The 64,950-nt window shown below is 38.9% G+C and overlaps 2 protein-coding genes across 4 annotated transcripts in view; both read left to right on the plus strand.

Moving 5' to 3' along the window:
* The first annotated feature begins 3,369 nt into the window (after positions 1–3,369).
* On the plus strand, positions 3,370–29,387 carry LOC135482324 (sodium/calcium exchanger Calx-like). The gene is made up of 13 exons (XM_064762255.1): positions 3,370–3,462; positions 3,838–3,875; positions 16,796–17,514; positions 17,917–17,928; positions 20,455–20,528; positions 20,944–21,111; positions 23,317–23,516; positions 24,631–24,860; positions 25,365–25,597; positions 26,257–26,362; positions 27,585–27,763; positions 28,117–28,446; positions 29,145–29,387. Exons 1-13 carry the CDS (start codon positions 3,370–3,372, stop codon positions 29,385–29,387), a joined length of 2,625 nt encoding a protein of 874 aa, XP_064618325.1.
* A 19,373-nt stretch (positions 29,388–48,760) lies between these two features.
* LOC135471192 (sodium/calcium exchanger 2-like) overlaps positions 48,761–64,950 on the plus strand; it is a 17,531-nt gene continuing 1,341 nt past the window's right edge. Inside the window, exons 1-11 of one of the 3 annotated variants that reach the window (XM_064750303.1) lie at positions 48,761–49,081; positions 58,622–59,390; positions 59,868–59,956; positions 60,369–60,536; positions 61,042–61,238; positions 61,650–61,879; positions 62,490–62,722; positions 63,055–63,160; positions 63,374–63,552; positions 63,778–64,107; positions 64,629–64,950. The exon at positions 64,629–64,950 is cut by the window's right edge and continues 1,341 nt beyond it. In XM_064750303.1, coding sequence (XP_064606373.1) covers positions 58,697–59,390; positions 59,868–59,956; positions 60,369–60,536; positions 61,042–61,238; positions 61,650–61,879; positions 62,490–62,722; positions 63,055–63,160; positions 63,374–63,552; positions 63,778–64,107; positions 64,629–64,868 — 2,466 coding nt within the window. In that variant the 5' untranslated portion in view covers positions 48,761–49,081; positions 58,622–58,696 and the 3' untranslated portion in view covers positions 64,869–64,950. Of the gene's footprint in view, positions 49,082–55,961; positions 55,979–57,755; positions 57,876–58,621; positions 59,391–59,867; positions 59,957–60,368; positions 60,537–61,041; positions 61,239–61,649; positions 61,880–62,489; positions 62,723–63,054; positions 63,161–63,373; positions 63,553–63,777; positions 64,108–64,628 lie in introns of those variants that run through there. The other 2 variants (XM_064750322.1, XM_064750312.1) reach the window with 2 other exon arrangements.

Here is a 64,950-nt window from a genome sequence, read left to right on the forward strand (position 1 = left end):
GGAGGCGCCGATTACAATAACCAGTACAGCTAGGTATTAGTAGTTGACCAGCCACTGTGGACAGCTTGACATTTACAATTTAAACCTTCAAACGCTCTTCAAAGACCTGAGCAACGCCTTGTGTTACAAAAACGCCATTGGTTAATCAATATAACGTTTTTACGCTTGTTGAAATTATTGAGCACGAAACATGAAAGATTTTTGTGGAGATGAGACAGGAGCTATGTGTAAATGAGAAAAGGTGATAAATAGTACAAGCGTGAGTATAACGCCATTCAGTGCGTGATTTATTTTATGACATACCAAACCCGCGAAGGGAGACACTATCTAATTACGTATATGATAGCTCACCAAGAAGCCATCCCTTGAAGTTATAAAGTATTGTTGATCTGACCAAGCCCAAGATTACAGTCGTCAGGGCTTTTTCAGATGAAATCGGAAGATCAAATGATCTGTGCAAAGCGGACAGTACAATAAACCATATCGTAACCAGAAAGTGGAAGATATTGAACTGAAATAGTAACGCCTGAATAAACTGTACATGCCGCTCGTCTATTGTACAGTACTTTTTTGCGGACGCCCATGTTATTGCATATGTGATCCAAAATAGTTGCCTAACATTTCTGAAGGGCCACATGATACAGTAGGCCATTTATTACCGTTAGGGATAAAGAAGTTCGAGCTCGAAAAATCCCCTACTGACGTGGGCAGACGTTGTCCCTGAAAGAGGGGCATAAATCATTGTTACACGCTTCCAATACCTGCAGTGTATTGCTATGTTTTCTGATAAAAAGCCTTGTTTTTATTTCATTTTTACGGGTCGAAATATCTTGAATACAAATGGTGCAAGAGAACGATATCCTTTTATATAACTTGATCACTGACTGCAATCGCGGTTCTGTGTCGCGTATACAAGCTACTAGTAAACTGTGTTGGACTAAGCTTAAAAAGAAAGAAACAGTCGACACATTATTGATCATCAATGCCAGACCACATCACAGTAAAATTGATAGGTTAAAGAATGGCCCTAATTAGTGAACGACACGGGTGTCAGTCCTTTCTTGAGGTTGGACAATGGTGTTGACGAGATCCATCCTTGTTTTTATAGAATCCTTCTCCTCATCGCGATGGGAGATGACTTTGAGAAGACGGCTATAATTATGATCAGCGTGAATATTCTGTTCAGTAGAAATCAAGCGCGACGTCTTCAAGGAAAGACGGCTTCCACTTGAATAGACACAACCACATAGTTTAGATGATTAAAATGATAGATTGGTTAAGTTGTTGATATCCCTATTTTAACCATTTGTGTGAGACAACTCAGATGTGAAGATTTTGCAGGGTCTTCATCACGCGGCCTTAAATTAAAAATAATTCTTAAATCTAATCCTTTTTAGTACCACATGCCTGAATACGACTTTGAACAATGTGTTTGGTAGACATAGTTTTTCAGGAGTGCAGATGCACCTAATAAACAAAATTAAGATAACTCTTTTATAGTACAGACTGCTGTCTCATTAATTCTACACGAAACTGTGTAACTGTTTGAAAATTTTAACGTATGAAGTAGACATAAGAATTATTTTAGCTTCTGTATTTCCAAAATTGTTAAGGCAAAAGAGATGTCCTTAACTGTTTGTACACAGATCAAGTCAACAAAAGAAAAATGATACTAGTCCTCGACTACTGGAATATCAGCGAAACAAATACGACACCATCTGGATTCTCGTGAGGCATTTCTAAATCTACCAACATCGACTGCGAGCACTTCTATTACTACCTAATTTAGTATACTCTTTTCAATATTCGGACAAAGTAGTTAGTAAAATACGTACTTCTGCATCAAGACTGACTTTATATTTACAGTATAGTTAATATACAATCCTACATTCGAAGTACACACAAGTTTTAAAAGCAAAGATTCGTAGAATACTTTAAGATTCACATTGGCTTCCAGATTAGATTTCGTTTATCATTTTTTGGTAACAGTTATTCTCCACGGCACTATATAGTCATGTCAGAACCATGAATTCTTTATTTGACTGAGCTCTATGTTCACTATACTATTAAAAATATAAAATTAAGAAACAGCTACCACGCACCCTTGTTACACCTGATTCGATAACATACAAATGCATATAAGCTCAAAACATGGTGCTACGACCATCACAATATGTATATTTGACTTGTCTCTGCGCAGAATTACCTAACAGTTCTGATGAAGCAGAAAGTTTCTGTTAAAGGTAGGACAGGTGTGTGTTAACAAAGATACTGATAAATAAACCATTCACACAAAACCGGTAGCTTAATGCTATTTATTCAGTGTGGGACCTTTTAGGGTGAATTTCGTTCTCTGCACAAGTCATGTATATGGTCGCAAATTTGCTGATAGAATATATAGATAGAGCGAAGCGAACAAAATACGGGAACCGGAATTATATAATGTAAGTCTGAAATGCAAGTGTTAAATGAGCACTAAGTGTTTAGAAGCAATAAAGATTGCAGTTATGAGTGTTAAGTGAGCGCTTAATATGAAAAGAAATACCGCTGGTTTAGCTTAATTAGTAGAATTATTTGCTTCAGGACATGGGGCATTTGACAGACAAGTGTCACCAAACGATGGTTCCCAAGGAGTCATTTTCGGATTACTGTCGCAAAAATTTGTCAAACTGAAGACGACCAAAGTTGGTAGTGTGGCCAGTTACAAAAAACACATTGACATTCATGCAAGTTAAGCCTAAGGCTGTATATATTCGTTCACTGCGTATGTGATACAGTTTGATACAAAGAATGGTGGACTATTAACTAATCTAGATATGACTACCATCTCAATCATTGACGTTAAGACAGAATTCATTGTTTCCCCCCTGTACCGTCTGTCATTCGTAAGTTTTCGATAAATATTTAAAAGCCGCAATGATCTTGCGTAGTTCTACTTCCCTTTATGTAGATGCTTAAAGGAGGCTGGGGTATGGAATGGCGCTCATTAGGCCGCCTGACTCAGGTACCAGGAATCGATCGTAGACGAAGGCATACCAGTATTGTGGCTCCATTGTTGTAACAGGTTCGCCAATGAACTATAGTGCGCGCAGAGCTCAATCGAGATCTTGGTGATCGGAGTCAAAGTTTACCTGTCTACAAGGAAACCCGACGGATTCAGTCAGGTCGACAGGATAGGCGAGCTTTACTCACTCATATGTGCTGTGGGTTATCTCGCTGTACAAGTCACCGGATATCCCCACCGATAACCACCTGGAAAGCACACGGAGTAGTCCACTTTTCAGACCTTTGGAACAGTTGCCGTTTTAATTCATTGGTGGGGGGATTAATCCATAGAAACAATGCCCTCATCTCGACAGCAAAGGCAAAATGTCATACGAGTTTTGGTCCGTTGCGGTGGAATGGCGTAAGGAACACAGGAAACGTAGCAATACAATTGGAAAGTACAAAGTCTCGGCCTTGGTAATATTTTGGTTGGGAGCAAAGGCCCAGTGGTGACACAAACGTCATTAGTTTGCTTATGACGACCTTGAAAGTGGTGTGAAGCACCCGATCGTAGTGCCTGACCACTCGTTTTGGGCTCACCAATGTTGCGGCTGAGAGGCGGTTTGTTTAACGGTTATAAGAAGTAATTGATGTAATAGTACAGTGTGACTGTGTTGTAACCAAAGGCCCAAACGAGACCCGGATCCTGCTACTCAACCATGCACGAGGCGTTCAGTTCACCAACAGTATTTAGAAGACCAATGTATTAAATACATTTGGATTTGTACAACTGGACAAATAATCATCAAGATAGAAAAGTCAAACATAATTTACACTGTTTTTCATTCTCAGAACGAAATAGCAGATTTTGGCCACATAAACAAGTACAGGTAAGTTATATTTTGTATACAGGATACAGAACGTGTACTATAATATTATAGTGTTATGGTACTTAAACATTTCTTTTTATTGCATTGTGGTACAAATTAGTTCAAATATACTTCTACGTTTTACGAGGTTATGGGTACTTGTTCTCGGTCCTATCAAGCACTAAAACTTGTTGAGCTACCGAGTTTCCATAAAACAGATACGAAGTACCATTAATAATGCTGAAGTCAATCCGGAAAGTAGTATTTGTATATTATCCCTTGATGATTGCACTCATATTTCATGCATTGTGCCTCTTTGTAATAAATAATACAACAGAGAGAATACTGTTTAAAGCCGAATTCCAGCAACGGTATATGAACATACTCTTATCAATGGAAGTTTGTTTGTTTCCTAAAGTTTTAATATCGCCTTCCACACTATTAGGTCACGTCAAGACATGGTATCTGTGTAAAGCATACCGGTCCCATTGCTGACATATGTATACTGTTGCCTCAGGGGAACACCATTCAAAACGGTTTGTTCCCTTATGCTGTGCCCCTATTAAGCTAGGAAAGTATGAAGATTGCGTATTTTAAGGGCTAAGGTATAACCATATTCTGGAATGAACCTCGAGTCTCCTGGTTAAAAGACTTGTGCTATTATACACATATTCCGTAAGTGTATATGCTATTCTGTATATTAAACATTTATGTACAAGTGCTTACAGGGAATCAGCACTGAATAAAGTAAAGAAGGTTTTTTGATTGTGTTAACTGGATAACACCTATGTCCACAATGCGGTGGGCACAATGAACGCTATTGCGGTTCAAGGGGCTTTCGCGTTAATCGTCTGGATTTTGTTTTTCCATCGACCCGTGACCTTTTGCTCTATTTAAGCACAATAAATATTTAACGTGAGAAGGGGAAGTTACTGAGAAAGGCTGGTCATGGCTGACGTTTCGCCTAATGATTCGGAGTTACTGTTGCCATGTGGTAAATTACTACACTCTTCAGACCTGAATGAAGAATGCCAGCGGTGCATATCAGTTAATTTAATTAGCGACAAATATAGCAGACACTTACGGTTTGACCCGTTTTGAATATACAGATGTCTTCAAATTGAGTCGACCGAGTCTTTCGTTGGGTCAGTAAGGTGCTCTGGTAAAGTCTCTTGATATTTTGATTTAAGCATGCTCATGACAATGAAAAAGAATAACAATCCAGATAAAATGAAGTAAGAATAGCTTGTTAATGTTTCAAAACATTTCATATAGAAGGCGTCACAGTTATCCTCCAGTGTAGGAAATATTTCCTTCATCTACTTTATTGTATTATAGGCGTCTAAAATTAAAATATTTTTCTTGGTTGGTATATTTGCCTAAATCTTACATGAGTTTGTATCCGTGAACGACGAGGATAGGCCCCTTTTGTGACAAGACAATCTTACCTGGATAGCAATATGCCTTGTTATATCCTGTGTACTGTGTACGACTTTAATCAAAGCTCAAATTGGTTCTCAATGACTAGTTCTTCAAGAATATTCAATCAAACGCCTTCATTGTCATTTTTTTAAATTATAATTCTTTAATTATAATTCTCTAAAAAGGTCTCTACGACGAAGCGTCCAAAACATTTGGAACTATACTTCATAATAATTATAACTCTGCCTAACATGGGGTTATAGGGTTGGAATGTACATCGTGCTGAATGAAATTGTCACGTTTTATGTAAGAACAACAAGTAAAAGCGCAACTGAGTTACATATTATTAATTAAGACATCTTTTGGTAAACTAGCACGGTACACCATTTAAGACAGTGAATAATTACATGCAACAAGAACATTCCTTGAGTATTTTCGATTCACAGTGAACTGCTGACTACATCTCTTAATCTGTCCTGGTCCTAATTTCGTATATTTTAGTTCTCTGGCGGCTTATATTTTGTATTTTTGTTTTGGAAGTTGGTCTCGTGATCATTGACCTGGTAACCTGGAACCTTCATTATGGTTGACTTAAGGGGTACAAATGTTTGTCACAACGCCTGGATCAGTGCTGATATTCAGGTGGCCAATCTACAAGGAAAAAACATTGAAAATTACCTTCTGACTTGTTCATGAAAAAGTCAGGGATGGCTTCAGTCATGCGATAAACGTCGAGACATCCAACCAATTATTATTTTCCCAAGCGTCCATTAACAAAATATGAAAACGTTTTCCATTGGCAGAATGTCTGCCTAAAGTCACGTATGACTAGTTGACCTGATAAGTTTATACAAAACTTGACTATCAATTAAGTGCGAGACACTAAAGCTCATGGGTCAAAAACTCTCCAGGCGAGCATAACAAATGTGACACAGTAGCTGCTGATATCTTTGAATATTTAGCATGTGCCGCTGGATTCCGTATCTACTCATGCCATGAGAACAAACTATACATGATCATAACATGTGTAATGGTGCATGTTAATGGTGTCATGTTATACCAAGTACACAAGATCAGCTCATATGGGAATATAGGACACCATGGAGGAACACGAAACATCGTGTTAGTAAGCCATGTGTACCATGTGTAAAAACAATACTTGAACCTAACCACAGCATCTCCATGTATTCGCATTTTATTTCGATGAGCCCAGTGCTGGACGAAGTGTACATTTCAGAATTAAGTCCACAAACCGAAATGAAAGTGTTTCCAATCTCAATTTCGCAAATATATAATTACTAGAACTGACATCATAATATAATAAAAGTACCAGTATGCAATTTGAACGACAGTTAATTATTGGGATGTACCAGTCGTAATTAGTCTTCAGTACCAGTAGTGTATGATTTTTACATCATGCGTATTGTGTGACGATTTCAGTCAACGTCACAAGTTATTACTTCAAAACCAAGTGTGTCATGGTTATTCCATCAAAAGCCTGCACTCTAAGTTTCATAAGTTTAGAATGAGCATAATTCTCTTATAACTAGGCCCCTGAAACTGTAGCAATCTGCTGCATGATTGTATCTTACTTCGCTTAACCCGAGGCTAAAGGCTGTATATTGATCGTGTTGAATTAGATCGCCTCGTTGGATTTATGAACAGTTGCAGTCAAAACGCAACTGAGATATATATTTATGTTTGACAACTTACATTCTCACATGGTAGGCCTACGATGTGAATACTGATTTCACCCATTTGCCTAGAACATTCCTTGTGCCTTTCTAACACCACTGAATTCTGTTAAATGTGTTTCTTTACTTGATTCTGTCCTAATTTTGTACCGTATATACTTACTTAACTCTTTGGTGGTTTGTGATAAATGTCGTTTTAGGAATTGGCCACATACGATGGCTGGTATACGATGTCTGTTTCGACGCATAGATTTTATTTTGATTCTTCATATTCGTAATGGCTTCTTCTCCCGTTGTAGGTGAGAAGGTAGTGTATTGTGCTCGGGCAATTCCGGTTGCCTTCCATGAGTTTGTTGGCGCATAAATGAAATAGTTAGTCTCAGCTAATGGATATAAAAAGTAATAACTGATTGATCTTAAGACTGGTGTCACAAAGTTATGCCCTGACTTCCGTGGAAAATGGGGTAGGAGTTAGTTATGTGTGATAAAGTATAGAATCTCCTAAAAATATAGCAGCAAGTAGTAAAAATGGTTTAGCTGTACACGTGCGTAATAACAACTTAGTCTTTCGCCTTACAGCGAGGTAGTGAATCAACACGGGTGAATTCACCTCTGAATGACCGTCCATACTTAATGCTTTGTTTTGCGTTCGGTGGAAGTGGATTTATTGCAACTCCCTAACCGACTGAATAGGGTATAAATCAATAGTCTATACCAAAGGCTGTATCACGATTAGCAATAGTTTAATATTGGCTGCAACCACAGGACCACGTCATTTCTGGGTCGAATTCACGGAAAGCAAGGTTGGTTCACAAGGGTTACGTTACCCGGTGGATGGTTCATTGTGCCTCTAACAGAATGAAGAATACAGGGCTGTTGAAATTTGGATTGGCCGCAAAATCCAGCAATATGTAGACTTCTCTACGGTCAAGATTTTACAATAGCAGCTTTTACCGCCTTATAATGAAGCCATATGCGCCTTAGTTTTTCATCGATTATGTCATAACCGTTTCAATGTCAATCTATCAATTGTTCTCATTTTCCGTTTGCTCTACCATTGGGCGTAGTGTGCACTTCCTGCGTTAAAATCTCAATGGTTTATGATGATCAGTTAACACAGAGTTTGTAACATTCTATCCTGGTTGAACGGAAACTTGGCATATATGTTAGAGACAGTATTTAAATGGGGGTTGGGGTTTATTTTTTTCGTTCTATTGACCACTAATAAATTATTGTCGTTTGCAGATGTCATCGGAACTTGCGCTCTGCATGCATTTTCTTGAAACCTTTCGTTTAGTGTCGGAAACAATTTTTACTTGTGGAGGAAATTTTTTTTATGGCTTAGTGGTCCTACATATCATTGACATAGTCCTAAACAGAGGTAAATGACTAGTACTTTTTATTACGTCTTGTTATATCTGAGCGGAAATTTATTTTGCCCGATCGCTATAAGGTAAGCTGTAGAGAAGTGAGCGTCAATGAACCGAAGATTCATGGTTTGAACAGAAGGCATTTCGAGTTGCTGAATGAAGTAGAGAAAATCATCACATAAATACACAGTAAATTACTGTACTTCATTTTGCCTTGGTCCCATTATTCGGGAATTATGTCGTGAACAACTGCTTCGCAATATACTATGACGGAATTTTTGTGGGTTTCTTTAATTATTTGTTTGATTGGTGTTTTACACAGTACTCAAAAATATTTCATTTTCACTTAGCCAGCATTATGGTGAGGGGAAACCGGGCACAGCCCAGGGGAAACCCACAACCTCTCGCAGGTTGCTGATGGACCTTCCCTCATACTGCCGGAGAGTTTGTGGATTTAAAGGAAAGGTGTGATTTGACAGCTAGGCTTTAGATCAGGATAAGTTAGCAACACGGGATCTGTATAAGAATGTTTCCTTTGGCCTATTCTTATTGGGAGGCCTTCGGCGTTTTTGCCCCTACGTGCGAACATCACGTGTTTTAGCACAACCCTCACTGTTTGTTTGTCAAGTACGGAAACAGGACTGTGTTCTGATCGATTGCGTGTATTTCTATGGTTACTTAGAATGTGTAGCTTCCCTGCACTATCCGATAAAGACTTGGAAAAAACAATTGATTAAAATAATGTACCTTGGTCACGTATTTCTCAAATATGTTATAATATGTCCTTGTATGTGGCTCTGGAAGTCGCTCACGAGCTTAACTTCCTTTAAAAGAACCTCCGTCATCTCAACGCAGGATTCTCGATTATTCCATTTGGTAATACAACAGATAACCTAGCTAATCTCGAACACGTTTTCTCCTAGGATAATAAATGTTGTGGTGACGGTTGGTGGGGTTTGGGTGAGGCAAATAAAATGTAGTGCTGACTTGGAAAACCGATCACACGAAATGACACAAAAATAGTGGACCGCTGAACCTAGGAGCGTAGCAACGCCACGATAGCATGGCAAAATACATTGAAAAAATGGACCAACGCACGTGATGAAATAAACAGTTGCCCAGATTACCTGCAAGCTAACATATCAGCGACAACTGTGATGTCAACCGCTATGTATTTAGTTAGACGATCTAACATTGTTATAATTGGTTTGCATTGAATCCTATGTGTCCATTTTGCAGACCAGTTACCACGTATTAATAATGGGAAATAACAAAGCTAACTTGGATGGCACGGAACCCAAAAATTAAACCTTATCACATTGTGTCCACGCACTGCATGCTGTCAGTGATCAGTAGATATGTATATTTACTGTACTTTTTATGTTCTATACCTTCTGGAGCAATTGTACTCTTGCCCATTGTAAATATCTCGGCCAAAATTTTGCAAGTGTATTGAACTGGATAGAATTTTAGACAGACACCACTACAGGATTCTCATCAACTATTGATATGTACATGTATTGGGACAATTCATGTGTTGATTTTTCCCACTGCCTTTGTTCGTCAAAGCCTTGGTTGCGTTCGAAAGGGCGATTGTGCTATCATACATTCGTCGAGGGCCATTTGTCCTCCGTCAGTGTTACATGAAAGTTCGTACGTCAAACACGTGGGAATCTTTGTAACATACCAAAGGTCGGTGGTTTTCTCCGGGCAACCCAGTTTTTTTCTTCATAAAACTGACCACCATCCAGTATTTTTTTCAGCATCAATCAAATCAAATACATGACACACAATAGTCAAGACGAGATCGTCTAACGTCAAAACACGGTATGAACATTTTAATCTCAAATGCCTGCAGCCGACACATCTACAGCGTATGATCTCAACACTCACCCCGATAATACACCTGATTACATTGCTAGAAATATTCCCTAATCGATATTGCTTGCTGAGATTTAATTTTACACAGTTATTAATAGAAAGAAGACTAGCTATGACAAATGTCAAATGGATTATGCTGCAGAACAAACATATAGTGTATCATTCCCTGATGTATCTTGAACTTGACAACACGGTGTATGGTAAAATAAAGACACAGATCAGTTTGTCCACTGCAACTTATGCTCTCAATCCCAGAGACGGATTAGACCTGCATGACGTTAGCGTTTGTGAACATTTCAATTAATAGGCCTACCTTTAAGTCAATGCTCCCTTAAGTCAATGCACCCTTAAGTCACTGCACGGCCATGGAACTGTTTTACACCAGAAACATGACACGACTGGTGTCACCTTTTGGGTTGTCTGAAGCATGATTAATGTTAAAATCTCGCGTTTTCTATTGTCTGGGTGAGAGGTTTCTTTTTTGATTTTTCGACACTACAAAAAGTTGTTGTGCAAATATTATAAGTGAACTCATTAGGTGTTTGCTGCAGTCGGGCTTACTTAGATACTAACGATTGCTTCAAACATATCGTATTTCTATCAGAAAAAAGCACTTATAAATGACATTAGAACTGCCCGTGGAGAAACACATGCTGGTTTGATTGCCTCCCTATATTATACGTCACACTTCTTTATTTTCCTCGTGATAAGTGACAACTTGTTAGTTAGACCTATTGTCTTGCTAACAGACATACCTGGCATGACATAAATATGACTATGTGCAGAGCAAGTAACAATACTTAAACATTTTTCACATTGCTTTAGGTTTTACTTGCCTGGCTTTCTCAATGAAGAGTTTATGCTTGGTTTACGATGTCTTTTTCTACGCTTGGATTAAATTTCGTTGAAAACAAAGCACTTCCATTTGACTCGATCAAAAATATTGGACGACGAGAACGAAACATAATTGATTTCAATTTGTTGCCTAAAACGTGCCTGTGTCTTTCTGACATAGTTAAATCCATGTTGATATTTACTTTTCGTTTACATCATTCATTTATAGCTTTCCAATTTATCTTTTGGTTTGAATTTATGTTTTAATGACAACTTTATCAATAACATGATGGCACTTCATTTCATGGTGACATGGTCGAATATGATACCCTGACAGTATAATGTCAAGATAGAGGTTATATTATGTTGACTGAATATGGTTTGTTTCCATTACCTCTATTTCTTTCATACGTCATATGCATCATTTTCCAGTGCTATAAAGCAATCCATTGTTTTCAAAATGGGATAATCATTCAGACTTTTGCCTCCCTTCTCCACTACATTTTCTGAGAGGAGTACAGTTTGTACTGAAAGTAGAACAAGCCTGTATGCACACTTCCAAGAATAGTTAGTTTCGACTTCAAACACTGGGTTGAAAATAAAATATGGAACCGTAGATTGTCTTGGGCTGAGCATTTATATTCTCCCAGCTAACACCTCCTGTTGATTTAACCGAGTTCAACATACGCAAGGTATACAAAGCGATGGCCACAGTTGGACTGGTGCACTTTGAGTGGGTTATTATCTAGTCATCGAGGTCATTCAGTTTCCGAGCGTTTGTCATGTCGGTATCGAGTTTACGGATCAATGACATAGCAAATGGTTTTCCTGTAAGAGATAAAATGTTATATGTGGTGAAAGGCTATCCTGCACGCATTTGTTAGATACAAATATTCTCTGACAACAGTTGAGTTATATACGATGACATTTCGATTCGAATCACTGGTTGCGGTTATAGTTCATAATTTGTCTCCTTCCTTATGGTATTATTCTAGATCCTGGATCACCAAATCAAATCTACAATATCTGTTAGCGGAACTCCTCTGACAGCTCTACCAGTACCCATGGGTTTAATCATATTAATCAAAAAGGGGAATTGTAGGTCACTACGTCATTATATTAATTTCCAATCCATCAACTAATCTGCCACCAGTTTTAAAATCCTACAAACTTTCAACGGTATTACACATTTTATATTTTCACCTCTTTCACAACTTAAATGCAAACAGAAATGATTTCTTTAAATTTAATAAAAAATATGAATTCTTAGCGGAAGGGTTGACGATATATGCCCATTGGAAACACAGCGATTGTTTGTTACAACTCCCTCGCTTAAGGTTGAAATACTTCCAGTAGACAGGTGAGCAATGTTTCACAGACTGTAGGTATTTCTTTAAATTCCTTACTTTGTGTTATTTTCCGTTATGTTTCCACGTGATCCCTTAAAGAAGAACTCCAAAGCAAAAATTATCATACAAATTGCTGAAATTGACTACAAAAATGTTTCCTTTGAGGCAATGCCTCTATATGTCAACAGCTCTTGTAAACCAACAGCTGAAGTAAGTTCATGTTTTTCCCTTTTCGCTTCTTCACGTCATCAAGGGTATCATGTGACTTCAGTTTCTTCAGGCTATAGCTCTTTGAGCTCAGAGTATTCCCCGTCCACATATTCGTTCTCAGGAAAAAGTTACACAAAAGTGGGCCACCCTCAAATTCGAATAGCACAGGCAGCATATCCAATGGGCACTGTATTGTTTCTTTCCATACCAATAAATTTCCTCCTATTTTTATGAACTTGTATCAAAAGAACCAAACCAAGAGACTTCTACCGGTGTATAGCTACAGGTTTGTTGGCTTGAATTTGTTATTGCATATTAAATTTGATGACAGGACAGCATTTTTAGCGATTCTAGACCAGTCACGCCTTATAAATTGCATTTAACACCACTGTATATTTTTTTTACATAAATTCTGCTGAAGCTACTGTTTGTAACTTTCTATTGTTCAAGCATAACAGTTAGAATAAAACCCCAACTGAGGTAAATTGACAACAGGACGTATTTACCGGTTACGTCTGACCCTTGGCCAACTATCATACTGTCACTCACAGTGGTCGCTGCTCTAGGTTTGCTCTCTGTGCTGTAGTATTTTATACAGAATGTTTTGCATCTGAAAGTGTGAGGAAAATCTCTCCAAAATGTCCCGCAAAGCAAAGCAAGCCTCGCGAAATCTCAATCTGACCCGCTTATCCCAACGTCCGCTTGAAAGACATATCCCAACGTTTAGACACATACAATTAATGCATTTGGGTTATTCATATTATAAGCTTTTGACGCGTTTATCATTCCCTCACACAAAAGTCTGTATATGGGTTATTCATGACATATGTTACTGACAGGTCCAGCGACAGCACACAAACGATATGGATTTATTTGGTACTCAATTGAGCTTGTTGTTTATCGACATGTGTCAAGGGTGGACAGGAAGACTGGCAATACAGCATGATAAATGGCTCGCCATTCATCAAAATTTCATGCAGTTCTAATATATATCAAAGCCGTGGCTGTTTGTCTTGCATTCGTTCACCACTCGTCAACCCCTTAAGGGACATTCTGTGTTCATTACAAGAAGACATTAGTTTACAAAGATAGGTGTTATAAATATACCGGCCATAAAAGAACTATGAAGCTATATAAGCTTAAAAGTTGCATCAGTTTTCCAGGATTTTTAATTACTCGATGTGAGAAGGTCGTTGCAGAGCTGAGTTTCTGTGTAAACTAATTGCAGCGTTGTTTGAATGAACTAAAAAGGGACATCCGAATTGTGAAAGTTTTTTTTAGATTAGTTTTAATTAGTCCTTTGAAGTTTCCACCTAAGAGAAAAACTTGCCTAGCATGCACAGAGAAAAACTTTTCACCGCGGGGAGAGCTGTCTACCATGGGAAATATTTTTCTACCTCAGGGAAAACCTGTCAACCGTGGAAAACATTTTCATCCTGCAGAAAACCGATTGGAAGCCTTTCTTAGAAGGAGAAAAACTGTCTACCATGGAGAAAATTCGCCTACCATGCATTAAGCCTGTTTACCATGACGAAAGTCTCTTTACCATGGAGAAAACATTTCTACCATGGATAAATCCTGTCTACCACGGAGAACACGTTTCCAATGAAGAACACATGTCAACCATGGAAAAAAAAATATTTCCGCCATGGAGAAATGAAAAAGCCTGTTTACTATGGAGAAAATCTGTCTACCACTGAGAAAACCTTTCCAACCAGAATGTCGTTGTGACAGCCTCCCCACCGAAGATAAAATCTGTCTAGCATAATAATTTGCCTGCCATGAAGAAAACCTGTTTACTATGGAAAAATTTGGGCAAACATTTCACTATCAAAACCTATAGTCCGACATTCGCTTACTACTCGTAAACCATGAAAGGGTTTCCCAAGTCAATAATCGCATGACTCATTTCCAAAACAACCTGAAGCAGCAGTTCCCAAAAGAATATATGTAAGAAATAATTATAAATAAAAGCAAAAATAAAGTTGGTAACAAGGAAGAGTTAAACACGGGGAAAATACCCAACGATTTGATGTAATTATAACTGTGATTCCGCTTGTCCAACTCAGTGCACAGGGAACAAGCTGTTTCGCCGGCTCTTAACAACGAATTGTCATGTTTATTTGCTTTAGAGTAGTGTTTGTCAGCTATATATGAATAAAACATGATTGTGAGTTAATAGTATAGTTTTTACATTTACGACCGGAAAAAATGATAAATACAGGACACTACGGGCATGCGATTATTTTGTTGTCGGTCAGCAACCCAACTAACTTGTCTCAAGTTAGTGTCCAGGTGTCCGAACCAAAAACGGTAAGCTGTAACCGAGAGCCATTATACATTATTTGCGAGTGATTTGAGAGTGAATTTCTGCATAGCTTTTCATTTATTTCATTTATTTATTTGACAGATGTTTCGTACTTAATAATATTTCACATACGACGGGTCGGTGGCCAGTATAATGGTGGGCGGAAACCAAGCTGAATAGTATCTTCAGTTTTATAGTTGTACTACAATTGCGTTATCTTACTTAAAACTAGTGAGAAATACAAAATGTATAGGTAAATGTTCTGTTGCACACTGAACCAGTTTTATTTTTTCTTTACATATTTACATCACTTACACTGTATACGGCTTTAGTCTTTTGATTCGCTTCTTAATGTTTTAATGTTTAAAGGTTAACATTGAGAGCACTCCTCGACTAAGTGAGGAATAACTTGACCACACTTGCATATAGATGACTTGCATTAAGTTTGTCGCTTTGCATTTTGGGTAGCCAGGCCGCCATGTTAGAAGGCAACAATACCTATACATTATATAAGTAACAACACGGGCTCATATCACTCTGTACATGTAGTATCATATTCAAAAGAAAATTCCTGATCAAATACGTCCGATCGGGGACATCGTGAACTACCTTAACACGGCCCTCAAATTTAGTGGCAGTTGCTTATTATTTTGGCAGTGAAAGGTCTTCCATTTGGTGACCTTATATTGCATATCACAATAGCCTTTGAAATACGGACCAAACTCTGATCTTTTTCTATCGGTTTTGTTATAAAATTCACAACACACCAGGTGTTCAGCATGTTCACAGAATTTCAGCAGGTAGTTATGCAACCAACTGTAATAGCCAAATAATGACCTTCAATACCGCTTGCAGAAAATAGTACAGGGAAATATAACGTGTGGGCAAATTCAGCCGTATGCATGGGGTTTATTATTCAGGCGACTATCTCCGAGCCCAGCGGTGTGCCAGATGTAAGAGGACCTGAGCTTACTGCGGGAATTAGGAGCTTTGCAATCGTATTACGTTACCCACTGCACACAAACGCAATAGGGCGGGAGCACAACAAAATTTCATTAGCAGTTTGATTCAGCTGAAGTAGCCGCATTCAGCGGTGTTTAGAAACTGCCGATCGGACTAACAGTGCTTTGATATGTGAAATCAATAAGGCCTTAGTGACTCCATCGATGGGCAGGCTTAAAATGTCATATGAACAACGTCAACGAGAAGAAGCAGCGCAGGGAGGTCGGGTTCCCTTTAGGCGCGTTCAAGGTCTGATAAATCGTCACGCAAATTTTTGCCTAATTATATGCTTTGAGGGTTTATCAATGTACTGATAATAGGCTATGATTTGAAGGTAAACAAACCGAATTTACCTTTGACAATCCTTGGTTGCCCCCTAATGACAAACTAAACAATAACCATTGACAGGTTGATCACAGTTTGGAGAGTATCTAGTTAGTGCAGCCTTTTTCTTTTACTTTCAACATGTCTGTTGAAGAAAATTTGGCCAAGTATATATTGCCTGTATTATACCCAGGACGTCACAACCCAGTCGAGTTTAAAACCTTCTGAGAAGATTATAGTTGGTAAGCAATTGTGTCGGTACAAGCTTTGGGATTTAGCGAGTGAACTCAAATCTGTCTCGGTACACGAAATACAGACTAAGGTTAAACAACCCGTTAATTGCCTTGACCTGCTGCGTTGCGATGGACAGAAGGTATATGTATAGGTGAAGTCAGCAAATGAAAAGGTCGTAGGACATCGTTAAATTGTATAGCTATAAGTCACACAGTCGAACTTGAGTGAATCGTACCTTGGCAATGTGGTTTCTAGTCAATAATTATTTTTTATTTTGGATTTTTTTTTTAACAGATTGATTCCGACGACGCAGCCGAACTTTCCTACAAGTGACGAGGCAACGCTCTGTAAGAATGTCACTGGACCTTAACAATTACTCATGCTCCTCTATCGGACTTTTCCTGCCAGCCATTAACGAATACACATGGAGTACGGGCACAAGAGCCTTTCTTTACCTGGCCGGGATGCTATGGTGCTTTTTGGCAGTTGCCATTATTGCGGACATTTTTATGTGCTCCATTGAAAGAATTACCAGTAAGACTCGCATGGTGAAAATCGCTGACAGTGACGCGAAGGATGGATATCAGGTGTTGGAAGTAAAGGTGTGGAACGATACTGTGGCCAACCTGAGTCTCATGGCGCTAGGCACAAGTGCTCCGGAAATCATGTTGTCCGTTGTGGAAATTATCAAAAACCAATTTACTGCGGGAGAACTCGGCCCGTCCACCATTGTGGGCTCTGCTGCCTTTAATCTGTTGTGCATAACTGCTGTGTGCATTGTCTCCATCGAGAAGGGTGAAATCAGGAAAATTTCGGCCATCAAAGTGTACGGTGTGACAGCCTTCTTCTGCATTTTTGCGTACGTCTGGTTGATCTTAGTACTAATGGTGATGTCTCCTGGGGTAGTAGAATTATGGGAAGCCATCGTAACCTTCCTCTTCTTCCCAGTGCTCATCCTGGTCGCTTATGCCGCTGACAAAGACCCGTGTTGCCGGAAAAATAAAACAACGGTTTCCATGGAAATTGGCTTAGGTAATTATCATTTTAGCTTTTATTCACATATAATGTCCCCTAATGTTTTGAATAGTATGTGTTTCGAACACAGTTCCATCCACCTCCCATGACAACATGGGATGAAAGAAAGTATCAGTCAAGTTTTATATGAAATGTAATCAATCATTAAAGTCTTTCAAATTCCTCAAAACTATAACACAGTTTCAGTTGTGGCAGAATTGAACATCCACATATTCTGGATCCATTGAGCATACATTGCACAACATGTATCTAGTCGGTACAAACTTGGTATTCCAACCTCGTTGGAGGCTTGGCTACTTTCAACACTCACTTGTTTTTACAGCATAGCCATTCACAGGCACGTGTTGTCAATCTCCAACGTCAAATGAATTAATGCTGTTGATTTTCGTTTTTGAACAGGCTCTGAGTTTCGTAAGTTACTTAACCGTGTGGTCATACATTCCGTTTTTTCTTTTAGCTTGCCACTTTTAGCCTAGTATATGTTAGCCATACCGTCTTAATGTGATGGAATGTGCACGCATAAATGAGTTTTATGAGTATGCGTCATACAGTTGTAGTTGTATTTTTTTTCTTAGCTTGTAGACCCCTTACCCTGTGCAGTTGTCTGTCAAATAATTTGTGGTATAAACTAATGCAGTGTGCTGTACTTTTACAGCATGGAAATAGTTCTAAATATTATAAGTAGTAAAACACTGGTTAATTATCTTTTATTTATGTATTTATGATAAACAAAAGTATTTGCAATAGTGTGTTAATAAGTTAGTTACACTTAATCACGGTATACAAAAAAGTCAGCCTTTCAAAAATATGTGTCTAAACATTATAACATACAATAATTTCCCATTTACTGAAGGATGATTAGAAGGAAAATATTAGATAGAGATTTGCAGTCAAGTCTGTAATGTATTGGGAGTATGTTGTAGCGTTTTAATACTTAGAAAATATTAGCAGCTAAAGATCTGCGTTTAAGAGAATCTACACTCTTTAGTTAAACTTGTTGACGCTGTGATTGGCCATTTTTATGACATCAGAGATTAGGGTTTCCAAAGAAATGAAGGTAATAAGCGTTATCAAACTATATTACGACAAGTGAAGAATGACACATATTGGCCCAGCAAAAAGGTTTCATATGAAAGATGGCGACCATGTTTTGCTCTCAGTTTTTCACCGTGAAAACTATATCGTAAACTCGTAGTAATATCTCCTTTCGTAGACGACAACCTACTACCTGGATCATTAGTGCTTGTCGATATAATTTCAAACACTGATAAATCAAGACCAGGGAAATAACTGGCTGAAGTGAAACTCTAACAAGCGAGCTGTTCCCGTCTGGCCGGATAGCTCAGTTGGTAAAGTCATGAATTCCCGTCTGACTCTAGTCAGTAATCTCGCTATTCTCCATCGGTCAGTGTTGCAAATGATATCTAGTTATTGTACTGCTCGACCATGATTGCGGTTTGTTTTTATTAGTTCTTTTCTGAACAATATACAGGAGAATATCTTCCGACATTAATATAAGATTACTATCGATGTTAAGAATCAATACTAGGTATATGACCCTTTCCAGAGATTATAACTAAGAACTAACTAATGGGCTTGTTTGTTAAAGTAAGAGTCTTACTCTAAGATTCTTTGAAAAAAATGGCACTCCTTGTCATTAATTTATTTGTTTAATTTGCTTTTACGCGACACTCCTTTTGAACTTGGCTGCCTAATTGTTCTTCTGCTCAGTACAACGTATGAAATGATAAGCGTGCCTTTAATGACGTCACCGTGGAATTACAGATATGAACATGTAGATAAGCGTCTAACTCGGATACAATCATCAATAATTCTGTGCCTATAAACCCTTGACGTTGTCAAGGCTACATCGATGTTACGTAATACTAATCGCAGTGTACCTGCTAGGCTAACAGCCAGATTTTAACGCTTTTTACCTGAACTGCCCGTACTTATTACCGAGTTAACGGTGTACTGTTTCTGAATATTAACGAATCAATTGCTCCATAGTGCTCATATTCATTCGTAAACTAGATGGTTCAAATTTAGTAAATCAATTTCACATATTTCAACACTTCCATAACTTTCATTTATTATGCATACAGTGCATTGGTGGCCTCCGTGGCTCCGTTGGTTAGCCCGCTAGCGTAGCGTAAGGACCCCAGAGCCTCTCACCAATGTGGCCGCCGTGAGTTCTAGTCCAACTCATGGCTTCTTCTCCGGCCGTACGTGGGAAGGTCTGCAAGCAGCCTGCGGATGGTTGTGGGTTTCCCCCAGGCTCTGCCCAGTTCACCTCCACCATAATGCTGACCGCCGAAATATACTTGATTTCAACGTAAAACATAAGTGGAATGAATAAATGACTTGACTTACTAACAATAGGTTAGCTATTTTTTGCAGACGTATCATGAAGCAACTTTATCATACAAACAGTGCAGAACATTGTGATAACTTGTCATATATAGATCTTTCTGATGAAATAGAACTACCTTATCCTGCCAATCAAGGTAATAAATCCAGCAAGCGATATAGACAAAAGTCCATGCTTCCTTATGTAGAATTCCTTCCCTAAACTTTTTTGTAAGCATACAAGACAACAAATAGTGACGTAACAGTAAATAGTTGTTTGTTTGAAAGACTGCATGCAATATTAACAAATTCTCATTATTTGAATGTGAGTGACAATATATCCATTGCGATATCTAGTGTTGGGCTTTATTTGATCCAACTGATATTTTCTGTTTTAACTCAAGCAAGGTGCCCTTGATATAAAAGTTTATAGATTAATAGGATGGGTTTCTTTATATTTGTTGATATACCTTTTAAAATCCTCTGGGTTGTCTTTTTATGTCATTGAGTTTAACCAGTTCGATGATCTTCAAAATAACAAATTTCCTAACTAATTATAGAACTGTATAAACATTACTTCTTTGGTAGAAGCGGCCAATCAAACTGGCAGACGGAGGTCCTCGGTGTGCAATGGCAGTGCTGAAATCATAGAGTTAGCTAAGGTGAGAACATCATTTAACACTAACTGAAACATTTTTTTCTATAGCGTCATCTAATCCTTCTCAATGAGTTGAACAAAGTTGAAGATTGTATTATATCTCAATGCATTCATTTGTTAGAATCCTTCACCGTAAGCGATCTAACGCATGTCGGTCTGTCACCACTGTGGATTAATCAACCATGATACATTTATTATATTTGCGCTACTGGTGTGTGTAAAAAAAGACATCAATATTTATCTTTCCCCTACGTTACAAATTACACTTGTCCGTTTGTCTTGTTTACAGTTTGACTGGGCTGCATGAAGTGTATATAGCTTAGAGTGAAACTATAATAACAGTTGTCATACGTCCTGGTTTTTAGTGGTAGATATATTTTCCCTATTTTCATCCATAGTCATGTATGTTATATATTCAGGAACTGGGCAAAAGGCAAGATCTTACTGAAGAGGACGCAGCCATGTTGGCTGCAGCTAAAGTTGCTGAGACAAAATCCCATACGTCCAACTGGTACAGGATAAACGCAACACGTATGCTCACAGGTGGTGTTCGAATAAAGCCGAAAGTCAGCGAAAAATTAAAACCGGTAAGAATCTTCCTACTTTTATGTATAGCTCAAGACTGCAGCATAGAGAGTAAACCCGCGTATTAGTGATGCAATTTTACCGCAGTTAGCCTTTTTTTCTAACTTTTCATGCAAATGCTTAAGTAGTAGCAAGTTACATACCCTTGACACTAAGTCTTAAGAAGAATTAAACAAATTTAAAAACAAATATAAAAAAATAAACAAAAACAAATACAGAGGCGTTAATTGCAATACATTAGACATCACTGGCCTGCAGTTCCTGAAAATGCTGTATTGTCATCACATTTAATATACAAACACATAAAAACAATGTGAAGACTAAACAATAAACAGCGAATGTGCTTTAGAAACAAAGCTGGTGCACATTGCTTTTCTTATTTGTGTTTTCATTCTAATGATAAATATTTGCTCGCTTGTAAATTGACAGAGGGTGGATTATTACTGTATGATGTACAAAATACGGTCACATCGATGACTTCGCACATCAGCACCTCAGCATAGAATTACCCATAGGAATTAATCTTTTATCATGTTACATGGCCACAGCTGGACTCTTTACATTCGGGTTATCCAGCCTGGAGAGGCCCTTAGCAACGCCATTAGCGCAGCTTCGTGAACTTTTGATCGTGTTTACTACCAAACAGTCACCACTTCATCTATTCATGTTAGCGCTCAGCGCCTCTTTAGTGTATCTTTAGTGCCCCAGTACATTGCTGCATTGTCCTCTTGCATGTTTTATGAACATAAGAAAGATTACTCGAGCACTGATAACCTCTAGCCTAATAGGCCTTCATTTAAACGAAAATTAAAAGAGATAAGTTTCAATTCCCTTGGTTGCTGTTAACTTCCTACCATTGGCAATTCTCGCTCCACTATACGGAAATGAATTCCGTAGCTGGCAGACATGTTTATTTAAACAATGGAATGTGACACACCATGCTTTATACGGCTTTGACAACCCATGTGTGCATGTACAAAGAGCCTCAGGAAAATATCCTTTATCTTCGTTTAAACACTGCATTAAAATTGAATGAGCAAATCACTCAAACCCCACTTATGGCAGTCAACAAAAACAGCAACTTTTGTTCTCAAAATCACTAAGGTCTGTCAGTAGCAACTGCAACAGACCATTAACCGATTGCTTTGCATAGTTAAATCGCTGGTTCATAACATACATACATATATACATATATACATACGTACATGCATGCATATATTAGTAAATATACATAAATATAAATACATACAAATACACAGTAGTAGTTAACAAGGCGACTCCATTTCATGGAATCGTTTGCGCCAAAGCAATAAGATGTGTTTCCGGGGTTCCGGTTGTTCTTAACAACAATGGTCAATTCATAGAGCCATTTGCACAGTTCTATGCACTCTGTGTTAGTACTGCACAGCTTTAAAAACTAAACTTTTTTCAGGCTGGTTCACAGCGATTGTCAAGCCGTCAGTTTCCCGACTGATCTCTGTCAGAATATTTTGCCGGAAGGGCACTTTTTTGCACTCCGTTTTTAAATCAAATCAAATTCATACCTAGAAGTAGAGATGATCACACTGTAGTACATTGATATCTCCACTTTAGGCCATGTAATGTGCTGTGACAAGGGAAAAGTCGTTGGCATGGCAGCAAAAATTTTTACTTCTTTTGCCACAATTTCTTGATAATGGAGAAGCACTCAAATCCTGTTACTGCAAGGCCTAATACCAAAGCCAGCATTTTCTTACATTACAAACCAAAATTCAAGGAAATACAAAAAATGTGTTCAGTGAGTTTGCAAGTTGTAATAAAAGCGCCTTCTACAAAAAGGTAATGTACGTCTAAATAACTCATTAAGGGCCTTTTCTAATTATAAAAAAACATACAAGATATCAAATCTTTTAACATATAAAGAGTTGCCAAATAGCCAAGTGTCATGTCTGGCACATCAGAACTTTCATTACAGAACTTTGAGCTGAAATGCGTTTAAGGATTGAATGCATTAGTTTTAGGATTCGTCTTACTTTGAAGTTCTTTAGACATTACATTTCTATGTACCATGTTTTAAATACTGTGGCACATGGATATAATGTAAAGTTCACACAGGCATTCCATTACGACACCATGATGAAAGATTTGTGCCACAACCTCTTGTGTATACTGATCGGTCAGGATAAATGGCAGTATGTATTACAACACGACGTGTGTTCATCTTGTAGCTGTATGAGAGTCTTCCTCCTGTGGAAACGCTGGAACACCGAGCGTCCAGAGCCAGCCTCTCTGGAATTGATATCTCAGATGGCGGGATCAAGGCAGTGGTAGAGTTCACGGCCGCCTCCTGTGCTGTCCTCGAAAACGAGGGTAAAGTGAGGATAGGTATCCGCCGCTACGGCAACCTATCTCAGCCGGTATCCGTCAGGTAAACACGCCATGTACAAATGCTTGTTCTTCGTGATGGCAAAATAAAATGCTCCAATATTAAGTCAGATTAAAGCTTCCTTCTTTACTACTACACTACTCGTGTATTACGTGAAATTTATCAGTGGATATTAGTATTGGAAATACGCAATGTCCGAGCGTGAATAGGTTTTTGTTTTTTCACCTATTGCTGAAATACTAAAATATAGCGTTCATTTATGTATATATTTGGTATTGTACGCCGTACTCAAGAATATTTAATTAATATGACACCGGCCAGAATTATGGTGTGAGGAAACAGAACAGAGCCCGAGGGAAACTCACGACCATCCGGAGGTTGCTAGTTTGTGAGCTAGCCCACGAGCATCCACCCTCCCAAGGGTTGCCAGTATGGCAAAACTTTATCATACATCCATTGTTTCTCAACGGTCACGACATAAGAAAACTTATACATCTGTAGTCATACTCATTTCTCGAACTAATTATCGTGTGTGAAAACCTAGGTCACACAAATGTCAGCTATGATTAATTACACCTAATTAATGATGGTAACCGCTGTGCGTCGCCAGATCCCCCGCCATGTGACGTCCTTCTCTGTGATTGAGTACCAGGGCTCAAAGTAAGATTCCCACTGTTTGAAATCCCGGGATTATTATGGTTATTAATAAGCAAATCTTACCACCCACGTACTTTTATGATTATTTCATAACTGAAGATTGATTAAAAAGAAAATACACGTGTTATACCATGTTGTTGATCGATTGAAGACTTGGTAACTACAAAAAACTGAAATTTAATAGTGGTTCATTTTTTCAGTATTACGGATTTAAAAAGCGTATTCATCAGAAGAACATCACGAAATCCTAATCGTTTATTTTAATCAACGCGTACAAAAGACATGGAAGAGAAGTATGTGCATTTTCCTGGTGAAAACACTGACGAAAGGAGAAGCATTCTTTCAGCAGCTTTAATGAGAAGCATATAGGCATATTTCTTTAATCAGTTCCTCGATTATTTGACTGCTGATGACATTCTATGGCTTTTCTTCATGCGTATTTAGTATATTGATGGTAGGGGCCATTTTACTTACAAGTGTATTTCACTATCTTTTGCAGGGTGGAAACAATTGACGGAACAGCAGAAGCCGGAAGTGATTATAAACCCGTCAAAGAAGTGATAAAATTTGCTGCCAAAGAACAGCTCAAAGACTTGTACGTCGACATTATTGATGACGATATTTGGGAACCGGATGAGTTTTTCTTCGTCAAACTAAGTTTAGAGCCAAACCAGAATGCCGTTCTTGGGAAAACATCCATCAATCAAGTGACAATTGTGAATGATGATGGTAAGAGCCGACTGGACCTTACTGGACGTTCATGGCCATTAGAATATAAATATACCCGTCACTCACTTTATGTACTTTAAAAGCTAGTTATTTTTTTTTCTTTATCAAGAACAAGAACATCCTATAAAGCAGCACATAATGGTCATCCTAAACTTGCGTAGTTCTTTCGTTGTCTCGAACAGGCAGTCAAAGTCACAAAATATCCTAAAACTTCCGTTTGTCTCGAACAGGCAATTACATTCACTCAATCTTATAAAGCTTACTATCCCGGTATTGTTTTATGAATTTCTGGATAAAAGGTTCTTCCCGCTGTATTTTCTTGGGAAAATGATAAGAATGCATTTTTCACCAGGTTCACGGTTAGGATTTTGTACCGTAACAAAGCCTCGGCACCGAGTAAATTTGGTCGACGAGATCATTATTATTCTTTTGGGGGGGGGGGGGGGGGAATTTGTATCAGGTAAGTATTGCACGTGTCTTAACAAGCTCTTTGTTATTTTACAGAGCCGGGGAATTTCGAATTCACCAAGCCCAGTTACTTGGTTAAGGAGAGCTCTGGTAAAGGAATAGTAGTCGTCCAGAGGGCTAATGGGGCTGATGGAAAGGTCTCCGTGTCATGGAGAAGCATAGACATGTCGGCCAAAAACGGCACAGATTTTGGCGGAGGAGAGGGCGTGCTAACATTTGAACACGGTGAGACCAGTAAAGAAGTGGAGATCCCGATATATCCAAGTGATGTGAGTTTTTTTGTCAGTTATTCAATAAACCAGCGACGTCTAGTATATTGCAATTAACACGTTGGCATTAATGTTATTTTTAAACTAATTTTGCTTATGCCATGTTACTAGGGGGCGTGTAATGTGCTGCTGCAGAAGCATTTACATAAACAGTTAGAATAAATCCAGAACTGAAGTAAGCTGCCAGGAGACCATATTACGCTGATTACATCTGGAGGGGACTCCGTGGGCCGAGGAGATTAGTACGCTAGCACAGCGCAATGACCCAGAAGCCTCTCACGAATGCGATCGTTGTGAATTCAAGTCCAGATGATGCTGGCTTTCTCACCGGCCGTACGTGGGAAGGTCGAGGGTTTCCCTGTGAATACTTTAAACTATGACTTAAGTCAGAGACGTTTTCGTGGAACCGGCCCCTGGTGTTCGTATCTTCTTCCACAACTTCCATTCAAAACTAGGAAAATATACCAAATTCAAATCATCCACATCCATCTTACAATGACTGATTTTTAATCTAAGTACAAATTGGCCCGCGTTTTGTGAACTTCATAACAGTGGATGTCCAAGGTATGGAAACTATACCCATCTATGTAACAGGTTACCAGAAGCTAACACGTAAATGATTGATAAGAAATAATTTGTTGTATTTCTGCATTTCGCAGCTAAAAGAGAGAGACCAGAATTTCCAACTGGAATTGTTGAAACCAACTGATGGCGCTCAGATCGGCAAAATTAGTCGAACAATAGTGACCATAGTCAACGATGAAGGTAGGCAAAATCATATTTACGTTAATGGCAAGGTAAATAAAGAGAAAAAACCCTAAGTGTTTCCAGCAATCGTCTGTATTTAGAAACTTTTTAAATACTTGCATTGTAGAGGCTCATGCTTTTAATACACCAGAACAATTTTTTATGACTTTTTGGCCTTTGGAAAAAAATTCATTGAGACAGTGATCTTCGGTCGAATTTTTTATTTATTTGATTGGAGTTTTATGCCATATTCAAGAATGTATCACTATTCAACGACGACGTCATTATGGTGCCTGGGGGAAGTCCCCAACCATGCGCAGGTCAGTGGGAGACCTTTCCACGTACCAGCTAGACTCGAAATCACAATGACCGCACTGGTGAGAGGCCTGGTGTGCTACGCTGTCAGATTTAACCACTTTTCGGTCGAAATAAAGGACACTGGACATCTTAGTTGAATCTTTATTTGTACAAACTTGTCAGAATGGTTTCCGTAACGTCGACTGTATGGGTGTGAATGGGTTGACATATTCCGAATTAACCAAAAGGTCAATAAATATCCTATAACAGGATCGGCCATGCTGCTTCAATCGAGATGAGGCCCTAACATTTTAGAAAACCATTTTATTTCCCCATGTAAGGAATTCCCATGGATAGTCACGTCATATAAGCTTAATTTTTTCGTACGATATTTTGATCGCATCGTACTGCATTTGATTTGTCAGATCCGAACATATAGACAGATTATACAATGCATTGGGGGACTCGAGGACGACCTACACAGAAGGTCCAGAGGACAGTAGAACGCATCGTTTTCTTCTGTGATGTTGCCGTGCGTGTTTTATGAGCGTGTGCTTCACGTTTTATGAGCCCACGTACATCGATAATTGTGACGTAATAAAGAAAACACAAACAGCTTTGTTCCGCCTAGAAACAGGCAGGAAGGACTTTTACGAGTTTCCCATTGAAGCTGTATTTTTTCTGTTACCGTTAATTTCTCTCTTTGTAGAGTATACCGTAACAAAGTTGTTATAACGTCTTATTTGTGGCCTTCAAATAAAAAGAATTTCACCTTTGTAGGTTATGGTTTTGAAATTCCACCGAAACCGTGCGGGTCTTCAAACCAGCACAAGCTTATGGCTAATCTTCAGTCAACCCACAAAGTAGAGGGGTTGTCACAAATGATCAAAAGCATAAATTATCGTCTCAAGTTTAAACATATCTGATGTGTTTCTTATTTCAGAATTTAACGGTATGGTTGACAGGATCACTAATCTGGCAGTCCGAAATCTGGACACGCTGAAGTTAGACACGGCGTCCTGGGCGGAGCAGTTCCGAGCAGCGCTCAATGTTAATGGCGGGGACCTGGACAACGCTGGCTTCCTGGACTATCTCATGCATTTCTGTACATTTTTCTGGAAGGTGAGAGCTCTTGGAGAATACACTGTGCGGAATGGTAAATTTGGACAGCAGTAGATTGTTTTCATTTTTGATTGAATGGTTATGGCTTAACACCAACTCTGCAGCACTGCAGCCATATCAAGACGAATTTCATTTTTAAATCAATTCACAAACACGTGTATTGGCGTCGCATGTAACGATACCCATTTTGATATCAACACCATACATAAGCCAGGGCATGACGATCATGATGCCTTTCATTTCCCTCCACGCAGCATAGCGGGTTCTAAATCTATGTTCTTGTATATAGTTTTATTACAGTTGTCAGCCATAGCGATTGACTCTCTTTCAGATGACAATTGTTGTTTTTACAGGTGATTTTTGCCTTCGTGCCCCCTTCGTCCTATGCTGGTGGTTGGTTGACGTTCGTTATTTCATTACTTCTAATTGGTGTGCTCACGGCAATTATTGGCGACTTGGCCAGTGTCTTTGGCTGTCTCCTGAACGTTCCCGATAGCATAACAGCAATCACGTTCGTCGCCTTAGGAACCAGCATGCCGGACACGTTCGCCAGCCGAGCAGCCGCCATGAATGAAAAGACGGCGGATAGTTCCATCGGCAACATCAATGGCAGTAACTCAGTGAATGTGTTCTTGGGACTAGGGTTGCCTTGGCTTATCGCCAGTATATACTGGTTAGCCCAGGTAAGTCTGCTATATGGGAATCAGTTGATTCGGTGTCATGTTACGTTGTAGTCGACGAAGAGCAACATCTTTGTCACCTAGGACTTCACTCCATACAAGCATTGTACACTATCTCCAAATAGACGACTTCTTTCTGCTATGTTGTTTTGATCTAATTTTTTGCATCAGAATCACATGTTTGCAATACTTTTTTGTGTCATCTAATTACCAAAAGTTTTAGAGTAACTAATACCATGCCTGACTACAGGATTATAGTAAGGTCCCAGTGACAAATATTCAACGAGAGGAATTTCACATGTCTAAAATGCTTCAAACAACGTCATTGGCTACCAGTTGATATGATAACAAAAAAATATCACAAAAATCAAGAACATAATCAAAGGTACCCATATCTACCAGCGAAAATTACCTATTCCGAAAATTCGAAAAATTATAAGCAATGTATAAATATCAAACAAGTTGATAACCTCAAATTCATTATGAGATATACACACCTGTTCATTTTTATATATCGTACTTTGAGATTTGTGAATGTTGTTAAAATTATGATTTATGAAATACCAAAATTCTCTTCCTCTCCGAAATTTTAAGCTTTATCATGTACCTTGGGGGAATGTACCATAAAATATTTCCCTAATTTATTTTATGATACTGTCACCTGAAATATTGAAACAAACATGTCTTTTTGCTTTGGACAGGGCAAGTCATTTTTGGTACCTGTAGGCGCTCTGGGATTCAGTGTTGTCATCTACACTTGCGCAGCAGTTATCGCCATCTTGATTTTAATGATTAGGCGTAACCTTCGCTTTTTTGGAAATGGCGAACTTGGTGGTCCGTTTTGTTCAAAAATCTTTTCTGCTATTCTGATATTTACTTTGTGGATAGCGTACGTTGTCTTGGCATCACTTAAAGCGCTTGACATTCTACATGTTCCATTTTGATAATTTTATGAAAGTGTCAACGTTCACGTTCGAGAAAGAGTGAAGCGGAACCTGACACACGTCATCATACAAATTTTGGCAGGCTAAAGACTAAAACGTGGATTTGACTAAGTGAGTGGAACCTGACACACGTCATCATCCAAATTTTGGCAGGCTAAAGACTAAAACATGGATTTGAATAAGTGAGTGGAACCTGACATATGTCATCATCCAAATATTGGCAAGCTGAAAACATGGCAAACTGAGACATGGATTATATTAAGTGAGTGGAACCTGACACGTGTCATCATCCAAATATGGGCAGCTGAAAGACTGAAACATGGATTTGACTGAGTGAAAACTCGACGCGTGTCGCCATCCAGATATGGGTAGCCGAAAGACTGAAATATGGATTTGACTGATTGGAACTCATTTCATCAGTTAAATTTGGGCAAACTGAAAAACGACAGGAAGAGCTTTTTTCATGCATGATGACGCGATGGCTTACCCTTAAAAGACTCATAGAAGTTGGAAATCCGGCTCTATATTTGGAAATATTGTGATAAAATTTATTGTATTTTTAAAATACTGAATTGAGAACCATACCTCGCAATAAGAAATACTATACATGGCTATCCATTAATCTTACATCGTTTAATATATTGCGTAAATATATCTTTAATATACATTTTTATTGGTAAATGTTCATCTAGTCTTACAATACCGCCCTGTCTTTTTCATAACTATATGTGTGTAACTGTTAATGTCTTCATAGCATTACTGACTTCGACTTGGCGATAAGTCAAAATCATTCATTCGTTACTGACTTTCTTAAGATGATTTCTTAAAATGCTCTCCATAGCAAATGTTATCCTTGCGTTACGGGAAACATTTGCAGCTGTCTTCGAAACACTCTATATCTTGCCTAGTACAAGGACTTGTCAGACTTGATAGATGATAAGAGCATGATGGTTCAATAGTGAAAGCTGTACATACAAAAGAACTACATGTCGTAAATAGATCAGCACTGTGGGTGATTTACTTAGTGTTTACAGGGTATGACGAAGCTTCACGTGCAGGATGTATTTACGAAGTTATCTGCAAATCAGAATCAGAAGAAATCCGAATTTTAACATATAAGACTATAACTGCCGACAGAGAGTAAATTAGATCAGGTATATGTTTGAAATAAGATGGAAACCTCAAAACGTGCAACTAAAGGTTTCTATTGACTGTAGAGTGTGCTATACTAGAACCTAATTACCTAAGAAATGAGTACATGATCAGTACAGGACTAGTTTAAATGTTTAGTGTTACGGTTACACTTTCTTTCAACGCATCGCAACTCTTTCGACAAAGGACATCAACTGGAATCAGTGGGTTCAGGAATGACGAGATATGTTACGAAAGCTTTTTGACGATTTTTCGGTGAAAATTTTATAACTGCATAAAACGCGGTTAAAGGTTGGTCGCTAGTAGAATGACCACTTTTTAATGTGTACTTCTATGCCTGTTTAAGCATTTACATTATCCCATTCATTTGACCACCATGATCACGTGACTATATTTCTGAGCCTGTGATATTTAGATGGTTATCTCCTAGTGTTTGGATTAAAGATTGTACTGGAAATTTGTGCCTAAAAACTGATGTTTTCCTCGTATTTGTTATAAAGTGCATAAAATATATATACATGATTTACATTAAAGCCATATGATCAAGTTATAATGGTATTTGGCCATCTTGAATGATATTCAGTTTTCTTGAAATTAGTTGGTAAGGAAACGAATTCTCCTTAGGCTAAATTCTTTTTGAAACAGATATGCACATAAGAAAATTATTAAACAGCTGACGATAAGTTTGACAAACAACACTACACTATTTCGAAGCAAGTCAGCCAAGTGCCTTCCGGTGAATAGTTGACAGAATTTATCAATAAATTTTAACTTTTAAATAAAGGGCGTAACATGATGACATCTTGTCTTCTACTACGAAGTATTTATTTCACGTTCTATATTGCCTAACTGCAGTTTATGAACATTGTGTCACCTTCAGGGTGTAAGTGTCTGGTACGAAAGTGACGGCACTATCAAACAACCTTGCAATCTAGCATACTGTAATAGCATCGGAATTTGTGATTAACCCAATGTGACGTATTTCCAAGGTAGAATTTACTCTTGGTGGAATTGCCTACTTACGGGACCTAAATCTAAGAGTAGCAGTCAATATATGTTTTAAAACTAACAAAAATATAGCCACATTTCCAACAAACTGATCATGCGTTACATACTTCAAACACACAGGTACTATGATGATTATTGACAACAGTACACCCAATGTGACCGGTTCTCTCGATGGTTCAGATTTAGTAAATCAGTTTCACATATTTCAACACTGCCACACCTTTCATCTATTATGTATACAGTGCACTGGTGGCCTCCGTGGCTCAGTTGGTAAGCGCGCTAGCGCAGCTTAATGACCCAGGAGCCTCTCACCAATGTGATCGCTGTGAGCTCAAGTCCAGCTCATGCTGGCTCCCTCTCCGTCCGTACGTGGGAAGGTCTGCAAGCAACTTGCGGATGGTCGTAGGTTTCCCCCCAGGCACTGTTCGATATCCTCCCACCATAATGCTGGCCGCCGTCGCATAAGTGAAATATAATTGAGTACGGCGTAAAACACCAATCAAATAAATAAATAAATAAATAAATATATATAAATATATATATTATAAATAAATTCCTATAAATTTTGCCGTTCGCGATATCGTTTCTGAGGGCCATTTTTTGTACCGTTGTCTTAAGAAATTTTAAATGTATTTGCCTAAAGGCGTGTGTTTTTGCAAACTTGCCCGGAGCACATTTGAGTATTTTCAGAATGGATATGCAAAACATATATCCAAATTGTAATTTGGTTTTCTGTTTATGGGCTTGGCGTTCTTGCAATGAAGAAATTTCATACAACGACGGTCAGAATTATTGAAGAAAACGCGAGCCATGGGTGAATTTGATCCGGTGACTTCATTGCCTAAGGCTCCATCGGCTTCCTCGAGAGTGTTGACTGTGATGTCATCATGTGAAGAATTATATCTTTTCAGACTTAATCCGCTTGTAACGATGGAGTAAGGGAGATGACTCTTGACTTGTCAGCTTTTACATTGCAACCTACCAAATGATTATTGCCCTTTGGAAAGCACAACGAGGATGAAAATCTTCATTATCCTTGATTCAGTTAAAAAATTACATCAACAATCCAAGCAAAATAAAAATTGTAGAAAATGTAAAACAAGGCTTTCCATGTGAATCAAACAAACAACACCATCCAGCAGATTCAATATTTCATGATGTGACATGTATGTGCACTCACACCTGGAAATTATCAGAACGCGTGAGGACATGCCACAGGGTATTAGTATCGGTGTGAATTTTTTTCACCGTGACCCAGGCAAATCTGTTGTATATCAGTAGAAATAACCGTTGAATCATGCCGCTGGATCAGGCGAGAGGGCGAGGCCTACAAGCAAAACAAAGACACTGGTTGCTTAGCACTGTACACGCTAAATACAGTGTATTCCTGCTTGTAATAGTAGGGGGTTTGTGCTAAGTACACCATGCTTGATGCTATATGTTTTGGCTCATATATTTTTTTATTTATGGATTTATTCCAGTGGGGTTTATGCTGTACTCAGGGATATTTTAAATGTATGACGACAAACAGGTGCATGTGTAGGCCTAGATGAAACCTGGAAATACGCCCATTTACCAGGGAGATTACCATCTCACTGCATTTTTCTCTCTGAATGCTAAATGTGATAACAACACAGCATTTTCAGTAGTTCTAGACCAGTGACGTCTAATAAATTGCAAGTAACATCACTGCAATTTTTTAAATCCCAATTCTGCTTAGACCAGGGTAATAGGGGACGTATAATAGGCTACTGTTAAGCATTTGTACATGAAAAGCTAAAATAAGGTAATACTTGAGGTAAATTGACAAAAGTCAGCTGTGATATATGTGATATATTCTTGTTTTACTCTCTATGATGTAAGTCTTTTTTTTTAGGTTAACGTCACAGTCACGGCCAAGGATTGTAAAGTTTCCCCTTTGCCATTGTTCATGGGGCCGTAGTTACAATAAACTGTGCATGGGCGATGCCTATGGGCTAGTTTTGCTAAATCTTATGTTCGCTGAAGACCACCCCGTCTTTAAACAATATGGCGTGGAAGTTACCTGCCGGCGACATCATGAGTTGCTTAGCAACATCCGGGTCGATATTAAGGGTATTAGGGTTTTGTCAAAGGAGCTATCTATGCTTCCGTTGTATTAATCACCATTTTATATTTGGAACATTTTAAAACAGCTCTATATGACATTATCTAAGAAATCTGAGGAAACAAAGGCAAGCTGTCGGCTGAGTTGAAACCATTCAGGTAGGCATATAGGGTAAATTGCGCGACATCAGAATTGTAGAACATGATGGATTACAACCGTCGTCATGTGTGAGGGGTTGTATGATGTTTAAAATGCTTCTGGATCAGAGTAAAAATTGGAGAATGACTCCAGTGGACATCACTGTTAAGTATAAATTTCCTTCATTTGAAAACTGATCACATTTAAAATAGAAGAATAAATTCAAGACTAAACAACTAAGTGCGTATAGCGCCTTCATCTAAAATAGCTATATGGGGTGCTTGTAGATGTGTAAGTAGGAAGGTTTGCAGTTGCCGGTTAATATACTTTGGCCATGAATATTGTCGAACATTGATACTACATTACTACGCCACACGAAACATAACATAACTTCTTTTTCACTTTTCATAATTGAAATAAACGTTTTGGGCTCAATATTCTATTACTAGCACCTATACACGCCCCGAGGTGTAATATGGTAATGCTGTGCAGTCACACAGTGAGTGTTCGTGATATTGTCCATATATCATGAACAATACAGTGCATCCATTACAACAACCAGGGAAAAGGTCAATGGTAATACACAGACGATGGCCAATTTCGTTACCGGTGTTTGCTCGATCGGATACAACAATGCCGCTGTGTATGCTGATGCCACATAACCAAGCATCCTAATTGTGTCTGGTGACGATAAGCAACACACCGGTTAGACAAACCACGATGACTCATGGGGAAACGCCGGCTCACGGTCTCATGGAATGCTCATACTACAACTAGGTCACTCCATGAGACACAGTTCAATACATATTACACCAGCATATGGAGGGAAATCATCGGCTTCCTCCCGTCTAGAGTCTTTGAAAAAGCTTTGAGGTCCAAGGATTTGGGAAGCTTTAAACTACTGGACATACAGAGCTGCCCACGAAGGCCGAAGGTAAGGTAGATATCAAATAACATCGCTGTAACAATATGGATGTTTATTCTGGAGCCTTAAGTTGATGCATGGCAGTAGTTCGATTGTTCTGTGTATATGTTCCCTGATATTCTTGTCAGTGTTATGCTTACTTGCATGCATGTGCTTGACCGAAACCAAATGAAACCAGTTTAATAATTCGTTTCATCAATCAGTAATGTTTGGTACAATTTAGCTCAGTATATGGGATCATCAAAACATCTGATAGATCAATACATCCGTGGTACAGTTAGCCGCTCAGACTCCTTGTCCCAGCCATTCTAGAGCATGGTGTACAGTTTCTTTTTCAGGTCGTCGTCTACAAGGCGATTGTTCATCATATAACCTGATGCCGAGCATGGATCACTGGCTGTATTCTGGTAGATACATTGTAGAGAAGCATACAGATTATAATGCATGTATTCAAGGCTATGGCTATGTGTCTGATATTTGGTATTGGGCCATGTTTCACCCTGAAGAAACAAATAAATAAAAACAAAACATATAAAATAAATAAATAAATAAAATTACCCTAGAGTTTGATTCATATTGAGTAAAAAAAGGTTAACATTGTACCATTAATCAGAATAACATCAGGCTGCAAACTTTTATATAGATATTTTTGCTTTGTGCTGTAACGTAACACGTGTTTCCACGTGCTTTTTTGCTATATACGCAGTAAAATGCCATACTTGGTATTGTGAATTTGATTGACATGGGTCTTTATGGAGACTATATTCATGTCAGCGCATTTATTCATCTAGTTACGTTCTCAGTTAAGTATGGTATGCATAGTTGTATATTCATGTGTTATATCGCTGATGTTGATTCTGTTTTATTCAGCAAGGCTGAACTCATCTTGGATGTTGCCATAATCTTTTTTTTTTTGGCCCTTAATTAACAGAAATGCCAAAACCACTCTAGCACAGTCTCTAGCTTATAATACTGTATTAGGGAAATGAATCTGTATATGTGAGTAATTCATTATCAACGACCACAAGATGACAGATTAACGATTAAGGTGTTTCTCAGTACCTATTGCTAATGGAATTGAAAACGATAACCATTTAGAAAAATACTTCCAGGTCACAGCATATACAACATTAACAACATAGCAACCATCTGCCTCATGTCATGAATCAAAAAAATATACCAATCAGAAGGCAATCATACTAACTATATATGAAGAGCCACTTAAAGGCAATCGTCAAACACACGCTATAAATATATCATGCACGTGGGTGAATAACAGTCAAAAAAACGTGTTTGTGTAATTAGGTTTCCTAGCTAGCTTAATTGCTGTCTGGTGTGACTGTTGACTGCAATACATCTACATATCATGTATCAGTCAGTCGTAATCCTTGTTTTGTTCACGCAGAGAAGATGACATCTATATAAACGACTTCTATTCCACGCATTACTTTGGCTGTGTTTGATAAGATACATTATTGATAGGGTCTTCAACTCGAGATAAGTTTGCGTCATTTCCTATTTCCTATTGCATGCATGACGTACTGAAAGCACGAATACACGTATATCCGTTAGACATACATTTGATCATCATAACGTCCAATAAAGTGCCGATAACATTCATCACGAGTGGTTCTTTCACGCTCATCAACACGACATGGCAACACAGTTGTACGTTCGCGTACTAAGCCTACTGATTTCATTCGTAAATAAATCACGTTTTTGACTGTTTTGACTTTGATTATACAGCATTGAATGATGTTATATTTCCTTTCAAAGAAACTGATTCTAGTTATAATTCTGCACATACGTCCCCAAGTAACAATCGGCGGACAACGCTTCTTTCATGCGTGTAAAAACTGTTCTTTCAAATGGAAACAATATTTCGGTTTTTATCAGGCTTGTCCTATAATATGGAAGCCAAAAGAATACAGCATGGTGAGTAAAACTGGAGCAGTGTGATATATACAGTTGACAAATGGTCACACGTTAGATACTGATGAATTCCGGCCTTTGTTTATATGAATACATGCAAAGGGATCCAGATAAACTGTCAATATTGTCAATTATTGATCTGCATCCAATGTTATATAACCTAAAAGATAAACAGAGATGGACAGCATTGCTAATTTATGATTTTCAACTTGACTTTTGTTGAGACAAAGGCTGTGGTTTTACTACCCGCGTGCTATTTTACATCAGAACTGTTAAAAGTATTGGATATGTCCACAGTTGCAATCAAAGCTAAAAGACTAAGATACATGACTTGTTTGAGGACAACTTATATGACTTGTTTGAGGACAACTTATATGACTTGTTTGAGGACAACTTATATGCCATGGCGTGGTACACGATTCACGTACTCATTTAATTCACTCGCCTAAAACATCCCAGTGTATTTCCATCGTCACGGAAAACTGTTGACTGATTCTGCTCATATGAAACCGACCTCAGTTCTTGCTTTACATTAGCTTCTTAGTTCTTTGGTGGTTGGCAGGTGTTGAACGTTATTTTGCAAATTGGCCGTGCGATTATTGACCAGGAAAGTCAAACATAGTTGACTGCTGGTATGCAAATGCCTATTTTGACATTTAGATTCAAAGCAATTTTTGAATTTACCTTGAATCAGTTGAGTAAATAGAGTAAATCGCCTCGACTTCGATGTGGTGCAAACCTCGCTCATGTATGTGACATGGTCTGATGTACAAACACATTGTATTCTGGTGATCTCGCAACTTTGCGCTCAAATCAGATCGTCACTTTGGGTATTTACGCCATTAATCGGTTTATGGGTTCTGTCACGTGGTGAAGTCACTCTAATATAACTAAATCGGAAAAACTAACATTTCGTCACGCTTGGATTCAGCTCTCGTTAATTGCCACTATATTATCTGTCAGAATATGTAGCTGAGAAAGATAACTTAGTGGCTCGTACATATACATTAATATAGGTAACGTTGTATTGCTCCCATGACGCCCACGTCTTATCACGATAATATAACACAGCTTTATAACGCACATTTGAATGAAGCCATCTTTGCTCAGCAGGTATATAATGAGAGCTTATTTTTCCCTTCATGAAAAGAAATGTGACGTAGTGAATGCAGAGTAATCGTTTTTATGATCTCAAGGATGAAATACACGACAGACTTACGTTTAAGATTCATAGAAACTAATACTAGTCAATTTCAGATGTATAGGACACGATTAAACAAAATGGCTGCCATGCGTAGCTGGTTGAGTAGTGCTTGGATTCCCACTTACATATAAATGTATATACTATAATCAAGGAGCGTCCGACTATTTTGTCTTATGCACAAATATTTTACAAAAGAGTGTTTTTTTTTTTTACCATATATATGCTCGAATACATGTATATCTACCACAAATGCATACTATTATTTGCAATTGTGCTTTGAACGAAGCACATGTCCTATACAGTAAAAGTGAATGTAAACAACCCAGAACGTAGGTCACAGTTGTTTTTGTTGCTTTGATCCCACATTCTTTTCATGGGTGATACGAAAGACCATACGCGCCACATGAATTGGTCAGGCGTGTGCTGAAATAAACACCTTTAATGTGTCGTTCAAAGATGTCTTGGATGGTCCTTGTTCATACATTGCCAGTGTATGCTTCCAAATGAGTCGATTACTTCTTTTCTGTGTGGATAAATGCATACACATTAACATCAGTATCTAAACGTACAAATGTTGTCCAGAGCTCAAATTTAGGATCCGTAGCTTGAGAATTGGCCATTGAGAATCGTGTTTCAAGTTTCAGCTGATTTCTTTTTTAACGAACTTTGTTTGAAATTCATTTTTTAAAAATATCTAAATCTGAAATAATGATCTTATTTATAGGGCCTATAAAAGTTACGTCTACAATCCTGAGGACAGATTTCCAGTAAAGGATTCCCAAAGACGTCCAAAGTTCCGGTAAAAGATGGCAATCGCGATTGGAAATTAATTTAACATGAAATGATACGCTCTCCAGCAGCTGAAATATGATATTTGTGAAATACAGCCTTTTTATACAATTTACCTCAGTTTTACAGAGTTTTAGTTTAACTGCTGATGTAAATATTTTAACAATAGCAGCTTATACGTCCCCTAGCACCGTGGGATAATCGGCATTATTACAATGTAAAAACGTGGCGATTATCAGCAAAACAACAGCAAATCTCAGGTATCACTCTGTGTGGATCAACTTATACGATGTATAATTTCTACACAGTGAAATTACTACATGATAAAACAATGCATTCAGAATGGGAGGCTAACGCACACTATATGCTGAAAGGTGGAAGGTTGATGGGCGATGGGTTGATGTATTATGTCACATGCGTCATATACAGTGACTTCACGACCTCACTCAGCTCATGACGTCACACTGATTCACGTGCAAGGCGTATTTGTCAGACTTACAATGGGCTTTTTAATCTAACGGTAGTCTAAATGCCTACAACTCCCATCCTGGCACTTTAAGGGTAAACATATAGTAACTACATGCATTCTGTATACACTTATATGCTGGATACAGCTTCCTCCCACAGTCATGAAGTATATAGTACTGTAGAGGGCTGGCAAAACTGGCTTATATATAGAATCCGTTTGTTCGTTGGGTGCGGATACTTCAGTTTATGCTTAGCCCGCAAAGCCTGATCTTTGGCGGTTAATTTACAGTTTACTAGCTTATATCCTTTCCGTGTTAATGTACCTCAGGACAGTCTACCCCATACTCAAGACAGACTGAGGAGGCCTCAGGTGAGATCTCAAATTTATCAGCGAGCGATATTTTAATGGATATTCAAGAAATAATGCAAAGGCAGTATATCCAGTAGCGATTGTAAATCACCGATTTTTTACGATATTGACAGAGTGCTTTGTATTAAACCGTCGAGTGGTAAAAGGCGTTTATTGTGGTAAATTGCTTATCTGAAAACATTTCAGTTATACATGAGTCATATGTTGTCTTTGACCCCAAGCCAAGTCTGATAGTTATTTGCATCTGTTATTTAGTTTCTTCATGAAGTCTTTAAACAATGTTTCCAACAAATAAAAATGTCGCATACAAATATGACGTTGAACTTATGCGAGAAAAGACAATTGTTTTACAGTGTTAAATTTCTATATCCTGGACGGATGTTAGCATTGTTCGTATATTGCTTTGTACCCTTCTCTAGTGTTTTAACGATATCCGATACACTTATCTTTTCTACTGAGAACGTATTTCATGTCGGACATACAGTGTACATACTTCTTATGAAAGTATGAAACGTACCTCTGAACTGCACTCAAGTATACAATAAATTATTATAACTTATGCTATATTTATGTTTGCTTACGCCATGTGTCACGCAGCGATTCACGTTAGGCACCCACGATGTAACATCAAGGTTATGACTACATAAATTGCGATCTGTATGATTCAATAGTGACAGATATGGTAGCTCAAAATGCTTCATATGCACACGCTTGCATTCATACAGCACGGTCTTCATGCTGAGGTATTCTTGTACTATAGCAGCTTGTTCCAAGAAATGTTTTGTTTTAAGGACACCTAGCCTACTGGTAAAACATTATTGCGCCCATATATAGCCTGTGAAATAATAAGCTCTACACACAAATGAAGTATAGTATGTAGGTCATGTAGACTTAGATAAGCTTAACTGGGCGTCAGGCTGTCAGCTTACATTTCCACCCACGCATAAATCAGATCCGATAGTCTTAGTTTGCCAGTCCTTACAAGGTTCAGAGTGTACAGCCACGGAAACCACAACGATTTACAAACATGGCAGTGGATATTCGTATTCCTTTAAACTGATGTAAACACCCGCGAAGCGTAATATTTGGCCATACGTAACAGTGCATATGTGTTACCAGCATCCAATAAATAAAATTTAAACATGTGACAGGTTAGGGCAAATCTTCTTCTTCACTCAAGAGTTATACCGTTTGACAACTGATAAGTGTTCATATGTCCACACTATAACCCTATCAGAGCCCATTTGCCCGAAGCTGCTTGTCTTAACCTTACGAGCATGTAACTGCCATACAGAGACAGAATAACCAATTGCTACTAAATAAACATTTACATACATTTACATTAAGAGCTAGAATAAAACCCTAACGTGTTACATTTTTCTTAGGTGTGGTATGGGCGCTCGCGCTATACACCCATCCTATGACCAATATGGTGTAGGCTACCTTTGGTAAACTGAGACTCACTCTGACAGACCCACCTACCGTGTTTTCAGGCCCACTCTTTGAAACCAGATCTCACGAGAGCAAACCACAGCCTTATGTCACTGAATACCAAATACAAAACACTACCTGAACACAAAGCCTCACCCTTACAATAATTCCCATCTGAACAGCCAACATCACCCAAAACTAAAATGTTGTGCACACCAATACCGCATTTCATTATAACTGTCACCCCCATCTGAATTTGACAACCTGTCTGAAAAGCTAAACCTGGTGTAACCATCAAATGTCATCTAATCACTAAATTCCGCCCAAAATACCAAATCTCGTGTGCATACGTATTCCTCTATAGATTCATGTTTATATAATAAGTGCTTGAAAAATCTTCTATGCTGCCAGCGTAGATTTTATTTCACATTCTGTCGTGTTTATTTATTTACTTATTTGATTGGTGTTTTACGCCGCACTGAAGAATATTTCACTCATAGGACGACGGCCAGCATTATGGTGGGAGGAAACCGGACAGAGCCCGGGAGAAACACACGACCAACCGCAGGTTGCTGCCAGACCTTTCCACGTACGACCTGAAAGGTAGCCAGTATGAGAGGCTTAATCCCCTCGGTTACAAAGTTCCCCACGGTTGTGGTTAGTAATCTTCCAAACACTCAAAACATTTTCCAAGTGTGTGACCTGAAAATAAAAGGTGTAACATTTTCTGTGCACAGAGCAATTCATTCTTGATCTGACGCTTTATCGAATTATAGGGGGCCTCCGTGGCTCAGTCGGTTAGCGCGCTAGCGCAGCGTAATGACCCAGGAGCCTCTCACCAATGCGGTCGCTGTGAGTTCAAGTCCAGCTCATGCTGGATTCCTTTCCGGCCGTAAGTGGGAAGGTCTTCCAGCAACCTGCGGATGGTCGTGGGTTTCCCCCGGGCTGTGCCCGGTTTCCACCCACCATAATGCTGGCCGACGTCGTACAAGTGAAATATTCTTGAGTATGGCGTAAAACACCAATCAAATAAATAAATAAATAAATATCGAATTATAGAAATGTAATATAGCCGAAAGGGAATCAACGATCAGAAAGGCCAGTGGGTATTTGGTTAGTCATGCAGTATGTTAGAAAAGTTTAGGATACATATCACGATATGATGATCTGATCTAACGCTACAGTTATGAGGTTCCATTACCTTAATTGGTTCTGTGACATACATATACCCGATGTACATATGCATACTATATATTATTAACTAGCATTAACGTTGCAACAGTTTAATTTTTTTTAAAATGCAACTTGTTTAATTTTCAACGGAGTGGATCTAAGTGTGTTAAATTTTTAATCAGTCTAAATTCAGACCAAACGACCAACACATTTGGCGTTTGGTCTGGTGATTGCATAAACATCAGATAGTGCCTGGATTAGCATCCTATAGTGAGTGTAAACGCATCGCATAGTGACTATAAGCTTCAATTTCTGGGGAATGTGTAAACATCAAGTAGTGCAAGCATCAGATTGTGACTGTATAAGTGCCAAAGCCTGGAGGCTGTCTAAGACACAACACCGTCCACATGGTTGGTGCTGAGTGCAGATCAGAGTTTGAGATACACACCTGTTCTGTACATGTTGTGCACATTACTCCTGCTCAACATTATCTTTCAACCATGTCAATTGTTCGGTCAGAATAGTTCTTTGTCCAGAGAACGGAGAAAGGAGAGTGTCGGAGAAAACGACACAATCCTTTGTAGGTTGACAGTTATCAAAAAAGTATTCTCACTCACACCTCCCACCATAATGCTGGCCGTCGTCGTATAAGTGAAATATTCTTGAGTACGGCGTAAAACACCATTCAAATAAATAAATAACATGTCTTTAAATTGATTGTGGTTATTTGGTTCTTTAGTTAGTATATATTTATATATGTATGTCCTCGTTGATGTGTCTTCCTGGCAACGATTCAGTAACAAGTTCGTGTTTCTTTGGCAATAACGCAGCACGTAATGAAAGTAAGACGGGAACTTTATTTGAAGATGATAAACAGTTGTCCGCATCGGTCATGATATACTAATCTCACTAACTGTGCATTACAACTTAAACCATTCATCCCTCAGGCATATCAATCGATTAATCAATCCAACAAATCCTGACTATTACCATTTCTATACTAGCTGATAAGCTAATGCAATCCAGTTCAATTTCAAATCCGATCGTAATATGTTTTGCTCTGATCTGGATGCAAGCCATGGTAACCAGTCCTGAGATATACCACTACTATCTGCTGGACAGAGAGATTTTCTAACGAAAGACAGATCTGTCAATAAACAGTGCATATCATCTCCGTCTTTATAGACTGGTGTGGTAACAGGACAAAGCTGATTGAACTTTGGGTCGTTTACCCTCGGGTACGTACCATTACGCAATTACCATGACCTGGATAGCATTGTAGGTGGTAAAATGATAACACAGGTGGTTTCAATCGACAAGAACCATGGAGAGGGAATCCTCGAGGTTGTCTTGACTCCAGTGCTCTCGGCGCTTGGGTGGCAATAGGCAACTCTACAGCGCACCAGAGCCCCGTTGGCCCAAAGTGTATTAGCTAATATCGGTACTAAGTCACATGATATATTTACTGTTTTAACCCAGCGACCAATACAGTTTTGAACAACCGGCCCCTGAGCCCTTAATTTGAGTTTAGGTGGTCATATGTGAACAAGTTTGGTAGTTACTAACCGAAGGCCGGTGGTTTCCACCGGGCACTTCTGTTTCCTCTACCTATAAACACTTACACGGATGTTGTATTAACGAAATAGTCCTGACTACGCATTTAAAATCAGTCATTTAAATAAACTAATAAATCCTCAAACGGTCTAACAGTGAATTGCTAATACGGCATCGCGTCATATTATTTTGGGGTATTTCCGGAAGAATTTCTATGTCTGATGCCAGGAACTCAAGAAACACTGTTTACCCTTGTCAACTCAGTGTGTTGAAGTTCATTTCAGTTTCGTCTAATATAAAAGACAACAGCAGAGAGATTAAAACCTGAGCAGTGACAATAATGAGATAGCTGGTCAAATGGTAACACGTATATATAACGGTTTAAACCCATAATTTGTCAGTGATTTAAAATTTCAATATTCCACACGCTACATAATTAAGCCGCAATTCTGATTGGTGACCTGAACTTTCATTGACAAACCTATCCAATGAAAAAGTACAACTGAATACCGGACTACTTCTATTGCTTGTTTCCGATAAAAAAAGCCTACTACACCGTGTTATCGCTTTCCACTTGTTTCTTGGGGTACCAAACGTTTAAATTTTTTGGACACTTGATAGGCATAAATTTATTTCATGAAAACCATCATGAAATGTGAAAAATAACAAAGGTTGGTGAAAGGAAATGAAGCGCTTGACGCTGTACGCCTACAACAAGGTACTCACAAACATGAGTTCAACCGCAAACGACATGCAGCCGCCTGTCTGGGTATCAGATTTTCACGAAATTATTAAAGAGCTACAAAATCCCCGCTCATCACACATTGTAGGTCATTGCATCAGTTGTCATCGAGATATCACTTAGATTTAGGTCACAATTTGGAACCAAATGTTTCGATAAATAAGAAGTTAAGAATACCGATATTTTCCACAAAATTAAAACTCATCATCTTATTGTACACTAATGGACTGTGTTGTGTTTTCTGATCACAGAAATCACGGATTTCTTCAATGAAATTTTCTGAACTATATTTAGTGAAATGTGTAGTTCGGTTAAAACCGTTTCACATGTATTGATATCATTATGCATCTCATTTACATACTTGTCAAAACAAACAGACGTTGTCTTCACTATTAACCACCTAAAACCGTTCCAAACAAATTATGCGATAAACAGGATATGCAATTCGTGACCCATTCTATCAATTTTATTAAACGAGTGGTGTAGTTGTGATTTGAAAATTACATCACTCATTGTATATCCAATATTTATACGCTTTATTTCGTTCATGAAAATGGTTATTGATACTAACAACTTATAAACCTCTATAACATCAGAGATTGCGCAGAATTATGTAAAAAAAAAAAAACAAATGCTGAGATGTTCATTGGAATTTCGTTACTGGTCTGGAATTTCGTTACTGGTCTAGAATTTCTCAAACTGCTGTGTTGTGCCAGTTAATCAAACATGTCACTAACCTACCTTCTCTTAATCCTACCTGCTAAGTAAATGCGACACTAATGTTCTCAAGCCATGTAAGTGATACGGCATTTGATAATGATTTTACAGAAAAATTTAAACAAATATTTTATGACATACGAATGTAAATTTTTGACACTGGTACGCCAAGGTATGCATATGATGTCGCACAAGTGAACAGTTTTGAATGTGTCAGTAGAATTAGAATGTTATGATGTCAAGCAATTGCTAATGGTGACCTTATTCATTTTCTGTTGACGTATATCACTCTGCCTCACAATAGTAAAAACCAAAATACGGACAGGTATATTGCCTGTCATATGTTCCTCCTTGTGTTTTGTCATCAATCAGGCCACAGCACTGATGCCGTAACATGTTCAGTTTAAACATCAGTAGACGGTACTGGAATTTATGCGTCGAAACAGACATTCGCATACCAGCCGTCAACCAATAAGCACGTTCCAGGTCAATAATTGCAAGGCCAGTTCCTCAGAACGACGTGGAAGGCTGTCCATGGAAGTCTATTGTATTAGTGCACTCTTTGGAGTTCACCGACAACATGAATTCTCGATCAAAAAAACGATTGTACTTTCTGTGTTTGGTCTGGGTTCAGTGACTCCGTTCGTCATTCTTGCAGGCATTCAAGACCACATACCATGACGAAGTGCTACAAGATTTTAATTCACATTAAACGCACAAAACTTTTTCATAAGTGGGATATGAAAATAAAAAATTGAACAAGGGCTATATCCCTAAAAAGAGCCCCATATAGATGTAAAAGAAATAACAGAACTGATTCACATTTGATATACAAGCGTATGTAATGAATAAGGCAATTTTGTCTGTTTGAATACATTTAATAATGCATTTTACATAGATGTTATACTGTTAGTTTATAAAACTGTATGATTTAAGACTACCATGTCCGGCAGAAACCCTTAATAATACACTGTTCAAACAATATGTGTAGTGCGCTGTACGATCGGTTCAGAATGTCATTTGCTCTTTATTATTTGTAAACAAATCATGATGAATAGTCCAATGGTGTACAACAAAGAAGACAATTTCCTCTTGTGTTGACAACAGTACTAGACTGCCTCACTGACCTAGAAGTTAGGTTCACGTTTCATCCAGAGATAGACCATGTTATAGAACTGTGTGTACAATCTCAGATCTAACGTGACTATATAACTATACTGCTTCAGTTTTGAAACTTACGCTATCCTCCCAAACACATCTGTCTCAACTTTTCTAAAATATGCTTAATGTTTTTCAAAATTTCACTCTCAAATCCCAGTGTTGATGCAGTCTTTGGTTGAAAGGTGTAGGTATTAGTTTGATTGTGTGACATTTTTCTTCCGTTTGGCGTTATTTGAAGAGACTTTAAATACTAACGAAACTTCCCCCGCATTTCTGCCCCGCTGTCAGTTTATGTATCTGAAGTTATGTTTTAGTTTCATGTTTAGTTTCAGGTTATTATGCTAACAGAGGTTACTAATCGAGCAGACTGACCTAGCTAGATCACTATGACGTAGTCTAGTATGCTTCGTTAGGATTTAGATATAATTTCATGGAATGCTGGGTGGAACGTGCCCCTGGGCGAACGAGTAATGCTGCTATGCCGCCATTACTGTCGCCTGGCAACAATAGCCCGTATGTAATACTTATTCTTGTTTTGTGTTTGTCTACATGTTTATCGAATATAAGCTTTCTGGCTTAAACCAGTTTGCCCCCAATTAACAGACTTCGATTACCAGCATCAAGTGGTGTATATAAACATTATACCTAAACGGCAGCCCTAAACACGTTATTTTAGTCAGATCGAGTTGCACTAGTAAATGCATCTTTATTTTATATACATCTGAAACAACTGCAAACTAATACGACATATCTTAATCTGACAACTGCGAACTAATCTGACACAGCTGACGGCTGGTATAAATCCAATTTGACACCTACAGATTCTCTAGGTAGGCGCCCTAACAGCAAGTTTTGTTTTCACATGCTCATTTATCAGCCCTCAATGACATAGACCCTGAAGCTATGATTAGCCTGGCCGGAGATCTCGTTGTGGACCGTATATGATCTCACCAGTGATAATGATGTGTATCCGAGCTGTTCACTTCCGGTATATGAAAGCCTACCTCAGCCGGCTCAGTTCGCACGTTCTTCTAAACCTGTTTCACGAGTTTAACCTACCGGACATATTTCCTACCTATATCCATCATCCCACACAGCAGATAGAAGAAACCACAGCTTACACAGTGAAAAATATTCATTACGTAGTACGCTTTATGACTGATACATAAATGCCAGGTATGCATTCCTGCATTATAGGTTCAGTTTCACTTGGTTTCAACTGAACATATGTAAGTTTGTGTAGCCAAATTCAAGATGTGCGGAGCTACAGCGCTTGTCACTTCAATTAGTTAGGACATGGCTATACTAGCGTGTACTCATACTTCTACGTTTTTCTCTCGTAGTTACTGGGGCCTCCGTGGCTCAGTCGGTTAGCGCGCTAGCGCAGCGTAATGACCCAGGAGCCTCTCACCAATGCGGTCGCTGTGAGTTCAAGTCCAGCTCTTGCTGGCTTCCTCTCCGGCCGAAAGTGGGTCGTGGGTTTCCTCCGGGCTCTGCCCGGTTTCCACCCACCATAATGCTGACCGCCGTCGTATAAGTGAAATATTCTTGAGTACGGCGTAAAACACCAATTAAATAAATTCTCTCGTAGTCGATAAAGAGCAATCAAATCCATTCACCTCTATATCGCATTAAAGTTCGAAGTCTGCACAGGCCGATGTTTTTTTCTATTATTTCTATCAGGCTTCAATTACATATTGTAAAATCTTCGTTACGCATAGTCTATGCGACCGTTTTGTACACATGAAGCGGACTGTTCAGGGGTGGATTGAATATTAATGAACACCAATCAAAAATAGTTGTTACAAAGTAACCCTCCTCGTACCATTTGTTCATTTGAAAATATTATTGTCAGCAATGAATCTCTAGCACTGCGCTTTGTTCCCGTGTAATGAGCGATTTGCGATAGCTGCATGTGCCTTGGATGGCGTTTTGTCATGCTTGTTTTTCTTTCTGGGTCGATCTTTGTATATAATATCTTTTTCGATTGGTGTTTATCACCATTTATGGGCGTCGGAAACGCCCAAAGTAAATCACGCACCTTCCTTCCGCATACACATGACAAACCCGGCCATCAATACCTAAAACTCATATTTCCTTCGAACAACTCCATGCATATTCATAAATCTTCGTATAGGTACATAACTTTCATGTAATTTATACCCATAAATTATCTCATCTCCCACCACATCTAACACTAACTTCTTTGTTTTAATCGAATGAATTAATCGCGACCAACAAAACGTAACCGCATACCTGATATCAGTACCTCTATATCTATGGTACCTGGCCGCAATACATAGGCAGATGTTATAACTAGTCCAAGTCATACGTGAATCGGAGGGGGACGAATTTGTAACCAGTCCATCGAGGGCATGTGTATCTATGTAGAATATACACACCCGCCGACATATGAAGCATTACTCACTGACGGTTATTTTTACCCTGTAGTGGCAGTCAGCTGGAGGAATGCGTAGGTAGTCGGAGTTTTAAACTGTCAGTTAACTGTACAGCGCAGGGGCCAGAGACGCCTCGTCCACTTGCAGCCCGAGAGGCTTTGCTTTGCACCCTCGGCTATTCATTTTGCACACAAGGGTCGGAGACATTGTTTGGCTAGGGTACGCAATGTGAATCTCGGGGTACAGCGACCCGGTCTGCTGCCCAGTGAGCTCATCGGGATATCTAGAGCGGTGCATTGTTATCGTCTTGCGGCGTCCCCCGCTGCGTGAACGGAAGACCAGTTAACACTCACCGCGTACACAACACTACAGCGTGAGGGCGTGGCGCGTCGACACGCATCTCTAGCTCATACCGGTGCATGAAGCGCCCTGAAGCTCGTTGTGGGTAAGTTAAATAGATTTTTTCTGCTTTAAAAGTTAACCTCGGAACACGTGTATTATTCGGATGCATCTGTAAGCCGTCTATATAGTCAGAATGCTACGCCTAGCTGTACGTGTCAATGCTGTGTGGGTGTATATACTGAACTATTGTTTCTTTCTCCTATTACGATATAGCTTCTTCCTTGTTCTTAAGGTGGACGCCCTTACCTGTGCACATTGTTCCAGAATTCTTCACAATGCTCATCATACATACCATTTGCCGCCTTCTCTTAATTCGATCACTTTATTTACCGTTGTTGTCAGACAGTCATTAATCAGCAGATAACGGGAGTTGTGATAGCACAGATTGCGCTGTATACAATCTTTACTAACTTCCAAATGCCCAGTGACTAAACACACATCTTTCCGCACAAATGTACATATTGTGTTGATGTTGTACTTGCCAGATCAGTTGTGATGCACTCACGGATTGCGCTACACTGGATATATATACAGTCTACAATAATACAACATTTACGGTAACATGGAAAGACTTATATGCATCTAGTTCTCGCTTTACATGGTTTCTTCACTTTTCTAAAGCTTGCCAAGGTTTGCTATAAAGTATGCACGCTATCTCGCCATGTAAATGCCTATAGCGTACAAAAGCTATTCATACATACCCGCATGCGTGACACATATATAGTGTTTCACATCTCAGTACAGACAGAAATCCGGCTCAGCAGTTGCTATGGAAAACACTCTGAATGTACACATAGTTAAATAGGTAACATGCATACTTTAATACTAGGGTTTCTTTTCATTACCTTTGCATTGTCGTGTTCCACATGCGAACCTTTTTGCATTATTCACGCAGTGCTTGACTTTATATAATTTACGTACAGTCGGAGCCTCCGTGGACGAGCGGGTTAGAACGCCAGTGATCCAGGTGCCTCTCACCAATGCGGTCGCTGTGAGTTCAATTCCAGTTCATGCTGGCTTCCTTTCCGGCCGTAAGTGGGAAGATCTTCAGCAGCCTGCGGATGGCCGTAGGTTTCCCCCGGGCTCTTTTCGGTTTCCTCCCATCATAATGCTGGCCTCCGTATAAATGAAATATTATTGAGTAGGGCGTAAAACAAATATATTATCCAAGCCATACAGTGTGTAGTCGTATGTGATAAGAAGTTAGAGCACATGTGGTTAGTTATATGTGTCTATGGCTCCCACATATGCAAAGTAACAAAAACCTTTTGTCATATAATTAGTCCCATTTAAGGCCCACCAATCAGTCATGAATGACTTATATGTACAGAGAGGAAACTGTGTTCGAAGGGACTTATACTTCACATAACTTTAAACTGATAATGCACTATTCTTCAAGTGTTATGATACGTAGAACGCGTCGAAGAACAGACGGACAAACGGTCTAGTTTTACACACGCTCACTGTTACAAGCTGTTAACTGTAGCGATACATACACGCCTATGCTCCAGCAAGTTTCCCTAATTGTACTAAAATACCTTATTACACCAATTACGAATTTAACTCCTGAACTAGACATATAGTATTGAAATAAAATTTTATTTTGTATTGTTTTAATTCTTTTTTTTTTTTTTTATTCTTTTTTTTTTTACATTGACGTTACTCACATTCTGTTGGAGAGGCAAGATACATACACTTTCTTTTCGTTATCCAACTAATATGGTCCTGGCTCTCATGTTTTGGCACAGACTTCATTCCAACCTTACATGTGTATCTCATCTAAGTACAACTCTTTTAGCCAATGCACGTAAAACATTTCTGGCTAAATGCAAAGTGGTAAATGCAGTGGGCTCCACACCTGGCATAACAAAAATTTATTAGCTGCTATGACGCTTTATCTAAACTATGTATATGCATATGGGGCGATGCGAGGGCAGTATAGCGTACATGAACATCTCCTTGGTAATTTTGTCCTCACTTATATTACACATATATAACTTTCTATGTGCGTTCAGTGCACTGGAGCATACTCACGATTCATTTTTTGTGAACAACACAAAGTGGTGTAAGTGACAAAATTTTGACTTGCGATTTCTTATTTATTTTATCATTATCCCACGTCACTTGTTTCAAACACCATGCATATATACTAGCACTCCCGTTTTTTAGTTGAATTTAAGCGTTCTTATTGTTGCAAATAGAGCTCATGTGTAGGTACATTTGTTGACTGTAGCGTGAACAGTAATAAATCTATATAGTTATATCATGCATGTCACATTGTTCCTCGTCAAGACAGCTCTGTTTATGATTGCATGCCGTCTCTGCAAACCTCCACTCACGTTTTTCGACCCAGCAGTTAGCTGATTAACATGTGTGATTCTGACAAGTAATTAAACAAAACGGTTAAGACTCCTCTGTATTCAGAACACGTGGGTCGGCCGGCTAGGTTAGAGAAATGCCACAAATGACAAAGTTCCAACCATGTATATGCACGATGCACATGAGCAAGCGGACGTGTTGACGTGATAATGTGTTGAGTGAACTGTGGAGAATAAAGACCATTTGCCGTCTGAATCGCTTGTGCATGTTGCGACAGCCATATATTAGCTCCTGATTTGTTCTACCACAGGTTTCACTCGTGTTTAAACTGTAATTATTGGGAAGTTATTAATAGTGTGGAATGTGAACAATGTGTATATATAAGTGTTCTTTTTAAACTCACTGCGACATATCGTTATAATTCATTCATAAAGTTTGGGAATATAATAGAGTTCACAGGTGTTTGGAGGACATGCGTATTAAGAACTAAGCAGACCTATCTACACGTACTGTAATGTTGGCTTGTCTCCTACTTGGTTATTAAACGCTTTTAACACATAAATGGTAAAGTGAGCATGCTATGCAAAGCTCATTAATAGAGATCTTTAATGAGAAGTTACAAGTTCAATTTGTAACTTCAAAGTAGAATAGGTATAAGCTAATTGTATCTTGAAGTTACAAGTTACAATTTGTAATTTCTAACTAAACGTATCTACTGTCTCTCAACAATGAACGTATGATGACAGAATTATAATACATTATACTATAGTATGAGGTACGTGAGTAGTTTTGCTCTGCGCATTTTTGTAACAACAGAGTAACAGGGTAATGGTGTAAGTGAAGATGACTGGATTATATCAACATTGTATTAATTAGAACTATAAAAATGTACACGTCATTCTTTTGGCAAATGCAATCACTCATGTAAACGCCATCCCAACATCAGTCTGTTAAGTGTACTGGATTAGGTGTCTATCCTTTTTGATATGAAACCTTTTGGTTGTAAGTTCGTACATTTATTACAATTCATTATGATTTCAACGAAAGCGAGTGTAAACTCGCCATGGTATTTCTGAATGATTAATTTTCCGCGATCGATTTAGAAGTATGTCCAAACAGTAGATTAAATTATTAAAAGAAAAATAGTCGGAAGTTATTGACAATTCATAGAAGAGCATTTGTCAACATTTAGCCATGATCGGACTGAAAATAAAATAGCCATCTGAAATTTAGCGCAGGATATCCACATATCCAGAACATGCACATGACTTTGCTTTCTCTGAATGCTTTTCAAACTGAAAATCAGACATAAATCGTACAGTCATAGCGCATTTATTCATAGGGGGGCCTGTATACATTCTTCTGTTCAAAACTTTCAGACACATATATAAACCACGTATATACACGAAGGTTAATTACTAGTATACATGACAAGTAACGTTCTATGTATACACATGCACATACATATACTCTAAGCGGTCTTTATATAAGTAAATATTTATATATTTTCTTCATGCTGCATGAATCATTTCCGTATACATTGTCTTTACACTATGGAAGGCGGAGAATATATATGATGTTTTCATTTATTTATTTGATGTTTATCAATTTGTGAACACAAGTATATACTGTCTGTGTATTGCCCACAGCATCATTCGATCTCTAGGCCTATGACTGACCGATCACATCTATAGGATTCCACTTCACGCATTGTCAGTAATTCCATGCTGTAGGTTTTCCCAGTGTACATATTCATAACCTAATACACCTTCATTGGCAGTTAATCCATGCACTGTGTACATATGGAAAATGGCTTAAAATACCACATTGCTAGCATTTATTTCGGGTTTTTGCCAAGCCTCCGTTGCACGGATACTCATTTATTGAAGGCTGTGTTCAGTATCTTGTTGAGTTAAAAAAACGACATTTGCTGTTTTCGTCGTACTGTCTGATCGTATAAGATCACTTCTGCCATTTTGTGCGGTGATCTAGTGGCTAGAGGGGCTTACCTTTCCGGTTACTATGATACACGAGAGGAGGGTTCAAACCCGGCCTTGGACAAGGAATTTGTAGATTCACACTACTTGTGAAGCCGTAATGACAAATAGTGATCGACGACATTCGTGTGGGCCGTTTCTCAGTCTATCGCCAGTTGAAAACTCCTCCTCTTTCCGCAACATGTGGGCCTCGGTGCAATGACAGAGGAGACCCCCCCCCCCCATTACAAGTGAAATATCTTTGAGTACGTCGTAAAACACCATTCAATTAATAAATCCACTAGTATGGTGTGCATGTCTCTGCGTCACACGGGCCTGTCTGTCCGCAGCTTGAGGTCAATGGTTTTAGCCGGGCAAACTGGTTTTCTCTTCCCATAAATCTGGCCACCATCGTATTCCAATGTATATATATATACACCCTCTTCCTCCTAAATAAGCTTATTTACATATATACATACACTTCGGGGCACAGGTGCAAATATTAGTTGTGACTGAACACTCACATGCATAGCATGTAAACAGCGTTGGCTTCCAACCCCATAGGTAAATTTGAACAGTCTAAATTTTACAGTGTAAATCTCTGTGTGCTCACCCCTTGTCCCCTTCTCCACTCCTGACCCCTATACCATGTTCACACGTATAGCTCACCTGTAGCCCCACCTAACCTTCTGCTGTGAACCTTCCACAAAGACTGTGTTTATGTATATATTTATACACAATGTATGATTACTTCCTTGACAGCTGTCAGGCATGGTCTCCTGTCCCAAAGTTTGTCAGCTAAGCTATTCTTTATACATGTCAGCTAAGCTATTCTTTATACATGTACTTTTTATATAGTTATGCCCCATTGTGTGACGATAGCAATTCTATTCTTTATACAGGTTTGCCCCATGTTGTGACGCTAGCAGTGCTGTTCTTTATACATGTATGCCCAAGTGTGTGACGATAGCAGTGCTATTCTTTATACATGTATGCCCGATTGTGTGACAATAGCAGTGCTATACATTATAAATGCATGTCCCATTGTGTGCCGATAGCAATGCTATACTTTATAAATGCATGTCCCACTGTGTGGCGATCGCGATACTATTCCCAGTCGTTTACCGTCTGACAGTGATTAAAACACTCAACCCGTCTATTAATCTGTCTGTCAACCAGCCTGTGGTCACTTTATTTTTTGACTCTTGAAATCCAATCTGTCAGTTTCAGTAATTTCAGACATGTACATTCAGAAGGAAATTGAGTAATGCACTAGTTTAGCTAAAACTTTTATGTAAAGAGAAATTTTAAACATATTTATCGAAAAGGCCATATACATCTGTTTTATTGTCATTCATCAGTATCCACTACTTATCATTCTTTTCGCCTTTTGCTTCTGTCTCCTGTTCTTTTTAAAATTTTGTTCTTTTTCACTTTTTGTTCTTTTAAAACTTTTGCTCTATCACTCAATTAATTCACTTGAGGAAAACGTTGTTATATCTATCTATCTATCTATATATATATATATATATATATATATATGTGTGTGTGTGTGTGTGTGTGTGTGTGTGTCACGTGATAATTACATAGCTGAACAGTAGGTAGATATGTTCAAAGACGCTTACATGTTAATAATCACCCGTGTAAATTGCTATATAGCTTTAATGCAGACATGTAAATAATCAGTTACGCAAGCAACACACATAACACGGCACGTGAACTTAAATTTAAACTTGTTCTGCAGTTGACAAGGATTTACTAGTGTTAGCAATGTACTGTAGCACAAGGAAGTAATAATATACCTGTTCATCGCTGAAAACTAATGATATGAATTTTGAGAACCATAAATAAGATTAGGAGTAGAGTGTATTTCTGTGAACTAAGTTATTTTATCAAGCTATATAGGTATGACGACTTCAAGGCAGTAGCACACCTGTCTAACCGACGAGTAGCGACGATTTCTTGGTAAAGAATGTTAAAATGCGTGTTGCATGCTTATTTATGAGCTTAGGAACGTTGTCTATATACTAAAGGTTCTAAATACCAGAGGGCAAAGGTTCAGATCCGTTTTACTATTTTTATGACTGGAGAAATTGACTTCATCTCGCTTTCATTAGGCTTTCTGTCCGTAGAAAACAGATGCACCTCACAGTTCTCCCAAGTTTAACCACGGAAGTGCCGTCGTATAAGTGAAATATTCTTGAGTGCGGTGTAAAACACCAATCAAATAAATAAATACATAAATCATACAGTCATCGCGGGCTAAGTTGATTGTAACATATGTAGTTATATCGTCATTACTATCAAAATTACTATTAAAAACATTTTCTGGGAGCTAAATACCTTTAAGGTAGTGATACTGTAATAATTAGGTCAGTACGTCTAAACCCACAAATATTTAGTGGGATGTTCGCGTAGGATGAACTGACCGAATCCTGTTCACCACATACAGGAAGCTTGTTACCCCGCATTAGGTCACACTGTTTCACCGATATTGTAGCCCACCTGACAAAAACTGCAGTAAAACACCGGCGTGAGTTACCTGCCCTGGTATGTGAGCAGCGCCCCCGCAGGTGCTGTTATTTAATCTGAACTACACCCTTAACACAGCTATCTCTCAGCTTCGAACAGCTATGACATGAAAGGTAGGTTCTACTACGCTAGTTGTACCATGCCAGACGGATGTGACTTACAAATATCTATTTTCTCGATAAATCCATTACAAGAAGACCACCTGGGTCACACGTATGATGAACCATTTGTAAACTTTACCTTTTAAAGTGTATTCAAAGTATAACTGGACTTGTACTCTGCGGCCACGATGAGTAAAGATTACGCCACGTTTTATACTAAACATTCAAAAGTATGAATGTCCCAGATTATAATGTAATATCACTTATAATTAAGGCAAGTTTTAACCCGTGAAAGCTGAAGGTGAAATCTGCTTTTGCTATACATGCATTCCTTAATTTAGGGTATTACGTGCATAAATCTATTTAAAAGTTGTGATAGTCATTCAGTGGGCCTGTTGAACGATTGTGATTGTCATCGAGTGAACCTGTTGAACGATATTGATTGTGATTGAGTGAACCTGTTGAACGATATTGATTGTGATTGAGTGAACCTGTAGAGCGATATTGATTGTGATTGAGTGAACCTGTTATTGTGATTCAGTGAACCTGTTGAGCTAGTGTGATTGTCATTGAGTGAACCTGTCGAACGATTGTGATTGTCGTTGAGTGAACCTGTCGAACGATATTGATTGTGACTGAGTGATCCTGTAGAACGATATTGATTGTGATTGAGTGAACCTGTTGAACGATACTGATTGTGATTAAGTGCACCTGTTGAACGATTATGATTGGCACTAAATGAACCTGTCGAGCGATTGTGAATGAGGCAACCTGTTATGTGATTGTCATTCAATGAACCTGTTGATCGATTGTGATTGTCATTCAATGAACCTGTCGAACGATTGTGATTGAGTGGACCTGTTGAGCTATTGTAATTGTGATTAAATGAACCTGTTGATCGATTGTGATTGTAATTGCGTTGACATGTTCAGCGATTGTGATTGAGTGAACCTGTTGAGCCATTGTGATTGAAATTGAGTGGACCTGCTGAACGATTGTGATTGTCATTGTAAGACCTGTTGTTGTGATCATGCTTAAATGAACATGTTGAACAATTGGTATGGTGATTGAGTGAACCTGTTGAACGATTGTGATTGTCTTTGTATGAACCTCTTAAGCATGCGAAGTGGCATTCATGATAATACACTATATAGTGATCACAAAGGTATAATGTGACTCAGAAAACGAAGTTGCTGACGGATCGATATCGTACACTGCAACAACTGATCCGCATAATTGTCTCTTCCGCATGCCTCTTCATTATCTAAAGATACTATTGTATCAACGGACAATTGGATATGTGAAGGTATGCTTGACATGACGCGCCGGTAATTCGGTTTACTATGTTATTTATGGCACCTCGATGACTCAGACGGATAAAGCGGTGGTTCGTTGCGACAATAAGGCCCTTGGACAATGAGGGCGCAAGTTCGAAACCATCTCGTGCTGTTTCCTCTGCCGCTTTAATTCAAGAGCTTGTGTACTTTGCGAATCTGTGTGGTTTACCCTGGTTTCTTAATCCCATAAGTAAATCTGATCCCGGTCTGGAGAAGCTTTAGGATACATCGTAACTATTGTAAAAGGCCGTGTGGCGTCAGAGTACAATCCATAGAATGTCAAGAAGTCTCCAACCAATGGGCGCTCGGATGATTGTATTATGTCGCGCATGGAGCTGTATAACTCTGTAGTTTGTATGCGTTGAAGGTAGGAAGTAAAATCAGAAAATGGACCTGTCACTTTGACGTCATACAGTGCCTATGTAAAGCAACGTCCTGATGGAGTATAATAATGTATTGACACATTGAAGCAATACATATATGAATAACTCGAACTGTATTTACTCTTCTCTCGTGAAAATACTGAAGTCTTAGCTCACCAGTGAACAAGAAAGTCTGAATGTCGCGTACATGTAAGTGCTTATCATGTTATCTTGTCGTGTTGAAGAGGGTAACAAACAAGCTGTGTTACATAAATTAGATTCATGTATATAGAACACAGTTACATAAATTAGATTCATGTGTATAGGACACATTTAAACATCTCATTCTGGTTAATCTGGTACCAGTGCCAGATATAGGGTTCCATCCCAGCATTGGACAGGGAATTTATGGATTCTCCCGCTGCTATTGTTCCTGGAACCTTGGTAGACAACGTTCGGGTGGCCTTCTGCACGGTTTGTCGTTCCCTGAAGACAACTTGTCTGCCACCAATATGGTGTAGATATGAGTGCGTCAGATTTGGGGAAGTTTGCTGGAGTAATTTGCCAAAGGCGCAAAATTCTTGAGTATGGCGTTAATTTATGTATCTATTTGATTGGTGTTTTACGCCGTACTCAAGAATATTTCACTTATACGACAGCGGTCAGCATTATGGTGGGAGGAAACCGGCCATGGCCTGGGGGAAACCCATGACCATCCGAAGGTTGCTGACAAAACTTCCCACGTACGGCCGGAGAGGAACACAGCATGAACTGAACTTGAACTCACAGAGACCGCATTGGTGAGAGGCTCCTGGGTAATATGGCGTTAAACATCTGTCATATAACATAGGTCCCGCGTTGACGAATACAAACAACATGTAGGCCTACTATTTAGCGCTAGCAAGTAGCAATCTGTTTTGTGACAAATTGATTAATCATGCCTGTTTTCGTTACAGACGAGGGGATGGAGCAGTAGCGAAACCCACAACTACAGGAACGTGGAATAATTCTTGAAGCAGACAACTTTCATTATGACTTCATACAATACGTCTTTAGCTGAAAACAGCAGCTGTTTATATGGACTTATCTTGCCGGTTCTCAACGACGATGAATGGAATCCTGTCGTGCGGACCATCTTATATCTGGCCGGTATGCTCTGGTGTTTTCTCGGAGTGGCCATCGTAGCCGACGTGTTCATGTGTTCCATAGAGCGCATCACCAGTAAGACGAGGAAGGTCTTGATCGCGGACGAGAATTCCGAGACAGGATACCAAGAGGTGGAGGTTCGGGTTTGGAACGACACCGTTGCCAACCTCAGTTTGTTGGCTATGGGAACAAGCGCTCCGGAGATCCTTCTGTCCGTCATCGAGATACTGGGCAACAAGTTTAAAGCTGGAGAGCTTGGGCCGTCAACCATCGTGGGATCGGCAGCTTTCAACTTGCTCTGCATCACTGCCATTTGCATCGTAGCTATCCCGGCTGGAGAGGTCCGTCGTATCAAAAGCTTCAAGGTGTACATTGTAACGGCTATATCTTGTATCTGGGCCTACGTCTGGCTGATCATCGTGCTGCTGGTGAGCTCCCCTAACGAAGTGGAGCTATGGGAAGCCATCATCACCTTGCTCTTCTTCCCAACACTTATTGTCATCGCCTACTTGGCTGACAGAAACTGCTGCATAGGCAAACAGAAAAGTCACGAGGTTAACAACGTGGAAATTGGTCTCAGTAAGTTTTGTTGATTTACTATGATATATGAATCGTACATATCTTACAGCTGGCATCGTGTAGTAGGAAATAAATTAACGAAATATGGAATCTGCTATGTGTGCGTTGAAGATAAAACCACCTGGACGGACATTGATACTTTGTATACATTATATTTGTCTTACCATGAGATAGCATATGAATACGATATGGCAGCATCTCTTAATGGATGATTTCCAAGCTATATCAATGCACCAAGATAATACTATAATCTGTTCCTGCGTTAGAAATGGGATATCAAAGTATAGATGGGAGTGCTCAAGGTTAATGAACTGAAGGCATTGTGTGGCGAGGCTTTGGCGGTGCATTTGTCGTTGGACTAAAAAAGCGTTGAACTAAAAAACACAACATCGAAAGTAGAGACCACCCTTAAGACATTCTAAAAAAAAAAACGTAATTTTAAATGTAAACTACAAAATCGTTTTCCTCTTCCCCCAGATACAAAAGCTGCCATGGATGAGGAAGAACAGACTGAAGGTATAGACAGAAAGGATGTCGGCAGATCCAGCATCATTTCCATTGCTCAGGTACGTTGTCTACGATAGTCAGCCACTTGTTATTCTCTCGTGGATCTGTTAACCTCGTTTAAGTTCACAGTTTGACAAATGAGCATGTTTTTAACCAAGCTAAACCATTTTGAATAGCACCGAAGTGATAACTTTCTGCTTAAATATATTTATTTTTGGATGACTATGTACGAGAACTTATTGTTTATGGACAATAAAATTATCAAGTTTTAATGCTATTCTCAATGAAATACATAATATTCCATGTGAGGAAAACCCTTTGTAAACAAGCGGTGGTCACATTAATGTAAGATACAGCAACACATGCATACGTCCATTTTGACGTGCCGATTTAACTATAGCTTGTTTGTGACGCTCAACACGTGGTCATTCTGCTCTTCATATACTAACCTTGTTATAATCTCTGCTTTAGGACCTAGGAAAACATAAGGAACTTTCTGACAAGAAAGCCGCCAAACTTGCAGCCTACAAACTATCAGAAGATAAGGGACATGACCGAGGATGGCATCGGATCGCCGCCACCAGGTCTATTACCGGTGGAAAAAGACTCCTACCTATGGCTGTCAATGCCTTCCGACAGGTAACCGAACAGTAATCCTTAATAATATCCAACCGTCCGATCCAGGGTGCCTAAGGGGACAAATGAATATAGGCAAGTCCACCAGCCAGTTCATGGATTTAAGTTATTTGCAAGATGGAATTACTCCACTTTTCTGTCTTTCATATAGCTACAAGACTCCAAGCCATAATCATTCATTTTATTGCCTTTCTGGCCGGCACAATTGAAAACTGATGACTGTTTCTCTCCCATATGTTAACACCTTTATTTACAATTGATACGTTTTTGACGTATTCCTTAGTTAACTAGGGTTTGTAGTTTGGTCTTGCGGTTGTGGACTTGGAAGGCCTCTTCGTGGTTTATGGGTAGTGAACGAAAATCACACATGACTCTTAGGTTTAAGTTAAATACTATTTTGATTAATCTCTAAAAAAATCCATTGCCATGTTTCAAAACAGAGTTTGTAGTTGGAAGGTCTGTTTTATTCACTTATTCTTGAAACGTTCGCTTTATGTTCTCTTTCTAGCTTCACTCTGAGGTTCAGATGACAGAAGAAGAAAAGAACTCTCCCATGGCTAAATTGATCCGTCTGGATTTGGGCGAAGGAGGAACAAAACCGGTTGTGGAATTTACGGCCGCTTCATGTGCTGTCCTGGAAAGTGACAAGAAGGTCCGCGTTGGTATCAAGCGTTATGGGAAGATGAATGTACCCGTCACTGTGACGTAAGTTGTGGTTCTGCTCATCACTTGCTGTAATAAGCGAAAGCGCACAACATTGTAAACAATCGGTAATTGTAATATGGAAATAATAAATCTGAGATTTCCAGGATGCAAAGTGGACAATGTATCACTGTGATAATAATGAAATAGTAAAGGCAGCGCTCCACACTATATTACTTTTTCAGACCAGCTCCTCATTCTCAAGATGTTATTAACTCGATAAATATCGTTGCATAAGAATTGAAAGTTCGTGTAAACAGTTCAAATACCCTACCTTCCTCATTTATATTATTATTATTATTATTATTATTTTTATTATTATTTCTAAACCACCCATTCTAAGGTGTATTGATATATAACTGTATGTCAAAACGTAACTTATTTAGGAATGTACATCTGAACTTTTGTTTCCAGAGTGGAGACTATTGATGGTACCGCCTTGGCTAACGAGGACTACAAACCTGTGAAACAAAACTTGACGTTTGTGGAGAACGAGAAACTCAAGGAACTCTATGTCGAGATTATCGATGATTACGAGTGGGAACCCGATGAGTTCTTCTTTGTCAAGTTGTCGTTGCCCAAAGATTCCGAAGCTGTTGTGGGAAACATCTCCATCAACCAGGTCACAATTATTGACGATGATGGTAAGAGTTGATTGTTTTTCGTGTTTGAAGTAATCGTGCAGAAATATTGGCATTGTGTCTGGCTGGACAGCGTGTGGTTTAAAATTTACTGAGACAGTTGAAGAAACTCTGAAAATCAAGTTGCCCTTGGTGCCTAACTTAAACGTCATTTATCACTCATAATGAAACTTGCGCACAAAATAAGCTTAAAAGACTACGAATTGTGTACTTGTGAATATGTAGTCTACTTCGTTTTAAAATAATGCACTTATTTAACATTTTCTTGAAAGGTTGGTAGGATAATTTACTGGTTTACTAGACTACCAAGTTTTATACCCATAGATATTATGGTTAGTGTGGGCTTCGTTTTAGCGTGCTAGCATAGAACAATGACTCACTACTAAATGCGGTCGTCGTGGGTCCAGTTCATTCTGGATTCCTCTCCAGTCCTGCGATGGAAGGTCTGTCAGCAGCCGGGTCATGGTTTAGAAAGCGTAAGATTAGACGTGATGCATTGTGTGTACATGTGAACAATTCCGGAGTACGTTCTTTGTACGTTATTTTACTCATCACTTTCCTGTCATACGGAAGCTATTTGCCTTATGATATGTGTAACCGTCCTCATCTTCAGAGCCCGGCAAACTGGAATTCGGCTCTCCATCTTATGTGGTTAAGGAAAGTGAGAGGAAAGCTCTTATTCCCGTCAGACGATTTAATGGCGCAGATGGTCACGTGTCGATTAAGTGGCGTTCCAAAAGCATGTCCGCCGTTGATGGAAAACATTTCAAAGGTGGAGACGGACTTCTGGAATTTGCACATGGCGAAACTATCAAAATGATTGAAATTCCCATCATTACTACACAGGTAACTCTTATTCCACTCACTATATGTTTACGTAGAAAGGACTTAAGCTAAGTAATTTCATATGAATGCACCAGATGAAAAGCCATCTATCAATGTAACATCTAAATCATATACCTTTAAAAGTTCGAAGTTATGTGCCTTTCTCCCTGGACGCAAAAAAATCTTACTTTCGCACTAGATGCCTCGGTAAATTAAACATCAATAGAATATTCTTAGCCAATATAACTTTTCAAGAAACAAAAAAACCGATTTCCTTGCGATTTATATTGTGACGGACATACAACTCAATTTTCATCAGGATACTTATGTTTCACTTTGTACTCCAATTTCAGGAACCGGAAAGAGACGACAGTTTTCAGCTGGAATTATCAGACACAACCGGGGGCGCTGAAATCGGCCGACTGGCTCGTACCATTGTTACAATTGTGAACGATGATGGTATGTAATGATGGGATTTTTATTTACTTGAATGAAATGTACAGTAAAAATACTTTAGGCGCCTGTCTATAACGCTCAAAGCAACAAAACCCCCTACAGTCTTATGCAACCTATTTCTTAACTGATGGCCTTCAGTTACTGATTTTACTGAGTTACGTGATTACTGTATGTTTCAAGAGACATTTTATTAGTGAAGTGTGCAACGTGTTTCAGAGTTTGATGGTTTGGTGAGCAGAATTGTGAACATGACAGTAGCCAGCCTGGACGTCCTCAGGTTGGATACGGGCAGCTGGGCGGACCAGTTCCATGATGCCATGAACGTGAACGGCGGAGAGGTCGATGAAGCCACTGCATTCGACTATATCATGCACTTCATGACGTTCTGGTGGAAGGTGAATTTAGCTCTCAACACAATTTCAGTGTTTGTGAAATATGACATGCTACAGATGCAATATCGATATTAGATATTATGGAAATAGACGTATTAAATTTGAAGCTTATAGCTCGCCAACAGACGCTTGCCAAGCGTCTTTTGCCTAAGCTCAGCAGGCCAGCTTTCTTGATTTTATATCATAGAGTTATTATTTTAACCGTCATTATTTTATTTTTACCCGCAGGTGTTCTTTGCTTTTATCCCTCCTACGTCAATTGGTGGTGGCTGGCTAACGTTCATTATTTCGTTGTCTGTCATTGGCCTCTTGACGGCCATCATTGGGGACCTTGCTACCGTATTTGGCTGCCTAATTGGTCTAAAACCAAGTGTGACAGCCATTACGTTCGTGGCCTTGGGAACCAGTATGCCTGACACATTCGCCAGTAAGACAGCGGCGACAATGGAGAAAACAGCCGACAGTTCTGTTGGTAACGTGACCGGAAGTAACTCCGTCAACGTCTTCCTAGGACTCGGTCTTCCGTGGGTAATCGCTGCAATCTACTGGACCGCAAAAGTAAGTTTTATCTTATGTGAAAATCCGTGGACCGTTTATTATGAAGCGAACAACCATCGTCATTGACTTTGGATGAAGAATAACAGAACGATGAATCTATAAGCTAGCGCCACCGGTGTTTTGACATTGGTCTAGTCTACTGCAATAGGGGAGCGTTTTAGATACGCAGATGAAACTGGTTTTCGTCAGGAACATGTTAAGTTCACAAAAAGTTCAGCACCTCAGTTTCCCTCATCGTTCGTCTGTTTCAAATAATTTGTTGTTTAGCTCAAATTTTATAGTAAGTGTAATCAATAATATTTGTTTCTGTCAGGTCACATGGTTGACAATAGGACGCCTTCTACCTTCAGCAATAAAAAAATTCGAATGTCCCCTATTGGTTATTCTCTACCACAAATATCTGATATCACCCGCTATTACCTATTCCCTACCCACTTTCCTGCCCTACAATGAATAGTCTCTGCTGTAAGATATGATCATTCATTCTAATCTTCTGCTTTATTTGTTTATTTACATTATAGGGCGAGCCATTCGAGGTTAAGGCTGGAAGTCTTGGTTTCAGCGTCGTGTTGTATACTGTTGCCGCAGTCCTCGCCATTGTCTTGCTTTTCCTGCGTCGAAAGTTGGCTCTGTTTGGCAATGCCGAGTTGGGCGGGCCTTTCGGTCCAAAGGTTGTCTCAGCAATAGTGGTGTTTTTTCTGTGGATTATGTACGTAGTGCTCGCATCGCTCCAGGCCCATGATCACATCCAAGGCTTCTAGCAGCTTTCTGTTAATTTGGATACCTAAAATAAAACTTTGTAAATCAATTTTGAGTAACATTTTCTTCCAAGGAAAAGTTTAT

This window comes from Liolophura sinensis, chromosome 1 (assembly GCF_032854445.1).
Source record: "Liolophura sinensis isolate JHLJ2023 chromosome 1, CUHK_Ljap_v2, whole genome shotgun sequence".
Taxonomy (NCBI): domain Eukaryota; kingdom Metazoa; phylum Mollusca; class Polyplacophora; order Chitonida; family Chitonidae; genus Liolophura; species Liolophura sinensis.

What these genes read in the sequence shown, in the direction of transcription:
- LOC135482324 (XM_064762255.1), top strand. Translation starts at nt 3,370, where the DNA reads ATGTCATACGAGTTTTGGTCCGTTGCGGTGGAATGGCGTAAGGAACAC. An exon ending in TCCCGATATATCCAAGTGAT is followed by an intron (nt 25,598 to 26,256) that starts GTGAGTTTTTTT and finishes TGCATTTCGCAG; the next exon opens with CTAAAAGAGAGAGACCAGAA. An exon ending in GACCATAGTCAACGATGAAG is followed by an intron (nt 26,363 to 27,584) that starts GTAGGCAAAATC and finishes TTCTTATTTCAG; the next exon opens with AATTTAACGGTATGGTTGAC.